Genomic DNA, 72089 nt, shown 5'->3' with positions numbered 1-72089 from the left:
ACACACACACACACACACACACACACACACACACACACGCTAAGAATGTCATCAGCAACAGGCAGTCATATGAGGCTTGTCAATTAAATTCTCTTATAACTGTGTCTTTTATCTAGCTTTCCGAAGATGAGTATTGAACTGACTCTTGCCTCTAGTGTTAATTTCTCTGTCAGTTTCTCCTGTGACGCACGACTTGTGAGACACCCTGTACTCAATATGACGCACGACTTATGAGACACCCTGTATTCAATTTCTCCTATGACACACGACTTATAAGACACCCTGTATACAATTTCCCTACGACACACGACTTATGAGACACCCTGTACTCAATATGACACACGACTTATGAAACACCCTGTACTCAATATGACACACGACTTATGAGACACCCTGTACTCAATATGACACACGACTTATGAGACACCCTGTACTCAATATGACACACGACTTATGAGACACCCTGTACAATATGACACACGACTTATGACACACCCTGTACTCATTATGACACACGACTTATGAGACACCCTGTACTCAATATGACACACGACTTATGAGACACCCTGTACTCAATATGACACACGACTTATGAGGCACCCTTACTCAATATGACGCATGACTTATGGACACCTGGCCACTCCAATATGACACATAAACACAGAGACACCTGTACTCAATATGACACACGACTTATGAGACACCCTGTACTCAATATGACACACGACTTATGAGACACCCTGTACTCAATATGACACACGACTTATGAGACACCCTGTACTCAATATGACACACGACTTATGCGACACCCTGTACTCAATATGGCACACAATTATAGAGACACCTGTTACTCAATATGACACACGACATAGACACCCTGTACTCAATATTATGACACACGATTTATATGAGACACCCTGTACTCCAATATGACACACGACATGAAACACCCTGTGCTCAATACTGACACATGACTTATAGAGGCCTGTATAATATGACACGACTTATAGGGCAACACCACAGCCACTCAATACTTATTTTGACATAAGGAACACCTGTACTCAATATGGCACACGACTTATGAGACACCCTGTACTCAATATGACACACGACTTATGAGACACTCTGTACAGCTATATAGTCAACACCGAAACACTCATTACCGCCATGCTTCACCTCTGTCCTGGTGTTCACAAACTTGTCAATGGCGGCCACCTGCTATTCATTAGGGGTTACTGGGCATTTAATTTATTCATAGGTGTAGATTGTGTGAGGGGGGAGAATACTGTGTGTGTGTGTATGTGTGTGTATGATAATAACTAATAATAATTAACGGTTTATTAACAAATGAGCCATAAGTTAAAATTATACATATGACATAAATGGTACATGCATAATAACAAAGGGAGACAGTAATTTACCAAGGGGTTTCAGTATTGCTATAGTATAAACGTGAGATTGGCAAGGAGTGAACACACAGCTCACCTACCAAATTGTTCATAATTTTTACAATGGTTGGAATTGGACTGAACTTAGAGCTATCAGTACGTGGTCGTGTGGGCTGGATGCGGTTGTAGCGTCGAAGGGCAATTTGCGGGCGAGGGATCTCAGGTGGGAGCAGGAACCGGTGACGAGGATGGTGCAGTAGCGTCTTCCCTAACTTACAGATGAAGTCATGGTGATGATCAAGGAGAGTTGAGAGGGTCAGTATAGTAAGAGCCTCTCGATATGTGGTGTAGGAGAGGGAGAGGTTAGTCTTGCCATGCCCTCTTCTGCACACTCTCTAGCAGACCAGGCACGGGAAGCATAGGTGAGCTTCGAAAGTATGAATATTGTGTAAACATTGATGAGCTCAGGAGAGGGAAATCCAAGGCACATGAGATGACGGAGGATGTGCGTGCGTGCGTGTGTGTGTGTGTGGGGGTGTATCTGTATATTATTAACATAAAGGCTTCATTATAACATCTCTTCACACACTAAAATATAAACACAATAAAAACAGGTAAAAACAATGGAGTTAAATGACCTTTACTCCAGGAGGTCATAAGATCGTTAGGTCAGGTCAGGTTAATTTGTTTCCTATTTAATGAAATATTTCCCTCCTTGTATGTAAACAATTCTCTCCCTCTGTAAAAATCTCCCTCATGTGTTATATTTTCCCCTCTCTGTGTAATATTTCCCTCCACTGTAAAATATCCCTCCCTGACGTACTATTTCCTTATTTTATATCATATTTCCCTCCTTCTGTAATATTTCCTCCTACATGTATAAAATTTCCTCCCCGATGTAATATTTCCCTCCACTGTAAAATATCCCTCCCTGACGTACTATTTCCTTATTTTATATCATATTTCCCTCCTATAATATTTCCCTCCCCCTACATGTATAAAAATTTCCCTCTCCGATGTAATATTTCCCTATTTTATATCATATTTCCCTCCCTCTATGTTAAATTCCTCACCACCTGTCTCATCTTTCCCTCCTAGTAACTAATATTCTATCCATAACTTTTCTCTTAATTTCTTATATATATATATAATCCAATAATCCTTTACCCGCCATATTTTCAATTCTCTCTCCCTGTGTCTATCGGATTAGGCGCCCTTAATCCGCCCTCCCTGGAGAACTCTGTCATTCGGTGCCTGTACATTCTATCAGGGCGAGGAGGCCAGCTTAGTGCCAGCTTACTCCCAGGTTTATGTTATCTCTAAATCGTAAATATCGTCTCTTGTAATGTGAACTTTAAGGTGTAATTATGCCCTTGAACTGTTGTGTATCTAAATTGTAATGCGAATTTACTCTCGTCCTTGAAGATAAAATTGTTATTCTTTCCGTCAAGCTTAAGATTTTTTTTTTTAGTTTATTATTATTTCCGTAACTCTTTAAAATCTCTTATGATTGAATTGAATATTAACCTAACCTAACCTAACCTTTACCTAACCTAACCTTTTTAATTTAATTCTATTACTGTAATCTTTAGTAATTGAATAACAACCTAACTTAACCTTACCTGACCTTACTTAAAAACCTAACCTAACCTATACCTGATTTGTCTTACCCCAAACAAACCTAACCTAACCAAAATAACAGCATATATTTCCTTCGTTGCCCTTTCCTTGATCAGTATAATCTCTCTCTCTCTCTCTCTCTCTCTCTCTCTCTCTCTCTCTCTCTCCTTTATCTTGTTTCCTTCCTTTCTGATGTCATTATTAACCTTTGATGTCGTGTTTATACATTAACCCCCCACCCCCTGAGATTTTATTCCTACCAATTATAATCACCACTTGTTACCAACAACCCTCCTGCTAAACTACAATGATAAAATCTTGTATACAACCCCTTACAGCCTGTCCCCCACCCCTGCTCGTCCCAAATTCAGTTTTATGACCTTCTACCCCCACCATTCCACCTCCCATCCCAATCCCCCTCCACCCCACCACCCATTCCCCCCTCTCCTCCTCTCTCAATTCCCTCCTTGTCCCAATCTCCTCACTCCTCCCCCCCCTCCTCCCCTACCCATTCCCCCCCTCACCCACCTCCCCCTTCACTCTTCATGATGTTGTTCCCTCCAGTCAACACAAACACGTTTAGAAGCCATATTTGTGGGTGTGTGGGTGTAGTGTGGGTGTGTGGGTGTAGTGTGGGTGTGTGGGTGTATGATGTACTGTTTGGTGTGAAGTGTTATGGTGATCGAAATTAGCTGACAGTGTAGTGTTGAGTGTATGGTGACTTGAGTTAGGTGAAGGAATGTGGTGAATGGTGTGAGGTCCTTGTGGAGAGAGAGAGAGAGAGAGAGAGAGAGAGAGAGAGAGAGAGAGAGATGAATGGTCCTCTCTCTCACACACACACACACCTGTAACTTACATAACCAACAACATATTCAGGTGTGTGAGGTGCGTCTACATGAGAGAGGAACAACAGGTGTGGCTGACAAATATTATAAAGTAAAACATCAGGAGCCAGCAGGAGGGAGGAGGCCCTCACCTGCCTCACACCACAACACTACACATACAACATTACCAGCTGTAGTCCTTGAGTCACACTCCACCACAACACTACACATACAACATTAATTACTCGGTGGGTCTCGCCCCGACCACAGGGACTTCAGTAATTAAAAATTTAATCATCAATAAATTAGAACCAATTTAGCAAATAAAATACAATAGAGATATAATTCCCTACCCCCCTGCACTTGTCCCTCACATTGCCAACATTAAAATGGGACAAAAATATTCTGGTTAACATTTGATGAGCGGCAGGATCCTGTACAGGTAATGGTTGAGCTTCGTACACGCGAGCCGCCCGTCGGTATGACTTAATTACCTCAGGTGTGTTACAATATTTACAGTCAAGTGGTCGTGTTTAGCTGGTGGTGACCGCGGGAGTGAACCATGGCCAACTTATAGGGTTAATGGTAGAGGCTCAGTTTGTCGACATTTTTAGTTTGTGGTTTGTTGATAGTATTAATATACAGCGGCTCGGAGAACACCTTAACCTCCTGTGGAGCTCAGGTGTGGGAGGACGGTGTTGTATATTACTGTACTGTGATGAAATGTTTGTAAATAGTGTATGACGTTTTCTCCTTCGAAGCAACAGTTTGATATATTAATCTTTTATCGACGGGGTTAATTATTTAGAGCAAATAATATTGTTAAATTAAGTTTTAAAAAATCTGTATTTCTTCTTATGGTGTAAAAGTAACCAAAAATAAACTTGAGGTTACTGAAATAAATGTAAGAGTTTGATCAGGTTTTTTTACTTAGAAGATTTAATTTGTATACAAGAGTCAGCTGATCAATTTCTGTCTTTCGTTACACTGTAGATCATGTTATTTGAGTTGTTATTTAATGTTTGGCTATTATTCATGTCACGCGCGGCGACTCCTGTACTGTATATAGTTCTCTAGTGTTCCTGTGTTACGTTACCTCGTCTCTTACGACAATTTATAACTTACGATACCTCTTATGTTACAGTATGTGTCACTCTAGATAACAGATACAGTACACTACAATACCTAACTTGTTCCATCCAATACTTTGTCGACTACGATACTTTACAGTCAAAGTCGCACAGAGGAAGAAACCCCTCGGGCCTCATACCCTTAAACTTTGTCTCCCAGAAGTTGTTAAAACTTTCGTGGGTGAAAAAGTACTTTGCATACACCTCGGGAACGAACGAGGAGAGGCGACACTGCGACACCTTGGTACTGGGTCATCCTGTTTGTGTATGGCTGTGTAATTCAGTGTAATCTATCTGTATAACACACACACACACACACACACGCACACACACACGCACGCACACGAGAGCTACAAGACCCAACCCCATTCCAACTACTGTTAAAAAAAGAAAATCATAGTTAAGTTAAACGTTCACTTCCCATAGTTAAGTTGAACGTTCACTTCCCATAGTTAAGTTGAACGTTCACTTCCCATAGTTAAGTTGAACGTTCACTTCCCATAGTTAAGTTGAACGTTCACTTCCCATAGTTAAGTTGAACGTTCACTTCCCATAGTTAAGTTGAACGTTCACCTCCCATGTTTCTTCTTTTGTTTGAACGGAAAGCTTTCGTTAAACGACCCAAGTCTCTATACTTAATAATGTACTCGTAGATGATATATTTTTATATTATTTAATTTCAGTTTTTGGTTTCTATCATTGTTTCCAGTAAACCGTGAATCATTATTATTGTTATTATTAATATTATTATTATTATTATTATTATTATTATTATTATTATTAGTAGTAGTAGTAGTAGTAGTAGTAGTAGTAGTAGTAGTAATAGTTGTAATATCCATATCATCATCATCATCATCATCGCCATCATCATCATCGCCACCATCATCATCATCATCATCATCCTCATCATCATCTTCAGCTTCATCATCATCATCATCATCATCATCATCATCATCGCCATCATCATCATCATCATCATCATCATCATCATCATCGCTTGCACTCATAGGTTCTTCTTTCACCCGCTGTTATTCTCCCCACTGTTATATATAATACTGTACACACGTGTCATATAATACTTGGGTTTATTATTACTAAACTTACCTAAGCCATCCCCTCACTTACCCTCTCCCTCACACCCTCACCCCCTCCCTCACCCTCTTCCCTCTCCCCCTCTCACCCCTCTTGCCCTTCCCTCACTCTCTCACCCCTCCCTCACCCCTCCCTCACCCTCTCTCTCACCCTCTCTCACCCTCTGCCCCCACCACTCTCTCTCACCTCCCCTCCCACCCCTCTCTCCCTCACCCCTCCCTCACCTCTGCCCCATTTCTTCCCTCTCCCTCTCCCTCTCCCTCTCATCCCTCCCTCACACATTACCCCCGTCACCCCCTCCCCCACCCTCATACATACATACATACATAAATACATACATACATACACACACCAGGAGACAGCGACCGTAATAACAGTAATTACATTTCCACTCAGTTTACGACTGGTGCCGCCATGTTACAGTTTATGACTGGCCTTTTAGTGTACCTCCTCGATACTGCTGACGAGAGCCTGACTGTTGACTGGATGAGTGGATGATTGTCTAGCTGGGTGACTGCATGATTAGGTGAGGGTGACTGTGAGTGGATGACTGCGAGTGGATGACTGTGATTGAATGACTGTTTGAGTAGATGACTGTGGATGAATGTATGAGTGGGTAACTGTGAGAATGGATGACTAAAAATAATTGACTGGCTTACTGAATGATGACTGGATGACTGGAAGGGTGGGGAAAACATAGTAAATAAACCTGAAAAACACAAGAAATTATTACAGTAGTTCTTGTCAGTTCAGTAAATTAGTCTTTGAATTTTACGAAAACTATAAACTCCATTATATAATCTGGAAATAAAACCACAAATTACATAACATCATAAACTTTACCGGGAAAAAAGTGGATTATAAATGATGTCAGGAAAATATTAATAAAAGTTTAGTAGTGTAATTTAATAGGAATTTATGGGATATATTATAAAAAGGGAGATAATTATTGTTTATACGACTTTCTTGAAGGCTTCTGTACCTCTTTATCCGCCTAATATATATGATGGAAATATAACCGGAAAATAGTGTTTCATATATAACGGACCCCAGGTATAACGTACTACCTTTTCGCTCATATGGTCCGTTAAATGGAGGTTTCGCATTAGAACGATTTTACGTCTAATATAAATTGGGTGAATTAAAAGATAACAATTGTAAAAAAAAAAAAAAAGTCAAATGAAACGAAACAAAAAGTGAAATAAAAAAAGAAATTGGTGACTATATTTTGTTTTCATATTTCAGTATAGTTATATTAATTCTTAAATGGTAATTATAATGTGTGATTGTACTTACGAAAGCATATAGAGGAAAAAATAATACATATGCAAAGTAGAGAGAAAAGATATCGTGTTTTTTTTTAATCAAATAGAAAATACCTTCACAAAGTTCATAAAAAAATATGAAATAAAACCTACCTTAACTAAATCAAAACTTGAACTTAATCATTTATCAATATTAAGTTTGTAAACATAGCGAGAGTTCAAAGTCGATGATTTTTACAGAAGTAATAAAACGAGGAAGATCACGACTATGTATCATCATCATCATCATCATCATCATCATCATCATCTTTCCCAAACCAACAAAAGACTCTTATGACTGCCACGTGGCGTCAGGGTGTACACAGTGCCGTTGTTAATTAGCCAAAAAAAAAAAAAAATTGGGAGGTACATGTGACCTAAAACAGCCTCGAGTCCCGTGAGTAAGTTAGGTCTTTTATATGTACGCAGTTGTGATTTAATTAGAAAGTATATGTTGCAGTTGTGATTTAATTAGAAAGTATATGTACGCAGTTGTGATTTAATTAGAAATATGTGCGTTGTTGGGTTTAATTGATATATGTACGCAGTTGTGATTTAATTAAATGCACGTACGCAGTTGATTTAATTAGAAGTATATACGTTGTTTGTTGTTTAATTAGAAAGTATATGTACGCAGTTGTGATTTAATTAAGTATATGTACGCAGTTGTGATTAATTAAATATGTATTGCGTTGTTGATTTAATTAGAAAGTATATGTACGCAGTTGTGATTTAATTAGAAAGTACACGTACGCAGTTGTGATTTAATTAGAAAGTATATGTACGTTGTTGTGATTTAATTAGAAAGTATATGTACGCAGTTGTGATTTAGTTAGAAAGTATATGTACGCAGTTGTGATTTAATTAGAAAGTATATGTAAGCTGTTGTGAAATAATTAGCGATTTTTGTACACGTATGAATTAAATTGGCGAGTCTATGTCACTATTAATTAATTGGTGATATTTCTTCACACATTTATAAATTAATTATTAACAAATCTTTGTACGTTGTTAAGATTTAATTAGTGAAGATCATTCGTTCCTTGTTATGAATTAATTAGTGGAAATTATACTACACTCTTTAGGATTAATAAACAAATACTCAGTACGTTCTCTTAAGTTACATATTAAATTACTTGTATGTTGTTATAAATTAATCGCAAGTCACTGTACGCTGTTGTGGATGAGTTGGCAAATTATATGTATGATACGTTAACTATTAAATTTCCTTTATGTTGTTATGAATTAATTAGTAACGTATCTCTACACTGTTATTTAAATGATTAACAAATTCACTCTACTGTCAAAAATAATGAGGAATTTCTTCAATTTATTTTTAAATAATCAACAAATCTGCGTTTGTCAGATTAAATTGTAAATCGGTATACACTATTATGAGTTAATTAGGAGACGTGTGTATGGTGGTGTAAATTAATTAATTAACAATTATCCAGACGGTTACCATTTAATCACCGAAATTGTCGGTACTGTTGTGAATTAATTAATAAAATCATCCATATTTTTACCGTTTAATTCATAAAATTAACTGTATAATAAGGAATTATGAGACCAAATGAAATTTATCAGTATAAATAACTGATCTGTACATGTTTTTCAATTAATTATTAAAATCCTATAAAAATTTATGGTATACCAATTAATTGGCAAATTTCAATGGACAATTAAGAATAACATTCATTATGAAGACTTATTAATTATTATCAAGGTTCTCTGTACACGGTTATGGAATTAATTAATAAGATTATCTCTGCTTGGTCGCGCCATATTACCTAAAGGTGGAGTGTTTCAGGTGCCGGACCTGGGAAAGTATAAGACACACCTGTTGATACTATTAATAAGACACACCTGTTGATACTATTAATAAGACACACCTGTTGATACTATTAATAAGACACACCTGTTGATACTATTAATAAGACACACCTGTTGATACTATTAATAAGACACACCTGTTGATACTATTAATAAGACACACCTGTTGATACTATTAATAAGACACACCTGTTGATACTATTAATAAGACACACCTGTTGATACTATTAATAAGACTGTTGATACTATTAATAAGACACACCTGTTGATACTATTAATAAGACACCTGTTGATACTATTAATAAGACACACCTGTTGATACTATTAATAAACACACCTGTTGATACTATTAATAAGACACACCTGTTGATACTATTAATATAACACACCTGTTGATACTATTAATAAGACACACCTGTTGATACTATTAATAAGACACACCTGTTGATACTATTAATATCACACCTGTTGACACTATGAAGACACACCTGTTGACACCATTAATAAGACACCTGTTGACACTATTAAGGAAGACACCTGTTGACGATATTGTTACTTTGCTGGAACACATACTGGGCCTACACACCTGTTACTGAGCTGGCCAGGAACACATCACTAAGCCTACACATCTCTACCTCATCTTGTTAGTAAGAGTAGACAGGAAGATGTTACTGTTATCATCCTTCAACAATGACAGTGTTCCCGGCCTCTACTACTACTACTACTACTCTACTGCTAGTACTACTACTACTACTACTACTACTACTTTCGTCCTCACCATCACTACCACCACCGCCAGTATCACTCATAATCACCAGTACCATCAACACTACTATCACGCATAAGCACTTCCCACTATCACCACCACCACCTCAAGTATCACCTGTCACTACCAGTACAAGCATAAATTAGGAGGATAGAGCCAGCACAAGTTACCTACTGCTCTGTGACCTGTACAAAACGCCCCCTGATTAAATAAGGTAAATAATATCTGCGTTACCATAGACACCAACAAACAAAGCTGGGTCTGTATAATATTTTCTCCTGCAAATTCAAAATACAAGACAGGAAAAAGTGGTTGTTCTTGTGAAGGTATTTGTAAGGTTAATATTATGGGAAGGTGTTGTTTAAGAAATAGCCTAACTACATCATGATGATAATAATAATACATACCTGGTGTCCTTAATTGAGATCATAGGTAGAAGTAAGTGTGTGTGTGTGTTGTGAGGTGGTGGTGTGATTGTCGTGTGGGGTTAGTATGTGGTGGTGGGGTGTGGTGTAGTGGGAGTGAGGTGGTAGTGTGGGAATAGACTCAGAGGACAGGGGACAAAATGTTAATGGTAGTGAACGAGACAGTGGTTGTTATGATCGCTCTGGCATGGTGGTCCTGAACAATGGCACCCAATCTGAGTTCTTTCCCACCCAAACGGGGGTTCAACAAGGGTGCGTACTGGCACAAACTTTTTTCTTCATTTTCTTGGCTGCCTTCCTTATTCGTGCCAGCGCAAATTTAGCCGGCGGGGGGGACATCCGGTACGGGATGAGGGTTTTTTCAACATAAAACGACTCCAGGCAAGTTCAAAGGTGTCGGCAGCTTCCATTACTGAAATTCAGTATGCAGACGACCTCACCCTTGTTACTCACACTGAACACGACCTACAGGAGATCCTGATCACTTATGCAAATGCGTATGCACACTTTGGCCGTGAGGTGAATGTATGTAAGACTCAGATTCTCTTTCAGCCTGCCCCATGGTTCAGCCACACCTCCACCATACATCCAGCTTAACGGTACTACCCTCACCAATGTTACCGGCTTTCCGTATCTCGGCTCCTACCTGTCCACCACAGCGGACATCGATGAAGAGATTCAGCATCGGATCAGATGTGCATCTCAAGCCTTTGGTAGACTCCGAAACCGTGTCTTCAGTTGTGTGGAGCTGAAATTGTCTACAAAGTTACACGTATATCGAGCAGTGGCCCTCCCCCACCCTGCTATATGGCAGCGAGACATGGGTCACATACAGGAGGCACATCAAGGCACTTGAAAACTTTCACCAACGTAGTCTACGCTCCATCCTCCGAGTTCGCTGGGAAGACAAGAGAACAAATGCCAATATTCTTGCTGACACCAACTATAGAAGCATCGAGGCTACCATTATCCACGAACAACTTTGCTGGACTGGCCATGTTACCCACATGGACGACAGTAGACTGCCAAAGCAGCTACTTTACAGTCACCTAATGAATAGTAAACGTAATACTGGCGGGCAACTGAAGAGGTATAAGGATAGTCTTAAGACAACCCTAAAAAAGTGCCAAATCGATCACCTCACATAGGAGACGATTACTCCACACCGTAACGCTTGGAGGAGCACCATACAAGAAGGTGTCAATACTCTCGAATTAGCCCTACTGCATAACAAGGCAGACAAGCGCCAACGCCGGAAAGACGCAGTCACCGCCCCTCCCGCACTAGATGCAGCCCTCCACATATGCAACTTCTGTGATCTACCCTGCCAGTTCTGTATCGGCCTCTTTAGTCACCTCAGAACTCACCAACCTAGGTGACATCCTTAGTAACTCATCATTATATCATAGTTGGATGATCGTCATACTCTATTCCCATTGACAGCAGTGTGTGTGTGTGTGTTTTCTTTATACACACACACACACACACACACACTGAGGTTCCATCAATATCATCTTGTCAGCTCTGAACGCCTGATATGAACCCCTCGGTGGCCCAAACGTTATATCAAACTTTGCAATACAATAAATGTGTAGTGGCGGTGCAGCTCCCGCGAGACCACACACACACACACACACACACACACACACACACACACACACACACACACTGCCAGGGAGAGTTGTTCTGTGGTGTTCCTCTTATCACCTCACCTGTAGACTCGACACCTGTATATAACCAAACAGACAGGTGTATACGTCTCCACACCTGATAGATTACGCAGACAGGTGTATAAGTCTCCACACCTGATAGATTACACAGACAGGTGTATAACCCTCCACACCTGATAGATTACATACAGATATATAACTCTCCACACCTGATAGAATACAGACAGGTGTATAACTCTCCACACCTGATAGATTACCCAAGTGATGATGGGAAGGTGGTACTGCAGGAATGGCTGTCCTCACCTCGACACACCTGCTCGTCGCCAGGTGAGGAAGACGGGACCTTGATAATGTGTTGGGGAATAATCATAAAAATATACTTAAAATATAATGAATAGAGATAAAAATAATTTATTGATTATTTAATATTTTTAAGGAGTAAATAAGGTAATTATCTTTAATTGAATTGTTTAGTGTTTTCTTGTGTTTTATCTGCATGTATCTTGGTTCATTGGAAAATATATACCTGCATGATCTATATACATACTGAACCAATAGTTTAATTAGTGTTTATTTTAAAAACTAACAATATGCGAGAGGCTTAGGTTTTATAAGTATTAACCCTTGTGTGTGTGTGTGTCTGTCTGTCTGTCTGTCTGTCTGTCTGTGTGGACGCGGGAGAGAATATAATCAATCACCAGATCATTGTCTCGATAATAACAATATAGATTAGATGACTGGCCAAGCGCTGTATCACTCTCCCTGTGTAACTCTCCCTGTGCTACACTCCCTGTGTTACTCTCCCTGTGTTACTCTCCCTGTGTAACTCTTGTTGGGTTAGTCTCCCTGTTTCACTCCCTTTGTTACTCTCCCTGTATCACTCTTGTTGGGTTAGTCTCTGTTTCACTCCCTTTGTTACTCTCCCTGTGTCACCCTCACTATCACCCTCACTGTGCCACCCTCACTGTGCCACCCTCACTGTGCCACCCTCACTGTATCACCCTCACTGTCACCCTCACTGTCACCCTCACTCTACACTCTCTCACCATACATCAGGTTCTAGAGATTAATTAAGACTTTTAGTATACAGTAAACTATTTGTGCTTATGGCTACAAATTGTGGTCATTAAGGTAACAGAGTGAGGTACGTGTATTGGCCCTGGCTAGTGTGTGTGTGTGTGTGTGTGTGTGTGTGTGTGTGTGTGCTATAGACAGTCTTTTACAGTATGTACAAATAAATCGGTAATAACCAAACAACAAACTATAAAGAAATATTATCAGTACTAGCTCATGAATAATTAACTAACGTAACGTAACCTAACCTAACCTAACCTAACCTAACCTAACCTAACTTAACCTAACGTAACCTAACCTAACCTAACCTAACTTAAACTTACTTAGGTAGGTTTAGGTTAATATATAGAAGTTTATTTCAAAACAATAATATAATAGTCAATTTTACTTTTATTATATTAATATATAAACCATTTACGTGGTTTTGTTTACATCAGAAAGGTTTAGTAGGGAATCCAAACGTCATTACTGTATACCGCCATGTAAACAACAATAGCGTCATGATCGTACGTTAGAATAATAAATAATATCGTTTATATTATCATATCAAGAAGTAAACACAACTTTAATATTGGGAGAGAGAGAGAGAGAGACAAAGGGGGTGACAGAGGAGGAGGGGGAAGGAAGGAGGGGGAAGCCATGACTCATTCCTCTGTGCCGACAAACTGAGCCTCTACCATTAACCCTAAAAGTTGGCCATGGTTCACTCCCGCGGTCACCACCAGCTAAACACGACCACTTGACTGTAAATAGTGTAACACACCTGAGGTAATTAAGTCATACCGACGGGCGGCTCGCGTGTACGAAGCTCAACCATTACCTGTACAGGATCCTGCCGCTCATCAAATGTTAACCAGAATATTTTTGTCCCATTTTAATGTTGGCAATGTGAGGGACAAGTGCAGGGGGGTAGGGAATTATCTCTCTATTGTATTTTATTTGCTAAATTGGTTCTAATTTATTGATGATTAAATTTTTAATTACTGAAGTCCCTGTGGTCGGGGCGAGACCCACCGCGTACTACAGCTGGTAATGTTGTATGTGTAGTGTTGTGGTGGAGTGTGACTCAAGGACTACAGCTGGTAATGTTGTATGTGTAGTGTTGTGGTGGAGGGATGTTGTGTTTTTAAATTGATGATAAACCTTGAGTTCCTTATGAAGGTTAAATTAATGTTTTAGATGTGTAACATCCTCTTCGGATGAGCTTCGTGTGTATATATATATATATATATATATATATATATATATATATATATATATATATATATATATATATATATATATATATATATATAATATTTTCTCTTCGTAAATATTCGTATATACCATTAATGGTTCGTTACATTTTCTTGTTATCTCATCAGCACTTAACACGCGACAAGTGTTTAATATCACCTTCCACACTCTCACTGCCACACACTCGACCTATAAACATCTGTTTGGTGAGACTCATGACGTCATCAGTACTTTTTCAATTCGTAATCCCTCAGGCTTTAACAAAAAATCAATTTCATATACGTCCAAAATCACTTCACACACTTTATGCGTAAAGGATCGTTTCAAACACCATCTCTGTTTTAACTTGTATTTCATTTATAAATCACCAGTTTTGTGAATCTCTGACATGCTGATCCTGACGTGAGAGAGTGTTGTGATTTGAAGAACTTATTACAGAGAGAGAGAGAGAGAGAGAGAGAGTGTGTGTGTGTGTGTTTCGACATACCCATTTTATTTCGAATATTTACTATTGCTTTGTAAACATGTAGTTTGCAATAGGAAAACTGATCCAGTACTCGATTTATATAAATAAATTGAGGTAATTCATCCCCATTAACTCTAATTGGCACGCGCTTAATGGCGAGGACCTAATGTTGCCGTGTCAGTGTGTCATTATGTGCCAAGGTGGTGGTGTCAGTTACTTAGTTCAGCTGTGTATGAGTTAGCTGGCTAGGAGGAGTACAAGTGTTAACTGATAGTGTAGTTTAAGTACCTCTCCTTCTCTCGTCTTAGCCACCACCTTCATCACCACCCCGAGCAACATGATCATCACACGCACCATCATCACCACCCTTCAACCATATATTGAAGAACAGCCTGTCACCACTACCACCATTAACCACCATCCCAGCCTCCATTACCCCCCCACCACACCCCACCCAAACCACCCCTACAATAACCATTACCCTTTACCTCAACCACTATCATCCATACCACAACCACCATCTATCCCACCACTCTTCCAGGCTTCACCACAGCGGCCATCAACTGACTACCTAAGCATGTTTAACCTCCTATTTTGGGTGATCCGCCGCGTTCATCAATCCGAATCCTACGAAATCCGGGTTTACTGGCGTCATAAACAACGAGGATGGAGCCGATGGAGTTCCTGAGAGCCACTAATGTATTCTACACGAGCCAAGTGTCCCGTGACGGAGAGGGATGTGTCCGTAACGGAGAGGGATGTGTCCGAAACGGAGAGGGATGTGTCCATAACGGAGAGGGATGTGTCCGAAACGGAGAGGGATGTGTCCGTAACGGAGAGGGATGTGTCCGAAACGGAGAGGGATGTGTCCATAACGGAGAGGGATGTGTCCGAAACGGAGAGGGATGTGTCCGTAACGGAGACGGTTGTTTACGTAACGGAGAGGGATGTGTCCGTAACGGAGAGGGATGTGCCCGTAATAGAGAGGGGTGTTCCCGCAATGGAGAGGCGTATGTATGTAACGGAGAGTGATGTGTCTGTAACGGAGAGGGATGTGTCCGTAATGGAAAGGGATGTGCCCATAACGTAGTGTGTGTCCATAACGCACCGTCACTGTGCTTGTCGGAAGGAGGATTAATTTGGTTGTAACGATGACTGTTCGGAGTGACGTAATGGTAACACTGTTGGTAGGTAGTAAGGTAACAGTGAGTGTTCTCTCCCTCTTAGCACATACAGTAGATCTAATAATACGGAGAGCTGTATTGTTCCCGATTGGTTCATGAGGTTTCCTTCTATGTGTTGAGGTACGGGTGAGGCTGCTGAGTGGATACAGCGCTCGTTCCCTGTCCCAAGGGTTGTTAGTTCGATCCGGGGTCACTCCTAGTTCACCTACCTGTAAATAATTCCTAAGTTTACAAGTTGGGGAAAGTGTTTAAGCATAGTGTTGGCCATGCTGCCTCCTTGTGTACCGAAGGCTTAGTATACAGTGTGCTGTATCCACACTGTTCCCAACTGGCAGCCATGCCTAGGGGACCTACGTTCACTTCCATCCTACTGTGTGTATTGGTGTGCGTGTTTATGTGTATATTTACATATGTGTGTGTATGTCTGCTTACCCTCCCACATGTCCATGTACAGTGTCTGTATACCTGTATGTCTTCTGACTACCCAGTTTTCAGTCCATACACACACACACACACACATGTGAGTATAAATACACACACATACATACATGCATACATTTAATGCATATTAAATAAATAATTCATGTATGCTGATCACATAAGCAATACTGTACATACATACATACCCTGTACATACATACACATACATACAAACACATACATACATGTCCAATATACTTGAACCTCTCTTAACTCTTAATTATTCATGACGTCTTAACTAACTTACAGTACACGCTTAGAGACATATAGTTATTTAAATATTGTAATAACATTAAAACATTTGCTCCCTGCCCTGCGGAGGTTCCAAGAATATAAGCAAAATTATAATCATCACACTGTACATTACTGAGCCGTGTATGAAATCGTCTTTTCCATGAGCCAATCTTTTTTTCCAGTGGCAACATTGACAGATTTCCTAATATTCGGATAGATGTCATCACCCTCACAACTAGAAATTAATTCACTTTTGCGCTACGTACTGGATATTGTGGGAATAGTTATTTCTTTTTTCTTTTATCTCATGTCAAGTTTCTATTTCTCTCAAATAAAGTTAGAGATAATATTTCTTCTTATTCTTACTCAAAACTAATTCCTGAAAGTATTTACACAAACTCCCAAACTCCATGTTGATTATTTACTCTTCCCACGTGTTGCCATAATCCATCAAATTATATTATGCTCGGTTGCTCACCTTCATATTTTCAGGCAATAAAACGCGTTACACTTTCTCTTTCCTACAAGTTTTATCTCCACGACACATTTTGTTGCCCCACTTTTCTCAGGAATACAACATCTCCATTATTACCACACAGCATGCCGAGCAAGTGCTGTACGACCACCTTTCCGCTCATACAGAATATCAAGTAAAGTGCGCCTTAAGCTTTTCATCGTACGTTTGGCAGATTGGTGTCCCCGCTTCATGTGAATTAGTAAAGAGATATTATGCTAAGATGACACTGCTTTCAGGCAATAACTTTCTTGCTTGCTTTCATCGTTTCTTCCTTATCTTCTTTTATTTTGCCTTTGCTGCCGTTCTTGCCTACTTCTGCGCTAGTTTCCTTCATTGTATATCTACCTCCTCCCTTACTTGCTACCCTCCTATCATTCATTCTTAACGTTCATCACTTGTGTGTTAGCTTACTACTACTGTTTCTCTTCGGACCCTCGCTTGACTCATCACTATCTTACCACCATATACATACACTGGTACTAGAATTTTGGAGCAAATGAAAAAGACAGCGGAGACCGCGATCGTCTGTCTCCTAACTATAAGACGCTGGTTCGATCCCTGAGCATTCCTAGTTCATATATGCTGAATAATTAAAGTCTACAGATGCGTTGTTTATTGGGTTTTTTTTATTAAAACCTATTACGTATTAGAACCTCTAGTCAACTGTTTTAGGTTTACTCAGAACTACCAAGGGATACTTAGTCGAATAGTTATGAAAGATTTTAACTATAATTTACTCTTATGGACAAATTAATAGTGCGTTCCAGTGAATATAATTATCAGGAGGGTAGTTAAACATGCTCCAACAGATACTTGCTTATAGTTAATCTTAATACTAATATATAATTATGTACAAATTACCCCAAAAAATAGTTAGGCTGGGTCATGATCAGACCCAGATCCAACGCCAGCTATGGTCAAATGTACAAGCAAATAAACTAATAAATGACAAAATAGACAAGAAAAGGGACACTGGTGGTCCCGTATAATGGCGCTCATATAAGTATGTAAGTAAGTATATCGAATCTGACATCACTAGTAAGACACCTAAGTCACGTAATGAGCGAGCACACAAGAATCACTGAAGTATCACATACAAGGCTGAATAGGTCACTTAGACGATAGAGGTAAAGTACGTAAATATCACTTAACTGTAAGGTAGCTGATATGTTACAAGACTGGCGCTGGAAGAGTTAGGGTTCACACACGTGCTGTTGAAGGGAGGAGAGGAGAGACTGAGTTTGAAGGAGTGTCGAATGAGTGAGGCGGATCGATCGATCTAGATGTAGAGACGAGAGCCGTTGGCTCTGGAAATACAAGGTGTAAAAGGAAGGTAAAGTTGGGAAGTGGGAAGTACAGGGAGAGATTGAAAGTAGGTGGGCTATCCACCCTGCGGGCAGGGAGCAGGCAAACAAAGCTCTATATGGGCCCGCCTCTCTTGGGAAAATGTTTTGATCAACGACGCTGATTGGTTGATTTATGACGCCCTCTCTTTAACTGCTGGGCTTAGCAGGTGGGCGGGATCACTGAGTCCGTGTTTTCATGTAAAAAAATTGTGTCTGCGAGACGTATTGTGCCGAGGTTGTGCGTCATGTTTACAAAAATAAAAAAAAAATATGAAAATACTGCGGAGGCTTTTCTTTCTCTGGTGACATCAAGGACTGATCCTCTTTGAATCACTTGCTTGTGTGTGTGTGTGTGTGTGTGTGTGTGTGTGTGTGTGTGTGTGTGTGTGTGTGTGTGTGTGTGTGTGTTTGCTTGTTTCTACGTACAGTATCTATCTATCTATCTATTTATCTATGTGTGTGTGAGAGGCCACCGTTGTAATAAGGGTACAGTGACATTTTATAAATAATAGAGAAAAGGGCGATTAAAGTTCGGTAAACATTAGAACATGAATAATATCTTTAATATCTTAGGAACAATCCATACAATTTATCCAACTATAACTTGTGTGTATATATATATATATATATATATATATATATATATATATATATATATATATATATATATATATATATATATATATATATATATATATATATATATATATATATCCTTTAAGGATATGTAGCACTTTGTCTTGAATGTTCCGGTGCTCATTTGTCAAGCGGCAGCCATTTAGTGATGAATTATTTGATCCAGTGATACTTTAAGGCCGGAGGATCAATTCCATTTCAATTGTTTATTCCTTGATAGAGGAAGCGGGATCCTAGTGCTGTCACTAGGTACCCCTGTACAATGACACCAGAAGCATCTGGCAAGTGTGACAAGTATATACAGTATAAATATTATAAAAGGGCTTACTAAAGCCTAAGGAAGGAAGGATATTCCTTTAACACATAATCAATGTTATTTACAAAATATCTGGCCAGTATGGGGAGGATCATCGTGTCTCCGTCAGGGGGTCGTGGAGTGGTGGTCCAGCAGGCGTCACGGAAGCGTTGTGTGTGGGGACATCTTAGGAGGTAGTGGATAAGGGTGCTGCTGTCGGGTCTTCTGCATAATGCACAAGAGCGTTGCTCAGGGGATGCGGGGATACCAATCTCCCAAGCAAAGTCATACCCAATGATGGTACGGGCAGCAATCACGTCCCCTTTCCGCGACCCTTTCCCGTAGACGTACGAGAGGTCAGGAAGTTTACGGAGGACATCGTACCAGGTGGGCGGGGAGTCCAGGGGGATGGCTGCTTCCCGAGCTTCTCTCTGTTTGCGGCGAATTTGGGTCCTAATCTGTAAGAGTGTTCGAGGAACAACGTAGTCAGGTGTGGCCTTGTTGCAGCCAGTCTTGGCAAGGCCATCTGCTGCCTCATTCCCCAAGATACCGACATGACTGGGTATCCATAGGAATGTCACAGGACGGCCTGCATCCTGAAGTGTGGATGTTAACCCTCGTATTCGGAGGATGAGGTCCTTATTTTCCCCTGATCCAAATGCGATCCCGTCGAGAGCAGACCTGGAATCGCAGCAGACAAGCAAGGGGCAGAAACCATCTGCTTCTTCCTCAGCGAGAAGGGCAGCAAGGAGGGCTATTAGTTCAGCCTGAGTGGAGGATGCCCCGTCAGAAACTCTGAGAGACAGTTTGATAGGCTCAGGGGCATCAGGACGGGAGATGTAGACACCAGCCCCGGCCCTACCTGTAGCGGGGTCAACAGAACCATCAGTGTAGAGGACGACCCTACCTGGGGACCAGTGGGCGATCCTGGAGAGGTGGTATTTGCAGAGAATAACAGGGTTCACCTGGGATTTCGGGAGCGGTCCACCGAGGGCAATCACTTCAGGTTGAAAATCCAGCCAGGGAGAAGGAGACGAACCAACAGCAGGGGTGACAACAATATCAGGCAGGAGGTCGTGTTCCTGAAGGGCTCGGATGAGTGACCCTCGCCACTGTCTTCTAGATGGAGGTCGGTCTCGGACAGCAGGAGTCAAGTTGGTTTGGACATAGTTGCCCCGAGGATCCCGTAGAATGGAAACGGCAGTTTTTAGGTAAAACTCCTGGACACGATCCTGTAAGGGGGAAAGACCAAGTTCGGTATATAGAGAAGTAGAGCGTGTCCACTGAGGAGCCCCAAGGATGATACGAGCAGCTTTCCTCTGGATAACTTCGAGACGGTTGACAGCAGTCCGACTAATGTTGACGAGGGCAGGGGCGGCGTAGTCGACACAGGAACGGACAAAGGACTTGTACATGGTGAGAAGTACAGGGATGGTGGCACCAAGGGAACCCCTGCACATGGTAGAGAGGGGAGCGAGACGCCGAAAGCATATGTCTCGAAGATAGCGGACTTCAGGGATCTGACAACGTGTGCGAGTTACATACACACCCAGGTAATTTGTCTCATTAACCCAGTCCAAGGGCGTTCCTGATAAGAGAAGGGGTGGAGGTACAACACGACCGTGCCACATGGCTTTTGTTTTCGCAGTTGAAAGAAGGAAACCAAGTGAATCACACTCTCTGGAGACCAGATCAAGGGCTTCCTGCATGCTGAGGTAGTCAGGGGCTTGGAGGAGGACATCGTCGGCATATCCTGAGTGGACAACTTCTGTCGGCCGCGGGAGAGATGCAATGGAGTGCATGAGAGTGTTAAACAAGGTGGGACTCAGGACTCCACCTTGAGGGGTGCCGAGGTTCATTTCTTGAACAGGAGTCATAGAGCCTTCAACGCGAACCCGGGCCTGACGTCCAGTGAGGTAAGAGGCGATCCATTGTAGAAGTCTCCCTTTAACCCCTAACCGCGCAAGTTCAGCTAAAATGAGGGCAGGCTGAGCCGTATCAAAGGCTCCCTTGATATCCAGGAAGACGGAGATGCGGGCAGTCTGATTGCAATAAAAGGAAGCAATGGAGTGTGCTGTGCTGCGATGTTGAATGAAACCATTGAGGGAGTTGTGGAAGCCGCCTATGGTGTGAAGAAGGCGACGATGGAGTATCCTCTCCATCATCTTGCAAACACAGGAGGTAAGACTAATGGGTCGATATTTCCCAGGATCTCCCGGCTTAGGGATGGGGATAATAGTGGCATTTTTCCAGTTGGACGGGAGAACCCCATGTTCATAAGACATATTGTAGAGAGCAAGCAAGGGGCCGTTAGGAATATTAGTACAGGCGTTGAGGACGGAGTAGGTTATCTGATCATCCCCAGGAGAGGTGTCTTTTCTAGAGCGACGAGCACTGTCAAGCTCGAACTGTGTGATGGGATGATCAGTGGGGGCAGGGGAGGTAAGAGCAGCACGAACAACAGGCTCAGACGCATCGATGCGGGCCTGCACTGCCTCCTGCATTGGATCTGGAAGTGCCTCAGGGGAGGAAGCTCGTGCCCAGTCCTCCATTAAAGAGCAGGCAAGGGAGGCGGGATCAAGTCGTTGTTTTTGTGGTAAAATTGATTAACTGTTCTGTTTATTGTTAACTATAAGTTTGTTGCTTTAGTCATCAAATTTTGAAAATTAATTTATTTTGTTTTCAGAGTCGTGCTTCTAACAGTAAACTTGGTAAGCCATTGGCGTCCTGGATTTATTGAGGCAAATCCTAAAAACTTGTCAGGAGTTGATGGTCGCACAGTACAAGACTGCCAAGGGCTCCGACCTCCAGCCATACGACACAACAAGCCACAAAGGTATGATTGAGGTTGTCACATGATATTGGTACAGGTCTTCCTCTATTTTTAAATACATAATAGTCATAAGCTCAACTTGTCTTTAAAGCCTGTCTATAATATAACATGTTCATAAATGTCTAATTCACTTAAATACTTCCAATTCATCTCAGTGTTTTATTTTGAATACCGGTACGTAATTTAACTTAATATCTCGAATTTGCACTTGTTATTTACACTTGGCATTCATGGCAATACCAAATGGATACGATACCAAATTCAAAATAATAATAATAATAATAATAATAATAATAATAATAATAATAATAATAATAATAATAATAATAGCTTGTTACCTGTATGTACGTTAAAAATAAATACACCTTCATAAAATGCTGCTTCATATGGTACTGTCTACAATCTCCCCCAGCCAGGGACTCGACACATCCTCTCCAACTCTTACCCGCACCCCCCATCCTCTCTACTCTCTCCCTCCTTCTACCCTTCTCTTTTGTATCTCCCTTCCTGTCTCTCTCTCTTCTCTCCGTGTCTCTCCTTTCCTTCTCCCCTATCTGTTTCCTCCCCCACTCTCTCCTCTCCCCTCTAACGCTAAGTATACAGTACATGCTCACACACACGCACCTCGATATTTAAGACGAAATTAACTCACCTGGCCCGGACCCAGAGGCTTATATGATATATATTCTTCCCACCTGGTGATATAAGACGGCACCTAATATTGATTTTAACTAAGGACCGAAAAAAAAATAAAAAAATAATCAAAATTACACATATACTGAATATTGGCACCACTGTGGAGATAAAGGAAAAATACGTACAGTAGATAATAGTTAGTGTGATAGTACAATTTTGGTATTATGTTTGGTTAATGGTTTGTTTGTCCTTTAAGGTACAGTATATCAGGCCTTACTTGACTTTATTTTACTTTATCCTCTTCACCACTGATCGCTGTTTATATATTGGTAAGATTTATTACTTTTTTCTGTGTACTAAATTATTAGGAAATTTTTATTTGTGTTTGCATTGTCTCGACCATCCCTGACAAACTGTACTCTTAAGTTTAGCTGCGTTAGGTGAAGCAGTTTTTAAAATGTTGCTCACGTTAAGCCTGAGCACATTGCTATTTACTAAAGATAAAAAATACTTAGTCTGGTGCAGGAGATAAGAAAGACCTGCTAAGAATATTAATAAGCTTCTCGGGTTCTCATCCAATCACGCAGCATGACAACACACATTATATATATAAATTCATTCATCTCCATATGCTAGCGCAGAGATATCGTCCACAGAAAACGAATTAACCCTAACTGTGATATTCCAGGGGACGGATTTTTTTTCCCCGGAGACTCTTACATTGTCAATCGTAAATTAGGTTGAAGAACGTGTTGAATTTGTTGCCTTTAGGTGCAGCAAAATGATGAAGGCCAAAATTATATTAAAATTAGATGATAAAACTTTGCCATAGATAGAATTGTTTGTTGTTCTTTCGTTAAAATTAAAGTTGTTAGTTGACAAATATTACCAATCTGTTCTCACACTAATATAAACAAAATTGTACTGAGTGTGATGGTTGGGTTAGGTTATATTAAGGGTAGAGTAGGTTAAGGGAAGGTTAGTTTAGAAGCAGATTAGGTTTGGTTAAGTTAGATTATATTAAGAGAAAATTAGATTAAGTCGGGTTAGGTTAAGTTAGGTTATATCAACGGTAGATTAAATTAAATCGGGCTAGTTTAGAGGTAGGATAGATTAGGTTAAGTTAGATTATATCAAGGGTAGATAAGATTAAGTCAGGTTAGTTTAGAGACAGAATAGTTTAGCATATGTTAAGTTATATTAAGGGTATAGATTAGATTAAATCAGGTTAATTAAGAGGTAGGTCAGGTCAGGTCACATTAACTAGGGTTTAATTCTGAGTCCAAGGTCAGTGTAATTTGCGATTCTCATGTGCATATAAGATTACTTGACCTTGTTTAATGAATAGGTCGGCTGTGGGCAGGACCTCTGGCCTCGTTAATAGAAAACGGTGAATAGTTCCATAATAGTATAAAGAAAGCGATAAAAAGTTCCCAGCGTTATCGAAAAAGTTCACTGAAAGTTCTTAAAGATGTACTCCAGATAGCTGTTGTGTTGAACTCTCTAGTACGATGTCAACCCCCTGAGTACAATGACTTTATGCCTTCAGTACGATGGCTTAACCCTCTGAGTACAATGACATTATGCCTTCAGTACGATGGCTTAACCCTCTGAGTACAATGACATTATGCCTTCAGTACGATGGCTTAACCCTCTGAGTACAATGACATTATGCCTTCAGTACGATGGCTTAACCCTCTGAGTACAATGACATTTATTTCCCTGTGAAGAATAACATTGCAATCCAGGAGTTAAGTCATTGTACTAAAGAGGTTAATGGCAGTCAGCACGATATCAGGCAAGTTTCCAGCCGATTTCTGCAGATAGAGAGCAATTTGTAAAACCCAGAATACCATAGTAATTATTTATGTGTCGTTATAGTGGCGGGACACGGAAAACATGATACGAAAATAGAGGTCGTGGGGACTGTCGTTCAGCGGGTGATTTGGCCTAATTACTGGTAATTTACCTTTGACCAGCGGTATGATCAATAATAATCGAAACTAATTTTGACTTAAAACATCTATATTCCACGGACTTGTTTTCTGTTGCCTGAAATTGTGTACATTTTATGGTTGTTCGCCTAAATAGCTCGTAAAACTCAAATAATAATACCAGCACAGGAAACCAATTAACTTTGTTAAATATTTTATCATTAATTACAGTAAATTTCACAGGGTCGTAGCGTCACCCGGCTCTCTCGTCCAGAGTACATAACTGGAGCGAGAAACATCCTTGCCAAACGTAAGATTAATAGTTGAGGTTTACTGTACTGATAATTCTTGGGGGGCGGAGAGGAGGTCGTACAGAACTAGTTTAGCGTCAGGTAATAATTAAAGATATGTTGAGCCAGGAGGGAGGAGCGTGGAGTGAAGGTGAAATATTAAGGCAGGGGTAAATAAGATATTTATCACTGAGGCTGGTGAATTATTACATCACCATATGTGAGGACATTTTATTTTATGTAATATTTTTCCCAGATATTATTGTGCCAATACTGTTTTGTTTAGTATTTCAACTCATGTATGTTGGCAGAGTGTTAATGGATGACTACACTAAAGATATAATTAATGACGTCAGAAAGAGACTTACGTTATATTTCAAGAACAACTACAGTAAATAACAGTTTTCCTCTGCAGAGTAATTCCATGAAAATACCATACAGTAGTCAGACACAACACTGCGAACGTAAAATGTACAACAATATGGCGATCCACGACTGACGGACATGAATGTAAATCACCAGGCAGCAGGAACCAATCAGTGAAATCCGTGGTATTGACGTCACAGTACTGCCTATATTGAACTTGTTAAATAATTGGCCATTAAAAAAAACACACATGACAAGCACTGGACAGCTTGTTCAGTTGTGTTAAGCTTAGCGAGAGAATTACTACTACGGAAAAACGTCGAGAATGGGAGACATCTATACAACATGCTAACATTCGATGAGGCATTCGGGATTTTTTTATTTCGGAAACACAATCACCACAGAACAGTTATGATTCAGTGAGGACTTCAACTACTGTGGGTTTGACTTTATTATCATCGAGGGCGTGAGGCTTTAATAATGACGTCGAGTACAGAAAGCCCGAAATTGTGTGGACTTTGAAATTGGCCAACTTCCGCCCCAGCTCCAAATCGACAGATGACGAGGAGCTTAACTGCTTGATGCGACCAGACAGCAAGAGAGCAACTGAGTTTAGATGTGGAGAGACGGAGAGCAAAATCCTAATGTCTTTTGGATTGTCTCCTCACGTTACGTTTCAGCGCTACCACAATAAAGAATGAGGACAGTAGCTGGACACGCACACACACACACACACACACACTGCTGTTAGCTCACAATAATTGTGTCGTGAGGTGATTCTCGGTGTTGGCTGAGATAATGTTTCCTGTCAATCATATTATTTTATTCACCACTTAGGAGTTGGACGACCAGCAGCAAGTCTTCTCCTTACAGGTTTTGTTTTCACTGTCGGCTCACCTCCTACTCATGTCAGGGTAAAAGAACGATAGAAATAAACACACACACACACCAAAATTATGATGATAATGTTACCTGCAACAACACTCCTTCACCTATCCCCAACTTCCATTTTCTTTGTTAGCATCAGTGGCCGGGGAGACTTAACCAACACCAGGTAGATCAAGTAATGAAGACCTAACTTGCACGAAATTTCCAGGTCATTATTTAAAACTTGAGGCGGGTGACGGGCGTACGTGTTGACACTCGCCAGACTTATACTACTGTAAATGGAAGTGAGATTCTGAACACACGCTTTACTATGGAAGCTCACGAGAAGCAAGACAATATGTAAAGAATTAACAGATAGGATAATAATCTACGAGGAAATATTAGAGGCAGCAGAAGTATCTCACCGTTGTCTAAGAAAGAAAAATCACCCATGAAATTCGGCGACGTCCAAACTCATACATGTGCAGACTACCTCCCTCCCCTTCTCTTCCAGGAATAAACACCTCCGCCAAACAAAGCTGGAAAGAACTATACAGCGCCTGGCAGTAGCAAAGGGAATACATGAATAACAGAAACATTGTGCTAGAAAAATAGCCATGGAGAATGAAAGCCTCAACAGTGTCTTCATTGAAGCCGTCACATAAAACAAGTCATAGTTTTAAGAGCCTGTGGTCTGGTCAGTGGCGAGGCTGCTGTTGTTCTCTCACAGCCAAACTGTTGTGGTAGGAAGAGGTATATGTCTTGAGGAGACTTAATGATTCTCACGTAAATTGCTCTCAGTGCCTGGGAGTTTGTGCTGCTGCTCGGCGAGGGGCAACACCAAAATAAAGAAGATATTGCTTAAAATCCTGGTGTGTAGTGGAGCCTTGTTAAGAGAATATGACAAGTGTTTACCTTCCCGAGGAGGTGAATGAGAATAGAAATAATCAATTAAATAGAAAATAGGGGAACTGGAAAGACGATGAGAATCTCCTGAAAGTTGCTGAGAAGTTCACCCTTGAAACTCGACGAAGATGACTATAAGTGTGATGAGGCGGCGTGAGACTCGGCAAGAGGAGTGAGAGATAATAATAATCACTTTGCTTCAGCTAAATCAGGTAGAAACACGACTGGTCACTCGGACACACACAGATACGTAGGATAAGTTAGAAGGGGATGAATAAAGATTAATGTTTACTTGTGTAGTTATTTGTGGGATAAAATACTGCTAAAAATTATACTCTTAAACTTTTAATTAAATGAGTAATTTATATTTATTCCCCGGAGAGATGAAGGAAAGTGAATTACACGTTAATGTAATGGTTTAATGCTTATTTCAGTTGTACTCGTTGTGTTAGAGACTGGCCGCAGTACCGTGGTTGTGGCAGCCATCTGTGAGAGAACGACTGACGTGTCGCTTAAGGCTAAATGCATTTTTGGCCGTTATTTTTTATTTATTTTTCATAAACTACTATCTGGATCATCTTTAGTTGAGTGGTGTATAGCAGTGTAGTGTGTGAAGTGGTGCAGTACAGCGGCGAACTGTCAACACCACGAGCAAACATGACAGCGTCAACGGGGAAAAAAGGGCTCTGAAAAACATTGCCATAAATATAAATGTAATATAGGGATTCATTTATTTCCTTTGTCGTGAAAGTAATCAGAGGAAAGTCATCAGAATAAAATAGACCTAGTAAAAATTAACACGAAAAGAAAAAAAAAGAAAAAGCTGTGATTTTGTGCTTCTGACGTTTTTCTCTTTATTTCATCGAAACGTTTCTCGGCATAAAAATAAAAAATCTCCTGTAACTCATTTTATAACGGAAAAGTTTGGATCCGTCATTTTATTATTAACAGTTGTTCTAATTAAAGTTCTGCTGAGCTGAATAAATGATGAAATCCAAGACCTGATCATATTGCAAGGAAATTTCTATTCACTTTTTTCAGTAACAAATTTGAACGAGACAGAAGAATGCTAAATTTTTCGATGTTTAAAATTGTTAACTAAAAAAATATAATAATGTTGTGCTACCTGTCTATCCACGGATGTACTCCCCAAGGTACCTGTATCCTAGGCGAAGTATCATGTATACAATCTGTTGGGATGGAGTCAGGGAGTAATACTCATTGTAGTGGCGGTTGCCGTCTTGCCCGTCTCCTCACTATCCACGCTAACCTTTGTACGGTGACCCTGACCTTTGTACGGTGACCTTGACCCTGGAGATAACTGTGAGCACCAAGAAAGACCCGGGGGAAACACACCAGCTTAAGGGGGTGGCCGCCAGTAATGCTTTTGGTCTTCGCTTTCCACAGGATTTGCGTCAGGTAAACGTGAATCTGAGCGGAGGAGAAAACGGGGATGTTACTTTTTGCTAACGTCACAGATATAGACAAACGTATTCGCTGTGTTGGTCTGGTTTAAGAGTGTCTCTACTGATTGACTTCAGGAACTGCAAGAGTTCTTCAGTAGCAAGAATTTTTGCTGTTTTCACAAAATTGTCTTAAATACATTTTATCATTTTATGTGGCAGTTGGTACTTAGCGACTAAAAAAGAATCATGAATATAAAACTAAATATATAAGTAGTTATAAAATGGTTGGTGTACATAAACTTGATAACTCTGCAAATGCAAATAGTTTATTTCTCGCAGGTAGGCAGCGAGACACACTGTCATCCTGGGTGGGGATCTTGAGAAAGTTGTCTCACAGTTAAAACTTCGCCCTTAAGTAAAGTATAACTTGTGCTGTCACTAACAAGTAACATCCTTGTGCAGCTGGATCCTTTTCTCATCGACAAATTACATTGTGACTTATACAGATGTGCAGATAATCTTGTATACATGTGTTACGTTAAATAGGGATAATTACTTAACGATAACTTATATATTTATATGTATATCTTATTTTGAAAGCTCTAGACTGGCCATAAACGATCATGCAGATCATCAGAAACCATATAAATGAACAACTTCATATACAACCTAACCTACTTTTGGTATAATTAGTTATCTTACGATGGTCAGTGGCTTCTTAAATGAAACAAAGTAAGTCTTACCTTATAAAAAATAATTTCCACTAAGTTTCAACGACAAAGGAAAACTTGTCCATACTTGGCAAAAACATCAGTTGATTTTTAAAGCGTAATCGGCAATCATCTCTATTTAGCCTGACATACGCTTGTCTTTTTCTTCATATGGCCAAACGTACAAGTTATCTGTGTTATAGAGGACTAATGTAATTAACTAAGTAACCCATTTGCATTTATAGATTTGTGTAACAAAAATTTATTAAATCTTACGACCAAAAACCTTCACAGGGCGACCTGCAACAAGCCAACAAGCTTTACTAGGAGGCTTGGCGGGTGGGGGGATTACTGCCTCCTCCTCCTGATAGGGAAATATTTTGACTTCACCCTCGACTTGGAACCACTTTCCGCCCGCCCAACCTCCTCTGGCCACTTCTCCAATATTCATATCAGAGTTTTTTGTGTAGTAACGTTGCCAAAGTGGGTGATGGAGGTGATGTGTCAAGGCCTCAGCTGCTATTGTAGACGTCATTCGTCTTGTATTCAGGGGCGTAGGGGAGCAATCTTGTGGCGGAAGCTGTCCCACCACCTGTGCTTACCTTGGCCTCATCTCTCCTCCATGACTGCTGTTACTTGAGTCATGGTGTTTGTTTCTCCCTCGATGGATCTTATCTCTTGCTGTCTTGTTTGTGATATGAATGTGTTCCTCTCTCCCTCTGATTATCTCTCTATCTCTCACGCCCTCTCTCTCAATATTTAATAACCTGTTAGTATTGGGTAGTGTACCAGGGGCTCAGCTGCATAAAGATTCATAAGCCACTATTTTGTTTTCCAAGCTGAATGAATGAATAAAGGCTATTGACGGGAGAAGGAGGTTCAGTGAAAGTTTAAAGGGGGGATGGAAGGGAATTTTAGCGAGAGAAAAAAGGTGCCGTGGCTTAACACAGCTTGCGTGTGGGAGATGAGGCAGTGCCGTGATTGGTGGAGGGAGCTACTACACTACGCTTGGACTCGGCGGTAGGGGGGAACCAGGAGATAGGCGGCTCCAGGCTTCGGTCAAGTGGGACAACGGACTGTATCAAGTGTTTGGAAGACCGTCACCGCCGCGAGAGCAGTGCGGACCCCAAAACGAACAGGGGAGGGGAGGCACACAACCAGAAAACAAAACATAAAGCTAGGAAAAATGAAAGGTAGGTTAGTTGTAGGGTTGTTTTGGGTAAAAAAAAAACTGAAGACATGAGATCCTGTTCCCTGTTTCACCTCTTGAGCAGCGACAAGATAATGATGACCTATGTAGTGTTAAAACTGTACCGAAACTTTACCGGTAGTAGACCCTTTTTATTTTTTATTACTTTTTATTTTAGGATTTGCAAGGTAACAAATTTAACGTAAGAATCTTGAATAATCGTGGCGACGCAGTTGCATATGGACCCTGTGTGTGTGTGTGGTGACAGGAGACGGTGTAGGTTAGGGGAAGTGTAAAACCGTTCGCGAATTTGTAATTATCAGGAAATTCCGTAGTGTGAATAACGTCGAATTATCTTCACTTAACCATAACCTAATTGAAACTTATTATAACTTTAATCTAAATGTATCTTAACCAAAATTTACTTTCATCAAACCCTCAACCCAACTTAAATGCCTTAATCTACCGTAAAGCTAGCACTAATGTATCGTAGCCTAATCCTGTTTTAATCTAACCTAAATCTATTTTAACCAAACTTCAACCAATTTTAACCAAACTTCAACCAATTTTAACCAAACTTCAACCGATTTTAACCAAACTTCAACCAATTTTAACCAAACTTCAACCGTATTTAATCTCAATCTGACCCAAACGTAATCTAAACCTAACCTTGGCAAGTGGGTAATCTTTGAATACTTGACGGAGTAGGGACCCTGCCTTGCCAGCTAGGAGAGCACTATTGGAAGTCCTATTGTACAGTATCCAAGGGTATTGCCCAGTTCTCACTCTGTAAAATTGGAATGGTGATAAGCAGGACATCCAGCGATCTGTTTAGTGAATTAGGTTAGGTTAGGCTACGATACTGATATTTTCGTTCCCTCTACTTTTGGTTCCGGGAAATTAAATAAACAGCGGCTCTCCAACTTTTTAAATCTTTGACGAAATAAGACTACCTGAATCACCTTGAGCTTGGATACACTGATCTTAAGCTAGACCAACAGGTTAGAGGCCTGCTTCAATTTTCACATTTAATATCAAATTTATGTAAATACGAAAATAATACTAAATGTAGATAAATAAAATTATAAATATATAGGGTTAATATTTTAATCTTTACTCGCGTTCGTGCTGTACCAGGTATCCATTCTTTACTTACGTTTAAAGACGTTCTTGTCATCTGACGGACGAGATCTGCACCACATAGCGAACGTCGGTAAGGAACTGTAAATTGCATAATCAGAAACATTAGAAGCAGCGGTCAGCTAAAATGTGAATTATAGTATAGACTGTCTGGAGCCATCTAGCGGACCACTGCATCGGTACCAGTGAAATACAACATCACGGATTACTTTCTCAAACCTTCGTAAACTAATATGATCCCACAAAACTGAGAATTAAGTGAACTTATAATACTTACGGTAGATTATCCGAGAAAATTCGACGTTCACTTTAGTGTACAAACTTTTAGAGACCAGGACCTAAAATCTGAAAAGAATCGTATGATGAATTTCCTGCAAATTTAGATAAACGAGAACGTGTCTAAATGGCTTACTTAGGCTAAACTATAAATAATAACAACCAAAATAAAACTTTCACCGAGACTCGATCTTAACTGGATACGTTCAAGCAGAGCAAGAGCAAGTGAGGGTAGGAGGAATTTAGCGTACAGCTTTTCGAGAATCCGCCAGATGGAGCCTCGTATAAACACTGAAGCGACTGGAGAACCTCGGAAAGTTATGTTGGTTAGCGAGCTTCTGTCAGTGTAGAAATTGCCAAGAAGTCTTCATCATAACTGCGGCACCTAGCCATGTCCAGCACAAACCTCAGCACCTAGCCATGCCCAGCACTAATCTCAGCACCTAGCCATGTCCAGCACGAACCTCAGCACCTAGCCATCACTAACCACAGCACCTAGCAATGTCCAGCACTAACATAGCACCTATCCATGTTCAGCACTAACTTCAGCACCTAGCCATGTTCAGCACTAACAGCACCTAGCCATGTTCAGCACTAAATTCGGCACCTAGCCATGTTAAACACTAACATCAGCACCTAGCAATGTCCACCACTAACAGCACCTAGCCATGTCCACCACTAACAGCACCTAGCCATGTTCATCACTAACATCAGCACCTAGCCATGTCCACCACTAACCCCAGCACCTAGCAATGTCCAGCACTAACCTAATAATAATAATAATTAACGGTTTATTGAAAAATTCTGCAGCCCGAAGGCTGAAAATATTCATTGGACATAAATGACTTATTACATACATTGGTGGTTTAACAAAAGCCTTCATTAGAGAAAGGTAAAGGAACATACAGTGAACATACAGATTAATGTAGGTGTTGAACAGCAAACTCGTAGTGTAGTAACTCCCTCCCAGATGGTGTTAGGAGGAACTCACGTGGTGTAGTAGTTCCCTCAGATGGTGTTATGAGGGACCTGGCGTGGTGTAGTAATTCCCTCGCAGATGGTGTTATGAGGGGCCTCACGTGGTGTAGTAATTCCCTCACAGATGGTGTTATGAGGGACCTCACGTGGTGTAGTAATTACCTCATAGATGGTGTTGTGAGGGACCTCACGTGGTGTAGTAATTACCTCACAGATGGTGTTATGAGGGCCTCACGTGGTGTAGTAACTCCCTCACAGATGGTGTTATGAGGGGCCTGACGTGGTGTAGTAATTCCCTCACAGATGGTGTTATGAGGGACCTCACGTGGTGTAGTAATTCCCTCACAGATGGTGTTATGAGGGACCTCACGTGGTGTAGTACTTCCCTCACAGATGGTGTGATGAGGGACTTGACGTGGTGTAGTAATTCCTTCACATATGGTGTTATGAGGGACATGTGGTGTAGTAATTCCCTCACAGATGGTGTTATGAGGGACCTCACGTGGTGTAGTAATTCCCTCACAGATGGTGTTATGAGGGACCTCACGTGGTGTAGTACTTCCCTCACAGATGGTGTGATGAGGGACTTGACGTGGTGTAGTAATTCCTTCACATATGGTGTTTTGAGGACATGTGGTGTAGTAATTCCTCACAGATGGTGTTATGAGGGACCTCGTGGTGTAGTAATTCCCTCACAGATGGTGTTATGAGGGACCTCACGTGGTGTAGTACTTCCCTCACAGATGGTGTGATGAGGGACTTGACGTGGTGTAGTAATTCCTTCACATATGGTGTTATGAGGGACATGTGGTGTAGTAATTCCTTCACATATGGTGTTATGAGGGGCCTCACGTGGTGTAGTAATTCCCTCACAGATGGTGTTATGAGGGACATGTGGTGTAGTAATTCCCTCACAGATGGTGTTTTATGAGTGAGGTTTGGTCTTAGGCCTTCCTATCGTAGACGGATTAACACATCGCTGGTTGTTGTTGGGTCTCACGGGCCGTTATCACTGGGTACCTGGGACCTCACTGTGTGAAGGTTAACTTGGGTACGGCTGTTACTGTTGAGTTGTTCTCACTGACTTAAGCACTGTTCACCACTGTTCACCTCTGTTTAACACTGGTTCCGTTCCTTTCCTAAATGAAATTGTAACTTCTGGCGAGAACTTGTTGATATTCCGGTGGGGAGGAGGGTTCAGGGGAGGGGATTGGTATGGGCCAACTTAACAGTTGACCTGGCTGCTCCAAGAGGAGCGCCAGGTACGTCTTGACCCTTCGGTAGCCATGTCCAGCACTAAGCCCAACATCTAGCCATGTCCAGCACTAACCTTAGCACCTAGCCATGCCCAGTACTAATCTCAGTACCTAGCCATGTTCAGCACTAACCTCAGCACCTAGCCATGTTCAGCACTACCCTCGTCACCTAGCCATGTCCAGCACTAACCCCAACATCTAGCCATGTCCAGCACTAACCCCAACATCTAGCCATGTCCAGCACTAACCTTAGCACCTAGCCATACCCAGTACTAATATCAGCACTTAACCATGTCCTGCATTAACACCAGCACCTATCTCTGTCCAGCACTAACCCTAGCACCTAGCCATGAACAGTACTTACCTTAACAGTCACATCACCTTGATTGAACAGAATCGTGAACATATTGCACAATGATGAATTAAACCTCCACTTATCATTGTTCTTCACGTCAGTATATATGCCTTCCTCTTCTCGCCCCTCTGAAGCCCCGCTTATACAACAAGTGTCTCCCTCTGTCTGTAAATCATTATGTTGTTGTTGTTGTGTGTGATCCGTGGCGTCCTTGGGGAAGTGTAATTTGGGTGACCGCCCGAGGTTCAAACACTTTTAGTACTATAGACTCCATAGTCTAGTAGACCTTGGCTAGTACGTTATAAGTAGGGTATCAAGTATAAGATGGAATTCGGCATTTATTCGGTATTTATTTATTGATCAATTACTTAAGTGTTCCCTAAACATATGCTTAGATACCCCTACTGGACTGGCTGTGGTATTAGACTCTAATACCACAGCCAGTCTAGTAACAGAAGGCCTCAGGTAGTAGACAAAATGTCTCCATCACAAACGCGCCTTACTTAATAATTATAGCACCATTTTGGTACTAATATATACCTTATTGGACTCTGCCGTGTACTTACAGCATGCCTGTTTAAAAATGTGGCTCAACATGTTGACATTGTTGCAGGGAAGCGACCAAAGTTGGTCCTGTGATAAGCTTACTCTGCAGGAAAAGTTAGGTAAAATGGCCAATGTTACGTGTCGTCTGGGACCCGCCAACATGAACATGGCGGCCGTGCATCGTAAGTCTCGGCCCACTCAAGTTATGTGAAAAGTTCTCTCAGAAGTCAATAAACAATATTGTAAATAAACTGATCAATAAAATAAAAATTGCAGGTATTTATTGATATGTTATATTCAGCATAAGGAAGGAAATATCACTAACATGTATTTAAAAATAAATATATATTCTTTTTATCATTTAAAGTTATCACGACAACGGTAGTGGATACGGATCCGAAATAAAGAAATATGTTAAAAGTAAATGAGAAATACCTTTCAGATAAATTATAACGAAACCTGAGATCAAAAGGCAATATGGAGCGTAGATCCACCTCACCTAACCTTCTCTACATTAAAAATATCCAAGACACAGGACGAGAAGATAAACACACGGAACACAACCTGTTTAATCCTTCCCATTTCGTGCCTTGCCTCACCTCTCAGCCTTGATCCTCACTTGTTCCTGCCCTTCCTGCTACCATGGTCAGCTATGACATGTATCTTAAAAGTATGAAGCCTAAAACTGCTTAAAATCATTCGAGTTGAATAAATGCTTAAAAGAGGGGTGGGGGGGGGGGCTATTGACAGTAATTCCGACGTTCACAAAATAGTCTGGAGAGAAAATGTTGATATGAAAATATTAATAACAAAATACATAGATACAAACGATTGGTGTCAAACGAGTGGTTCATTTAAGAACAGTAAAAACAAACAAACTTTAGATAATTTATTTAAGTGATAAATAAAAGGCTTACAAGGTGGAACAACCAACACAATTTTATTATATATGATGAAAGAATATTGCTCAGGGAAACAGAAAATCTAGCGATATTATCACATTCATCAGAGGAAAGGGAAAAATCCATTTATCCATTAGCAGTTGTTGAGCATCGACGACTGAGGTGTAGGGCTGTGTTGTGCTCCCGAGGCAATGCATGAAGCAGGGTATGGAGTGAACGTGGGCTCTACCGGACGTGGGTTAAGGAATAGGTCACTCTCCCGCGTTCACCTGTACGTTGCTACACCTACATGGTACACAATAACCACACCACCAACAACACCCACTCTGCACACCCACACTAGCACCCATAGTACACAAAGTAACACCCACTCTGCACACCCACACTAGCACCCATAGTACACAAAGTAACACCCACTCTGCACACACCCACACTAGCACCCATAGTACACAAAGTAACACCCACTCTGCACACACCCACACTAGCACCCATAGTACACAAAGTAACACCCACTCTGCACACCCACACTAGCACCCATAGTACACAAAGTAACACCCACTCTGCACACACACACTAGCACCCATAGTACACAAAGTAACACCCTCTGCACACACACACACTAGCGCCCATAGTACATAAAGTAACACCCACTCTGCACACACCCACACTAGCGCCCATAGTACACAAAGTAACACCCACTCTGCACACACACACTAGCGCCCATAGTACACAAAGTAACACCCACTCTGCACCCACACTAGCGCCCATAGTACACAAAGTAACACTTACACTGCACCCACACTAGCACCCATAGTACACAAAGTAACACCCACTCTGCACACACACACACTAGCGCCCATAGTACACAAAGTAACACCTGCACTGCACTCACTAACGCCCACAACACACTCAACAACGGAGGGAACATACTTGATGATGTCAATGATTCTAATGTTCAGTGCATTTGCTCGTTGATGCCTCTGTCGTGTAAATTACTTAACTCCATATGTCAGGTGTTGAGTGCTAGGCGCTGTTCTTTCAAGAGTTTTCTTTCATTCAAATCAACATAACTCAATGAAAAAAATACAGGGCAGATGCGGGCACCAATGAAGATAGTCGGATACAGAGAAACCAAATTACCTGACATGATTTTATGAACAGCGAAAATAGAAGCCCTTCTATATTTCACTTTAACATCAAATTCAATTTTGTCATCATCGGGCATCGTTGACACTGCTACATCGGTAACGCTCGTTCCTCTTACTTCTGTGGCCCGGCCTGGAACATACTTCTTGTTGTCCACTGTGACCCAACCAAACAACATAGGTTTTCCCGAGGTGCTCCGGTTTCCTCTGCTACTAACACTGGATAATAAAGTTCGTAACAAAGAACAGACCAACATGCCCGAACGACGATTAAGTTGGAGAGTGGTGAAATGATATATAAAAAAAACAATATATATATATATATATATATATATATATATATATATATATATATATATATATATATATATATATATATATATATATATATATATATATATAATGAAATGATATATAAAAAAAAGATTATAATATATATATATATATATATATATATATATATATATATATATATATATATATATATATATATATATATATATATGTGTGTGTGTGTGACTTCTCTATAACGCATCTCAAAGCAGAAGGTGGTTCAATAGCTAGCAGGTTCTTCTGGCTTCAACAAACAGGAAGTTCAGCAACGCTTCCCCTAACTGGATTAAAGGGAGTCTTTTTTCTGAGGGGAGGAGCTGCGAGCGTAAAAGAGTAGTTGATAAATGATGCACTGACTCCGGCTCCTTCCTGCGCTGACACCCATTTGTTATACACCATAATAATATACGAGTGTACGTAGTGCCGTCAGCTGCTTCATCAAGTTAGAGAATATCTAGTGTCCTCTTCTTTCTACTGTATCTACCATTTATACATTTTCTTATCTACTAGTTGTAAATAGTTGTCTCTCAGTTATTCTCAGGCAAAAATGTGCTCAATTTCGTCAATGAAAATTTCGAAGATTGAGGAAAAACTTGTATAAACTACAATTATCTAATTCACGTTCTAAAAAAAAAAAATATATATATATATATCTATATATATATATATATATATATATATATATATATATATATATATATATATATATATATATATATATATATATATATATATATATATATATATATATATATATATATATATATATTGACCGAGAGAGATAATGAAAAATAACCGTTTGGTCTGAAATTGTTACATTTCTTTTGCACCATTTGTTCAAAAATTTGCAGACGCAATCTGTGATCAATCATTTCCAGAGAATGAATATGAAATGTCCTACTTAAGAAGTAGTTTAATTAAACCAAGTCAACCTATGCACAGGAGGCAGAGCTAATTATGTGACGTCAGTGGCGTGTAGTGGAAGAAAATGGTAGAAAGGGAGGATTCGTATATCATCACGGTGAGGCCACCCCACTGTATGAGAAGATATTCCAGCCACACTTCTCATGTGATCATTATTTTTATGATATTCCTATTCTTATTATTAAAAAAATATAAATTATTATTAATAATCCCCCTTTTCCTCTCTACATTGTTATTTATACTCTTATGATTTTATTGCCAATAGCAGTGTAAATGCAATTAAGTAATCATAGGCATATGGGCTAGCTATTTACTTGGGGAGCACAAGTAACTCAAGAATTAAATAAAATCGTTAAAGAAAATAATAAAAAATAATAATTATTATCATTATCATTCTCTCTCTCCCCAAACTCTTACAGTAAATCAGTGAATGCAAGTATTTAATTATGTGTTGTCACGATACAAAGCGAGGTTGAATAATTTGTTATGGGAGGGGCGGGTTAAAGCCTCGCTTTGTATCGTAACATGTGGGGGCCTTGACTGGGAGCTGATGACAAATTATCACGGGTTTTATACAAAATAGGTTTAGTATTGTGAAGAGCGAGTTTTGCTGAAGTTTAACCAATTGTCTTCTTTCTCTGTGCTGTGGTATTGCATGCAAATTGTGTAACGATGGAATTTGAGCTAGAAACATTTGCTGGTAATCCTAGTGTAGAGTTCCTGAGACTGGAGCATTTGAGGAAAGAGGATTGGATTAAATTGGCTCGTGAGTATAGGGCCCAAATTAAATATCACTGGAGAAAGTCTGAATTGAAAAATGATGTTTTACGCCATCTTGTAAACACAGAGGGACTTGAGTTCGCTTTATCATTGTGTGATTTAGAGGAGGACTCTAAGAATCATACTGTTAGGATAATGGAACTGGAGTTAGAGAGGGAAAAGTTGGAAGCGCTCCAATCTCTCAGGGTAGCTGAGGTGCCGAAGGGCAGGCACCAGTCTGGTGGCCCTCCTTTGAACATTTTCAACCAACTGACAGTCCCTAGCATATCTCGGGGACCAGGCGGGGTGACAGTACTCCAGATGGGGAAGCACTTCACTCTTGAGGATCGTTACGAGGGACGGACCGTCTAGATATCTGAACGACCTTCTTATAAGACCCAATAATTTATTTGCCTGATTTACTTTCTTCTCGCAATGACCCGAGAACTTTAGCTCAATGTCAACATACACACCTAGGTCCTTCTCACATTCAGTCTCAAATAGTGCAGTTTCTTCATCCCGTTGGGACATATGATACGCCTCCTTACCGTTGGTACGCCCCAGGTGCATCCTCTTACACTTCGTGACATTGAATCTCAGCAGCCATTTCTTCGACCATTCTTGGAGTCAGTTGTAGGTGTAGCATCAGCAGACGAGGTACTACAGTGTGGCAAGTCTTTTTTTCTCACTTTGGTTTATATTTAAAAATACAAGTAACTTTTCTTATTTTTTTAAGTTTACAGCAGCATACTGTTGTTGTTTTTGTTTTCTGGCTTTGCGCTTAGCAGCTCCACTTAAACCTTTGCCACTCGTTATTTTAATAACTGAAACTAAAAGCCTGAAATGCAGAATAGAATATGATAAATATCATAAATTTACAAATTTCATGCACAGGTAGACTGATAGATATTTGCAGTTCCCCAAATTCACGTTATACCATAACTCTAAAGCATAGAATCATATTCATCCAATGCACAGTAACCTTAGTAAAGACATAAAATCCAATGATAAATATGAATCAATGAGTGTCACGCCGAGCAGCTCTCACACAACACCCCCAAGCAGGTACGTGGCGAACGAACGTGAACAGAACGAGACTGAACGAGTACGTCGGAATGACTTGACGCGGCGTATTTCTGCTCCGCAGACCTGTGGAGGCCCATGGGCAGCCTCTTTGTGGAGGCCCCCTTCATTATAACTACCCAAGAGGGTGGGGTGGGGAGTGAAGTGAGCCTAAACATCTGGGAGTTCCGGGGGGCGGCTAGCTAGCCTAATTTCTATCACGCTTCTTGCTGAACATAGTTTTACGTGATGGAATAGATAAACATGAATTTTAAAGAATGAAAATAAAAATAATCCAAATGAAAAACAAATAAATGAAATATTGTAATATGTGGAGGCCCCTGGGCAGCTGCCCACTTTGCCTACTCCTGCCCCGGGGTGGGGGTACAGGTGGGGAGGGGTGTGTGCACTAGCCTTCATATTTAGACTAAAAGATAGTGCAAACTGAGAAATACCAGAATTTATTAGTACTATTACTAGTATAAATAATATAATGTGTCCTTATACAGTACAGTATACAGCTATCATTTACTATTTTTGCTGCAATGTAATGGGCTGCAAATTTTACATTATTATTATTATTATTATTATTATTATTATTATTATTATTATTATTATTATTATTATTATTATTATTATTGTTATTATTATTATTATTATTATTATGATTATGATTATGATTATGATTATGATTATTATTATTTTTATTATTATTATTATTATTATTATAACAAATGTTTGCAAACTCAAGGGCCCACCTGGACCCAGGGCCCCCGTCCGGGCTCCTCAGGCACCGTTGTTAATGCGGCCCTGATACAGTACTTAATGTAATGCTGAACTGTACAACTTCATACAGTAGTTCATAAACATGCTTATCCAATGGTAAACCTTTATTATTATTATTATTATTATTATTATTATTATTATTATTATTATTATTATTATTATTATTATTATTATTATTATTATTATTATTATTATTATTATTATTATTATTATTATTATTATTAGTATTATTATTATTATTATTATTATTATTAGTATTATTATTATTATTATTAGTAGTAGTAGTAGTAGTAGTAGTAGTAGTAGTAGTATTTATTACTAATGCTCTTTGTCCCTGATTATCGTTCTTGAATGTAATAAAAAAAATAATGTAATAAAAAATTGTCTTTGGTGAATTCGGGCTCGAGCTGATATATTAAAATTTGAAATTAGAAAATGCCTCCTTTAAAAAGATGAGTTATTCCAGGAAGATTAATAATTAGCGAAAGAAAACTATAATATTATACAGGGTAGTTACTAGTCCCCAGTAATGAAGGCGTGTGTGCTAATGGTTGTCGTTCTCTGTAGTTAAGATGAGCCCCGTTTTCTGTGGCTCCTCCATTCGTAAACAACTTGACCAAGAAGCAGGAAATAAAAACCCAGCTCGTCATCTGTGTGCTGTTCCTGTTACCTGGTTTACCTGAAATGAAAATTGCTACTTGTGTCCGGGTAGATCAACGATATTAAGAGGTGTTAGGCGGAGACAGGTGCAGAGTGAGGGTGCAGTAGCCGGATATGAAGAGGTTTTGGTTGGAGGAAGTGTGGCGGTGGTCGAGAAACACCAAGATGACAACTGGACCAATGAACTTGTACACCACACTCACCCTCCTCGTCCTCATACAGCTTGTGCCTTCAACCTTTGCTGTAGAGGAGTACAAGCCTTCAACCTTTGCTGTAGGACAGGTAAGGAATGAGTTAATTTTTGTCTGTGGAAGCTTAAGTTAATTTGGTGGTGTCATTTACAAGAAGATAACAATGCCAGGTGATCATCTCGGTAAATTTTTACTTTCAGATAAAAAAGGGAATCTTAGGAATTTTATTTTTGCAATTAATAGCAATCAATAGTTTAGATAATTCTATGACACTTATCTTCTATGACGTTTCCCTCACATAGGACCTAACCTACCCTAACCTCAGGGATGTTGATCTTCTCGGCATATATAGTACAGGCGATCCCCGGGTTACGAACGGGTTCCGTTCCTGAGGACGTTTGTACCAAAGACAACTTGCACCCAAGATAAATCGTACCCAAAAAAGTCAACTTGTACCCAAGACAACTCGGGTAAATTTGCACTTCCACCCCAAACTCTGTTAGAAAGTAAAAAATATATTTTCTAGTGTATTTGTGTGTGTTTAGACAGAATATGACCTTCATTTCCGTTGGAAATTGGCCGTTTTTTTATCGATTTTTTTCGTGGGACGTTTAAAAAAAAATAATAATCGCTAAGCGAATATAGAATACACCAAAACACACAAGAAAAACAAAAACCAAACCTAACCTAACTGACTTTCACCATATGATGGAATCCCCTATTTCTTACCTTATTGGTCTGGTTCTTGTTCGTCGTTGGTTTCTGGGATTCTTAAACAACGCCACATATGTTGGTCTCTGCGATATTTACATTCCGTCTTGCTCTTATACACTTTACTGAGGTTGGAAGAACACCATGCGATCGAAAAAATGCTATAGTTTCTTCGTTTTTTTTCCCAAAAACTCGCAATCAGCTCCATATAATTAAAGTGACACCCATCACAGACTTCCATGGTGGGAAATAAATTTGAATTTGGAAATATAAGAGACCCAAAATAAAAATCGATTTTGATTGGGCCAAAAATACCATGAATGAAACCACATCATTTTAATTGGTTGCAAAAAAAATGCTTTTGATTGGTCGTGTAACGTGTACGGGAACGCATGCGCGTGATGATTTATGAAGGAGACACGCAGTGTGAGAGGTGAGGTAGGCGATAATGGCGGAAGATTAATGGAAGAAAATAAAGAAAATTTTGGATATGCTATCTCCGTTATTATACAATTGCGATGGTAATGTAATAGATGAAAATGATCTTATAATTAGACGTCTTATTAGAATATGATAATAGATTAGTGGTAGGAATGTGTGGTGTGTAAATGCAAAAATACCATAACTTGTACCCAAGATAACTTGTACCCAACTCAAAAGATAATTCGTACCCAAGATTACTTACACCCAATTCAAGAGATAATTCATACCTACTAGTATATATACCATGCATTTTAGCTTTATCTATGATTACAAAAAAAAAAGATTTTGTAAATCTTGTAGGAAAGTGCAGTGAAATAGATAAATGTAATCCAGCGCTTTAAAATGGGGTATTATTGCATTTCTGCACTCAACATTCTTACCCCTAATCTATTATTATATTCTAATAAGACGTCTAATTATAAGATAATTTTCTTCTATTACATTACCGTCACAAATGTATACTAATAACGAGATAGCATATCCAAGATTTTCTCAATTTTCTTCCATTAATCTTCCGCCATTATCGCTTACCTCACCTCCCACACTGCGTGTCTCCTTAATAAATCAACATGAGCATGCGTTCCCGTACAATTCACGCGGCCAATCTAAAGCTTTTTTTTGCAACCAATTAAAATGATTTGTTTAATTCCCGGTATTTTTGGCCCAATCAAATTTGATTTTGATTTTGGGTCTCATATTTTGAAATTCAAATTCATTTCCGATATAACGAACTTGTTCTATGGAGTGGCTGATATGGTGACATCATCCAGAATGAAATGCAATAGTAATAAGGATATAAAAGAACAAAGAGTGAGAATATTGGCCAACGCATATACAATTAGTTATGTTACTGTATGTTAATGGTACTCTGGATAGATTTGTTTAAAAAGTCACTACCACACGGAAAAAAGACCAGTACGGGTAACTTAGCGACTTGATTATGTCACCCAATATTCCTGTGGTGTAATGGTCAGCATGCTCGCCTTGCAAATGAGCGGACCCAAGTTTGATCCCCGGGCAGGGTGAAACTGTGGGCAAGTTTCTTTACCTGGATGTTAATCGATTTGCAGATTGTATTATGGGGTAATGGTTAGCCAGTGCAGTTGGCGAGTTGTACAGTCTTCTCGGACTATTCCTTGACACTGGGTCATGCAGCTCATTAACTAAGGCTGTGGTTGTTGTGTTTGCGACAGCTTCTACACCTTAAACAAATTCACGCCTCGGTTAACGAACACAATTCGTTCCACAGAGTTGTTTGTTAACCGAGTGTATTATTTCAATGGCATATTAGGTAATTGGTTCCAGCTCACAGAAAAGTACAGTGCACTACATACAAAGTACAGTATGAAAAAAATACAGTAAAGTACACTTACTTTAAGGTGTGTATGTAGAATGTTGCTGGTTGATGATGGGAATTAGAAGTGGGGGGTGGAGGAGGAGAAGGGAGAAGAGAAGGAAGTGGTGGATGGAGGAGAATAACATGAGATCCACTAATCCACACACCACCACTACCGCAAACGTAAGAGAAACTTATAAAAACGGGCAACGTAACTAGTCATCTCAAATCAGGTAAAAAAATAGAGACCCATTAATCATCTATCCTACATCTACCTCAAATGCTTTCAAAGCATTTTAACCTTGGGCCACTGACAAATAAATTTATGTAACATTATCAGTTTTGTACTGTAAGAAACAGGACAACCACACAGACGAGCGCCCATGCACCCATGTGAATGACCGTTACAATGTTTATAATTCTTGTCAGGACTGGAGGGACACAGTTAAAGTCTCAAGAGGACAGAGGTAAGCCTATGTGGGTGCCATGTAGATAGCCCCGCCCATACCGTGTGCCAACCAATCAGTGTAACAATATAAGAACCTTTTGGAAAACCCTGCTCTGATTGGACACTGAAAATCTCTGTTCGAAAAAGCAAGAGGGCAGTGTTGGGGGGCAGACAGTTTGGCTGTGGAGGTGTTAGTTTGAGGTTCCTTGGTGGCCGGGCAACCGTCGATACTGGAGGCTCGGTAATGTGTACCTACGGTAATGTTTTCCTGTAATTTTGCGGGTGTACAGTGAGCTCCCTTTTTCCCCCCACAGTATCTAGTTAGAAGTAGGACGAACACAGGTGACTTCATTACACATCCTTGCTGAATAAACTTAAAAGGGCAGATATCTCTTTCGACTACCCTTCCTAACTAATACATTAATCTAAAACAAAGGACCCCCAGTAGTAGATGGATGGAGACCAGAATATATATCTTTAAAATCACGTGACCCCTTTAAGTAACTACAGTACCGCCCCGACTGAGTAAAGTAAGTAGACCACCAACCTTGTTATAGTACTGACCATCATTAAGGTTTATGGAATTCATTTCCCTAATCAAACTTGCTTCATGTTTTTGACCTGGCTTCACCACTCACAAGCCCGGCAGCATCAGTGTGCAAGGATTTTTATTTTGTTTTGTATAATGCATATTGGGATTCATGTAGATCCACAATGGAAATGTGGATAAGATAAATCTTGATAAAATCACACAGGGAAAAGGTAAACATTGGAGAACCTTAGCTTTCTTCTTTATTCAAGACATCTTCAGAGGCAACTGAATTACAAAGACTGAGAGAGAGCTTATGTACACAGGGTGACCTTACAAAACATGAGGTCAGGTCACAAAACATGACCCACTAATCCACACACCAACCACATAGCAAACATTAAAAGAGCTTATAAGAACAGGCGACATAACTAGTCATGTCAAGTTAGGTAAAAAATATGAGACCTACTAATCATCTATCCTACATCTACCTTAAGTGCTTTCAAAGCATTTTTAACCTTGAGCCACTAACAAATAAATTTGTGTAACTTATTATCAGTTTTGTACTGACCATCACTAAGGTTTAAAGGTCTCTTCCTTCGATCCTTCACCCTCGGTTTCCTTATTGTCGTCAACAAGGATCTGGCCTTATGCTGGATAACCATAAGGCTCACAGGAGCATTGCATTGATTCTGGTCCTCCATCCACATAGCCAGCATCTTTTCCACTTTTTCTATCACAGTGCTTCTAGTACGAGTTGTTTTAGTTGCATTGAGAGTTGTACCACTTCCAGCACTAACCTTAATCTTGTCATCGTTGGTCCGGATAGTACACACCGTTGTGAGGGTTAGACCAAGCACAGCGGCTATGTCCACAGCACATTCCCCTTTTTCAAATCGGATTAATACATCCATTTTTTTTCGTAGCAAGGGTAATGGTCTTATGTTGCCTCTTCACTACACTATCATCAGTAGCACTTGATGGGCACTTGGAAGCCATTTTGAATAGTTAGAGTATAGTTTTAGAGCAAAAGCACTTTAGCACGCATGAATGATGTGAAGTAGTAACAGAGACTGGTTTGGCGTCGCTTGGGGATGCTGTGACGTTACGCGAGGGAGGGCAGCGCGCTGAACTGAGAGAGCATAGCACCGCCAGACGAGAGAGGGGTGATGCGCCGTAAAAAGTAGTTTGTGACTACGCAAAACGACGTTGTACTGAAACACCGGGACGTTAAACGAATTTTTGGTCTCTAAAGTTAAGCGTCGTAGTACCGAAACAACATTAAGCGGGACGAAGTTAAGCAGGGATTTACTGTAACTGTGAAGGAAAAGGAGCTAAGTCCCATTACTGTACTGTTAAATTTGATTTGAAACCTTCCCAGAGTACTGTATTGATTTTAATATTTATATTCACAATTTGATTGCAAAAAAAATATTTTTATCTTGCTTTGATAATAATGTGAACTTGATAATAGTGTAGGACACAGAGAATTCAAAGGGATATTTAGGGTATACTGTATACTTGTATATGTATCCTCAATAATCACAGGACCCGATAATCGCTGATCTGGCTTCTCACTGTATCCTCAATTTCGATCATGTGTACAAATCACTGATTGATCTGGCTTATAGTGGAATTATCATGGGACAACGGCAGGTCTGTGAAAACCAGCGGTAGCAGCAACTGCCAAGAAATGTCAGCATGGCTCATGGCGTCAGCTTCCAGTGATAGCATTTGTTTCACCGCACTGTTTTAGTTGGTGTTTGAAGGTTTCCTGCTCTGTGCTTATTTTTGGTGCAATTTTTTAAACTTTTACTTACCCTCCACTGTGGCACCTGTGAAAAAGAAGATTGTTAAGGTTCCTGATGCAGCCAAGCGACGAAGACGTGTGTATTCTCTGGTTGAATGTTCCGATGTTCCCGACAAGGATAAGTACAGTATGCGCTTGGCAACACACCCACTGTGTGTTACCACTTCCTTCCACTCCATCTCTCTAATCACCCTCACCTTTTTGCTTTCTCACTCCATAATTTAAAATTTATGTAACAATGTGGAAGGAATACGACGTTGTTCATTGATACTTAACTCAACTTTGTGGGTAGACATCAGCTGTTCACTTGTGTCTGCCAGTGCTGCAGCCAGTGTTACCAAACAAACCGATTGACACATCATCTCCTCTTCACCTACCACAATGTTCCCCTCCACCACCAGCTCCATGATCATCATTCCAGTGATGGCTTTGCTTTAGCCAGAGCAGATCAATACGATATCCACTGCCGCCCACCCACTTCCCACCTTCCTCCTCCCTCCCACCCACTGCATCTCACCGACACTCTGCCTCTCTTTCATTCTACTTTGAACCATTCATGATAGAATATTGTACAGTATACTGTACATTGTTTATTTGTTATTCTTTTTGTTTTGTTTTACAGGAATTAGCCCACCCGGGCACAGGTCAAACGACCCACAACGGGGCCTGGGGGGCGAAAAAAAGAGAACAGAAAGAAATTAAAAATATAGAACAAAAAGGTTATATTGTGTTAATCTACACCACGAAGATGCTGGAAAATCAGCTTTTTAAAGTGAGACAGATTGTATAAGTACGGAAACACAGGGGAAGGCAGAGCATTCCACAGTTTGGCTGTGTGAGGAAAGAAGGAGGTACTATAACAGGTTATTCTCATGTGACCGAATCCACAGAGAAACGGTGGGCACCGCGGGCAGGACGTGTGTTACGAGCCCACGGCCTTGCCGGCGGTACACAGGATGCCAAATCCACCGAATATTCCCCGTTGAAGTACCTGTAAAAAAGAGAGAGTGAAGCAACATTGCGGCGAAGAGAAAGGGAAGAGAGATTGTCGACTAAAGGAGGAGAGTTAATAAGACGAAATGCCTTTGATTCCATCCTATCTAATAGTTGGACAGAAGAAGAGCCACCTCAGATATGAGAGCAGTACTCCAAATTAGGACGAATGAATCCCTAATATACTTGGAGCAACTGCTCAGGAGTGAAGTAGCTACGGCATCTGTACAGCATTCCCAACTTTCGGGAGGCAGCTTTAGCAATACTAAGGATGTGTGATTTCCAGGACATATTGGAGGAAATGGTGAGGCCTAACATATTTATTTCAGAATTTGGCAGGATGATAGCGTCCTGAAATGTAATTGGTGGGAGATCGTCTAATTTACAAAGTGTAATTGGTAAATACATGTATTGAGTTTTATTATTATTGAACTTAACCAAGTTTATACCTCCCCATTCAGAGGTGCTACACAGATCCGCATTGATAGAAGTAATGATATCAGTTCTAGAAACAGATCTAGTTTGAGAGTTGGGAGGAAGGGTAAAATGTGAAGAAGAATGAAGAGTAGAATCATCAGCGTAAGAATGGATAGAATTAGTTGTAGTGTGGAGTAAATCATTGATAAAAAGAAGGAAGAGAGTAGGTGAAAGAACAGAACCCTGTGTGACACCATTACTGGTAGAGAAAGAACGAGAGATCGAACCCTCGACAACAACTGCCATGGATCGGTTCTCAAGGAAGCTAGAGATGAGAAAACAAAGAGGGGGAGAGAAACCAAAAGAGGGAAGTTAAGATAGCAAAGACTTGTGCCATACCCTGTCAAATGCTTTGGAGATGTCGAGGGCCGCGACAAAAGTTTCCCCATAATCCCTAAGAGAGGATGGCCAAAGATGGGTGCAATAGGAGAGCAGATGACCAGTAGATCTCGCCTGGCAAAAGCCATACTGGTGATCCGACAAAAGAGAAAGGCTTTCAAGGTGACGGAGAAAATGGGAGTTTAAGATAGTTTCGAAAATCTTAGAGAGGGATGAAATTAGGGCAATGGGGCGATAGTTAGAGGGATTAGAATGGTCACCCTTCTTCGGGATGGGCTGAACCAAGGCATGCTTCCAAGAAGAAGGAAAAGTTTGGGTTTTGAGGCAGAGGCAAAAGAGGCGAGCAAGCACAGGGGCCAAGGCTTCAGAACACGAGGGGGTATTCTGTCTGGTCCATGCGCCTTACTCACATCCAACCTGGATAACACACCGGCAACCCTACGAGTGGAGATTATAGGAAAGTGCATAGGTTCAGTAGGAGCTGCAGGGGTATTCCCTTAAAACTTTTTGGGTTTAGGTAAAATGGACCCTGTGAGAAAGCATCCGTGAATTTTTCATGCTACAAGAGTGTGCAAAATAAACATATAAATACTATCTATATGCATATGTATAACAACATTTTGTATGCATAAGATTTTATAATAAATATGAAATAACAAATAAATAAACAAACATGAAATACAGGGATGTTCCCATTAGCAGGAACAATTGGTGCAGAGCACTTACGGGAATGAGAGATTTCCGGGTAATGAGATGACTCTCAAAGCCGGAAAAAAATCCCTCATCCCCGTAATTTTCTGGGTAACGGAAAAATGTTCTCGGAATTTCCAGAAAATGCGCCTGATTTTCATCTCTCAAGCCCGGAAAAAACTTTCCCATCCCCAGAATTTTCAGGGTATCTGGGAAATTTTCTCTGAATTTTCCAGAAAATGTGCACCTCAGAAAATCGTTCCCAAAGCCGGAATATTCTCGAAAATTCTAGCTATCGGAGAGTTCCGTGTTTGAGGGATTCCGGCTAACGGAGAGATTACTGTATTAACTCTGTATGGACATATTGTCCACACAGTGATATATAGTTAGTTGTGGTAGTGACAATGCAAAGACAATACCTCTAAAATGTCAGGATGTAAACAATCCCTGTACTGGACAGTTCCTAGTGAACATGTCTGGTACAGATAAACAGATAAGTATTTGTAATGTGTATACTGTAGGTACCTATATGTTTAATTATATCCTTTTGTATTAAATGAGGTAAAGTTAATAATAATACCAACAAATGTTTGATAATAGGTCCATAAAGTCATAGTTAGCTGTGGTAGTGAGCAACATGATAGCATATTGCATGTGACGTGGCTTTGCCAGTACAGTAGGCTATTAAATCTTCAAAATTTATTTTTCCAAAATATTCCTTCCTAATTATAAAGTGCATCTTATGACCTGGGAAATATTGTGCTCTGTACTGTCCTGTAGTGTTGACTCCTCTTGATCCCTGGCACACAGCCTCAGATTTATTTATTTTATTTTCCCTGGCAATCCGTGAGTTTCCGAGGGACACAAGCTTTAAAACCGCGAGCTTTACGGAAATACTATACCTACACATTTTTGGGTGTATATTTTGGTCAGTTGGGGGATGCATCTTTGGGGTCATAGGACTAAACTAATTTTTCCCCCTATGTTGTGTGTTTTGAAATGTACTGTTTTGCTTATCACGGAAGTTTTCTGGGACCTAACCCCTATGATTATCGAGGATACATGTACAATACAGGGGGCCCCCCTCAAATTCGCTGGGGTTAAGTTCTCAAAATGGCCGCGAATCGCCAAATCCGTGAATAACATTTTCTGACCAGGGGAGGGGGTACATTTTTACTTAGTGTACAAAAAAAATACTTTTCCCTTTATGTGTTTGCCTTTAGGACAATTATATATTTTACCTGTAGTAGTAGAGTGTGTGTGTGTGTGTCACAGACATATTTACAATACATGTAAAGGAAATTACTGTCTCTAAAATGAATGGCTCCCTGTCCCAGCCGCAAAAATGCCGGCAACTTTAAAACTACCCACAGACATTCTTGGGTACATCCAGGATGTCATCCGTGAATAACTGAGAACCGCGAAGTAAAAATCCATGAACTTGGGGGCACCCTGTACAGCTACTCCCCGACTTACGACCTGCCTCAGTCGCACCAAAATTTGGTCAAATTACATATTTTTGAGTCCCAAAGTCAGTACACAGACAAAATTTTCGTTTGTAATTCACTTTAAAATAGCTGGCAAGCTTAAAAGTGAGTGTTTTGTGGTGCTGAGAAGAAAAAGAGCCCATTTTAGATTTTCTATGTATTATTTAAGCATTTCCGACTTAAGACCATTTCGACTTACGACCTGGATGCCAGTCCCTAACCCCGTCATAAGTCAGGGAGGAGCTGTATTTAAGAACTGAAATTTCAAGCTAAATATCTGTGAATACTGTATTGTTTTGTAAATGTGTTCCTTGATCTTTAAACCAGAAATTTCCAGCATAAGGTACTGACAACTTTGGAAAGTAAATTGTTATAATTAGCAATTCATATTGGTCTGTTACATCTGAAAATATTATTTATTACTGTAATGAGTTATTTAATTTACCATAGTGTGGAAAGGCATCCTCAAAGTTTAAGCATATAGAGAAAAGTATACTGTACTGTAATACTATACACAAAAAAGAAACCTCTGTACTCATTTTAGTGTTTTGGTTTGGTTTCTTCTTCAGAAATGTAACCTTACAGCTCTACAGCCATGTTCCAGTAATGAGATGTGCGTGGAAGTGAGTGAAGGTAATGGTATTTGTCAATGCAAGACTCAGTTTATTCTGAATGAAGCAACTGGCAAGTGTGAAGAAAATAATTCACCAGTTGGTAAGTTATTAATACTGTACAATACAGTACAGTACTTGTTATTACTGTGTGATCACAGGGTTTGAAATTCCCAATAGCTAATGTACCTTTGCAGTCCATGGTTACTGACAGTCATTAGAATGTTGAAAGTTGCCTGTCCAGTGGCTTGGCTAGCTTTCAGCTGTCCCAGTACTGTTTACATTTCACATACAGTATTTTCTATATTGTAGAGTACTGTACTAACACTTTATTTACTATAACATTTGAAATATAAAATAAATAAAATTCTTCATTAAACCCTCAAGATCTTGGATTCCTTTGGAGAAGGCCAGGTTGAAAAATATTCACTGATGTAAGTCTACTTTTATGCCCAACACAATCACTTTCTTGTTGTGGAGGTCTTGCTGTCACCAAAAGCTTTTCAGCATATTTTATGGTTACTGAATTGCAGAGGCTGAGACTCTGCCCTGTTGGGTTGTTTTAGACCACCTACCACATGATATAGGATAGCCATGGGCAGGTGGATGTTTTGAGATGACCCAAATTTAATTTTAGCCGAGCTGCATGTTACATTTGATTTAGTGAATTAATTATACAGTCAACCCTCGCTTTACGCGGTCCCACCTTACCGGTTTCCACGTTTACGCGGTACTCTGCCGAAACCGGAATGCTCACTTTCTGCGGTGTGTGTACCCTTTTACGCGGAGAGCGGCGCGAGCAGGGTGCGCACAAGGTCGCCCAGTCATCAAAACATTACCGAGTTCTTCACCCGCCACCCACCACAGCCGGCCCAAGTCAGTGATAATGATAGTGAGGATATGGACTTATATGGACTTTGAGGGGTTTGACAAAGAGGCCCTGCAAGCCTCTGTGGTGGATAGTGATACAAGTGATACAGGTGAGGGCCAATAATCTGCCCTCTGCCTCGGAACCAACCCCCCATCTCCGTGTGCCCAGCCATCTTTTCTACTAATGTAAGTGTTAAAAAACTTAATATTATTGATATTTCTCTTAATTATTAATTGTGTGTGCATACCATCATAAAATTAAGAAGTTATTTTTACTACAACGTAGGTATTGTGTCTGAAAAAGTGGAGTTTGGGGGTCGGCTCGGTCTCTATTTCAATTAATCCCATATGTTATGTTGTTCACTTTACCCGTTTCTCACTTTACGCGGGCCGCCGTGGGTTGAATTAACCGCGCAAAGTGAGGGTTCACTGTATGTAAATTCTTCTGGGGTCTGTCAGCTAATCAATTTAGGTTGTGGTGGGTCAGTGAATGTATTATTAATACAGTAGTAGTGAATTTGGAAATTCTCCTGTATACACTTAAATGCAGTACTGTATACAATGAAATAATAGGCAGCTCCAAACCTGTTTTATCAAAAAGGACAAACAGTAGACTCAATCTCTGCTGAAAATGTACTCATTGGGTTAGGATGAGGTAGTTGGATTGTGGCCTTATAACTCAACATGGAGTATAGTGCAGTTCTAGTTTCAACATAGTTTCAGTGGTGCATTTGTTTTTTCAGTTAAAACTACAGTCAATTCATTGATATAATTGTTGCAAATACAGTAAAGTTATTAAATTTGTAATATTCCTTAGTTTTGAAGATGTAGTGGGCCATAAGTGAACTGTGGTGCTCAGTGGAAAAACCTTTATGTACTGTATTTAGAAACGATTGCTGCATTATAATATAAATATATCATACTGTACAGTACTTACTGTATTAAACTCACTTAACATGGTCCTGTACTTTCTAAGAATGCATCTCCAATGTTCGGTGAAGAGTTACTGTATAAAATCATAATAGTGTTTTAGAATGAAGTTTTTGGCAATACAGTATTCGTTTTCTTTTTCCTATAATATTGTCCTTAAATTCAACATATTCTTGAAGATTTTTTCTTCTATTCCTCAGAACCATCAAACAGCCATTTGGGTTTAGGCATAGGTCTGGGTATAATGATCTTCCTACTCCTGGCGGTGGTGGTCGTGACCTTGGTACACTGCAAGTTTGGTCTGTTTCCTGGCATGTGTGACCACCTCCCCCCTCTGCGACTCTTTGGCAGGAGAGGTCAAGACATCAGCATGGTGAATAATGAAGACGACGATGTCAATCCCATTGTATGAGAAGGATTTTTTGCCTGTATTGGAAGTTGTGGTGTCTATTCATAAGTTGGTGCAATTTGATTGACCCATGAATTAAGTCACTGAAGTATATGATGTTATGTTATACGTATTAAGAAATAATATGAAAAGGCACATCCTTGTGTAAACAAATTGCCTGACTTATGTTTTTTACTGGCTAATAATGGACATTTGAATGGTTGTGCTTGTTTTCATTTGTTTTTGTTTGTTTTTTCAAATTTATAGTACAGTATACATAATACAGGACTTTCTGTACTTAGTGATACATCTTAACAAGTACAGTTATCTTGTAATTATTTTTATTTTATTACCTTAAAAAAAGAAGATATATTGTTTTTTTTTTATCAGTGTTAAATAATGATCTATGAATATTGCTTAGTATAGTAGAATCTCAGAAAGTTTTTACCACAACTTTTAATGTCTCCACTTTCTGACAAATTTCGAAATTAGCTTTGGCATTGTGGTACAGTACAGTAATGTATCACAATGCTAACACATTGATGGCTTTTTGAATTGTAAATTGAAGAGGAAAAACTAAATAATTTTTTAATTCCATTATACAGCATAAATGTGGAGTACATTATATTAAGTTGATGTAAAATTTGAATGTAAGTAAGGAAGTTGTGTATAATGAATCACCTGTGCTTACCTGATTTTCATTTATTTTTCATGAATGCTGTACTTGTGTGTAGCACAATAGTAATTAGAGGTACTCCTTATCAGAAACTGTGATACTGTTTGATATATTTTCATATTGTAATTGCTGTGTCTTTGTTTTTTCAGTTTTTATTGAATTTCTAATATTTAGTGTCATCAATACATGTGAGTGCTTTTCTACGGTTTGCCATGACTTATGTTATGAAACAGAAACAGAACTCCGAATTTAGATCATTATAATGATGCATTCCATAATATACAGTACTGACTAATCTTGTTAGAAATCACAATTTGCAAATGAAAGTGTTTGTTTATAATACAGGTTGGACCTCACTAATCCGAGAAACTTGGGACCAGACCTGTTCCGGATTAGCGAAAATTCTGATCCATCGAAGCTGAGATTAAACAAATGCAAATTAATGCATAAAATTTACTATTGCTGGTACCAATACAACTTACATCAGTGTATATCTAGCCCAGGCTTACTGGACCTCTATGACAAAGTATTAGTGCTATGGCACAAGTTTACTGTACTGTGACACAGAAATAACTAGATAAGCAGAAAAAACACAGAGAAAATTGTATATTATAGGTTAGGAAACTAAAGACAGACAGATTCAAACACTGTCCTGAGCCATCGAAGCTGCCAGACTATCGGGTCCCAGATTAGCAGGGTCCAACCTGTACAGTACTGTACAGTACTTGGTCAAGGGAATATGCTGTATAAAATGATAGGAGTCAGGTTAATGAAATATGCAACTTATATATTTCATAAAATATTGCAGAATTCTGAACTATAAGGGTTTTCTTATGTAATTAGTACTTCCACTGAGCATCAGAGCAGGTATGACAGAAGCTCGATCCTATGAATCGAAATCAATTTGAATCAGTCATGGAGGCAAATATCTAAAAATATTTTTTGTATTGATTGCATTTTAGATTAATTTTAAAATTACAGTAAAAAGTCTCTTTAAATTTGACCTGCCATGTGTCATGAAAACATCAGAAGTCAGTTAAGTAAGACTCAGCATAAGACTACAGTACTAATGTTACACTTACCTTACCCACAGTGTACAGTATATTTTTGTATTATTTGTGCTTCTTGTTTTGCTTGTACATGTTTATGACTACTCTTGATAGCATTGCAAAATGTGCCTCATTTTGATGAAAACTGAAAATTATGGGCATGGCATAATGGTATATATATATATATATATATATATATATATATATATATATATATATATATATATATATATATATCGATAAAATCACACGGGAAAAGGGAAACAACGGAGCACCTAGCTTTCGTCTTTATTCAAGACATCTTCAGAGGTAACTGGATTACATGGACAGAGAGGCTTAAATATAGAGGGTGACCTTATTAAACATGAGGCCAGGTCATAATGATGTCATCCACTAATCCCCACACCAACACACATCATTATGACCTGACCTCATGTTTAATAAGGTCACCCTGTATATTTAAGCCTCTCTCTGTCCATGTAATCCAGTTACCTCTGAAGATGTCTTGAATAAAGACGAAAGCTAGGGTGCTCCGTTGTTTCCCTTTTCCCGTGTGATTTTATCAAGATTTATCTTATCCACGTTTTCATTGTGGATGTACATGATATATATATATATATATATATATATATATATATATATATATATATATAATATATATATATATATATATATATATATATATATATATATATATATATATATATATATATATATATATATATATATATATATTAAAAAGAATAATTTTTCAGAACTATTTAGATATAAAGATTGTTTTTGGAAGAACTTAGCATTTTTTAAATCACTAACAAAAAATATGTGTGACTAGACTACCTTTACTATTTTCATAGTAAGAGAAACTAATTAATTGTTTGTTATGTATTTCGGTTTCTTAATATATTACCATACCTGAAAAAACTTTCCTATAGCTGTCATATATAATCTGGTCATGACACTTACACTTGTCTATACAATATACTGTAGTAATGTTCATGTAGATATGAACTGTTTTGTTTTGATAATTTTCATATCTGTCTGTTTTTGTAAATTATTTGGGATCACAATTGGTATTTTAGCATTTGCCACCATTGGAAAATTAAAATTTTTAATGATTGACAATATGAAACATTTAAATTACAGTAATGTATACAGTACAGTACATATTCACTAATTTTCAGTATAGGGTACTGCAATATAGCTTCACCCACACTTCATGGCACAAAGCACAAGCAGAATCATGGACAAAATAGTCACAATTCAGTTCATGTATTACTGTACTTGCTTCCTCCTGTGTCTTGTACACTGGACTTGTTGTATCACACTTTCTTTCCACTGGATTCCTATTATTATTTTTGTGCATCTCTCTGTAATGAAATTCTTCTTCCTCTCTTTTTTTGTGCCCTGCCACATCAGTTTACAGAAGCCATTATACTGTCGCTCATGTCCGTCCATCTGCAAGTCACACACACATATACCCAGTCATTGACTAAAGAATACATTGATGGGGTCAGAATGAATTTGGTAAGACAGCTGTATGTCATTAATGTCTTGGACTCATTCACTTAGAAGCATATTCCATTCCTGTTTGATACAGTTGTGGGTCTAGTTTAACAGATATTTTTGACTGGCTTACATCACTTTCTTCATTGTCAGATTTGTCATTCCATCATGCAAGATCTTTCTTTATCTAACAGTTGATATTCCTTGCTGATTGTCTCATTAAGGGAAACGTCCAGCTGAAAATAGGATGAAAATAAAAAAATTACGAAAATATTCAGAAAAATTCCTGGGGAAGGCTGTTGCCTATGGCTATCTGTTGATGTATTTTAATTGCATAATTCATAATATTTTTGTAGCTATGCATGATTGTTCTATGCCCCCTCCCTTCATTTAGAGGGCCCTTCTGTTTACATAGCAAAAGCTGTAGAAAAGTATTTATAATGATATTTTGGTGTAAAGTAATACCAATCACTTGGTAAAAATCAATATCTGGTACCTTTCTCAGCTAGCTAGCAGTAGGGCCAGAGTCTTGTACACCGCAGTTACACACAAAAGAAACAAAGGTGAGGTTCGACCCTCTGTTGCTCCCGCGCCACCCTATCGGCCCATATCGCAGAACATGTTTTTCTAACCTTCAAATCCCTAAGGCTCGGTCATTTATGGGCCGATTCTAATAAAATAAAAACTAACTAGTAGAATAACATTTTGTGCATGGCTGAACATATAGATTTTCTTTATAGTTGGCTTGGTTTATTATTTGCCGATTCATCATTATACTGAAAATATTTGAAGGAAAAATGGTAACTTAGGAAAATATTCATGCACCCAATACAAAGTGATAATTAGGAATATCTATACAGTGACCCCTCGTTTAACGAACGCCTCGGTTAACGAAATTTCGGTTAACGAACTGCCTTCCATAAGGATCTTCAATTCGTTTGACGAACAAAAATTCGGTTAACGAATTTCTTACGAACCGACCTCAACATGTTTTCGCTTGCACTGACCGGGCAACCAGCTTTAGTATCAGTCCGCCAATACATTAATCGGTTCTAGGGCTTAAATTCCTTACTATTTTAGTAAATATCAAGAAGTTTATACTATTCAATAATTTTAAAAGTTTAATATTCAATTTTTTAGTCATTTTGACAATTATTGAACATAATTGAAGGTAAAGTGACTAGTTTAATGCGCGGCATCCAGCCTCCTAACACAGCAAACAGGCGTTAGTCTCTCTCTGTTTTCACTGGAGGTAACATCTTGCTTGAGACTCTCTTCAACTAAATTCTTTTTTTCTGTGTTTCCAAGCAAATTATTGGTCATTTTGAAATATATTTCACATATTGACAATATATAATGTAGTGCAGTGTTGATTTAAAGAAAATACTGTAATCTTGAATTACACCAAGAGAGCTAAAATTTTATGGGTGAAATGGCGCCATGGGGTGACTTCTCTTCCACCCCAATGCCTTCTTCTTCCTTCTCCTCCACCCCCATTCTAAATCCCATCATCATCATCATCATCATCCAGGAGCCTTCTACATACACACCTCAAAGTAAGTGAACTTTTCTACCATTTTTGTTGAATTTAGGAAATTTTCGGTGAGCTGGAACCAATTACCCAAAAACCCATTGAAACAATGGTTTCGGTTAACGAACTTTTCGGTTAACGAACGACCTTCTGGAACGGATTGAGTTCGTTAACCGAGGGGTCACTGTATGTCATGTTCAAGAGGAGTAAATTATCTATACTCTGACATACAGATAATCTAGCAAGAAGCTATGGAGAAGTAAGATTCTGAAAATTTATAAGAATACAGTACAGTATAAGGGGAAAATCAGGGATTAGGGCAGAACCAATTCAGGAGTATTATAGCAACAATGTATCTGGTGTCCTTAATTACTGACAGGAAATTGATATTGATCGATCAATTATTATTAACTCATTTTGTGCTTCAGCTGGATGCTCCCCTTAATTCTTTTATTTGTATACAGTAAGATCTCATATTTTGCGTGATTTTGAATTTCGCGAGCACTACCTAATGTAACCAAGTCTTATATTTGGCGTAAAATATCGTGAATTTCGCGAGATCCAGCCAGCTGAATGCTGGCCTCCGTCTTGAATGACGTCACAGCCCTCATACCAGTTACAGTCATTTCTGCTACAGCGTGTGTTTTGTCAACACAAATTGGTTGCAGTGCGATTGATGAATAGGGGAACGCTGTTTGTAAAATGCGAACTTTTGCATACAAATGTTGGCTATAGCACGATTCCATCCTCAATGTTTTGAGCGTGGTGCAGGGTTATGCATTGTTTACAGTTCACGTTCGACATCATATGTTCAGTTGATTCGTGTCTTTTGTTTGTGAAGTGTTTTTTGGGAGGTACTCTGTAATTTTTTTTTTTTTTTTTTACAAATTTAACTTACCCATAAATACTGTATGAAAAGAATAAGTAAAAAGAATGTTTCGCAGTGAGGACTAATAAAGATTTACACCAGCGCTCTCTGTTTACATCACGTGATCAGTTGAATCGCACGGTTTTCTCCAATTTTGTTGTGTTAGCGATGAATACGGAAAGACAAGGTAAGAAGAATGTTCCCAAGAAGCGTTCTGGTGATCGAATTGCCGGTGGCGAACGTAAAGAGGTTTACAAGAATGCAACTATCGCGTTGTAGCCCGCACCATCCTAGCGACCGCCTGGGCTGTTATTGTCTGTTTTTTTGGGTGGTGCTACCACCTGTTGAGTCAAGATAATGGCCTCTACCTCTACTGGGGGTCCAACTGAGGCTGGTGGGGGTGGGACAGACCCACCTAAGCGGACAAATAAGGAAAAGGAGAAGCGGGACTATCATAAGGGAGTTTTTGCTAAGTACTCAATGCAGGATAAGCAGCGTGTGATTAAATTACTTGAGGAAGGCCTAAAAACTAGTTTCCGGAAAGCAGAATCGAGTCAATAAAGGCAGAATTTGTATCATTTGGAGGTTATAGATGGGAAAATCAGAGGTTGATGTAGAGTGGCCAGTCAATATTGTTATTTTTCCCATTAGTTTATGTACAGGTATTTGCATTTGGCAAAATTTTTCCAGTTTATGTTACAGTGGTCCCTCGGTTAACGAACAAAATTCGTTCCAGAAGGTCGTTCGTTAACTGAAACCATTGTTTCAATGGGATTTTGGGTAATTGGTTCCAGCTCACCAAAAATTACATACAAAGTAAAAAAAAATGCAGTAAAGTACACTTACTTTGAGGTGTGTATGTACAGTAGAAGGCTCCTGGTTGATGATGATGATGGGAATTAGAAGTGGGGGTGAAGGAGAAGGGAGAAGAGAAGGAAGTGGGGGTGGAAGAGAAATCACCCCATGCTTGATGCCGTCATTTCACCCATAAAATTTTAAGCTCACTAGGGGTAATTCAAGATTATTTTCTTTAAATCAACACTGCACTGCACTATATATTGTCAATATGTTAAATAAATTTCAGAATGACCAATAATTGTACTGTAAAAACGTAAAAATACTCTGTTCAAGAGACCCACAAGCAAGATGTTTCCTCGACTGAACAGAGATACCGGTACAAACTGAGGCCTTGGTGGGTGAGTGAAGTGGCTGATTGGCACACCAAAAACTAGTTCTCTGTACTGCAATTATGTTAAATAAGTGTTGAAATGACTAAAAATTTTAATATAAAACTTGGAAAATTATTGAATAGTACAACCTTCTTGATATTTGCTCCAATTTTAACGAATGTAAGCCCTAGAACCGATTTCTGTATTGGCAGACTAATCTTCCAGCTGGCGAGCAAGCCAAAGCATGTCGAAACATTTTTGTAAGAATTTTGTTAACCGAAATTTTTTTCGTTAACCGAATTGAATATTCTTATGGAAGGTAATTCGTTAACCGAAATTTCGTTAACCGAAGCGTTCATTAACCGAGGGACCACTTTACTTGCGAAATAAAATATCTTACTGTTTTCCAGAATGTGAGTTTATGTTTTAATCATAAATCTTTGAGATAATTTTAATTTGAAAGTGATAAAATACATACAGTATTTGATAGTGATGACACTGTGTGTGTGTGTTCTTGCTATGTACTCGCAATAATTACTCTGTTAAAAATGTCTTTTAAAAAATTCCATAATCCTGGAACTTGTATATACTTTGGGCAAATTGATTGAAACAATTTCTATTAATATGATAAAATGGTCGTAAAATTTGCTGACCACTAAACTACAATACCTGTATAATCAAGATACTGTGTCAAATGTATATATTGGTTTGATACTTCCATTGGTGGTGTAGAGAATGCAGGATACCTAAGTGAGCATCCTTTGAGTAACGCAGTACTGTACAGTATACCGTCAATAACGCATACGTGTAGCTGCAGATTAGTATTTATAAATTTGTGTAAATAATTAAATCGGTAAATAATTATTTAATTCTGAGTTAGTCTTGTTTATTATTTTTTGTTACATTATATTAAGTATCTTCACAATGAACAATTAGAATGTCTGATGTTCTCATTTTTTTATATACATTTACCACAGTTTCATTACACTGGATTGGAATAGTTAGTATATGTCAAAATAATTTAATTGAAATTATTTGTATGATCTTCATAAAAGTGGTGTTGATGAGGAGAGTCACACATCACCTGCATAGTTAGATCTTAAAGTCATTTAGTTATATATATATAAATAAATAAATATATATATATATATATATATATATATATATATATATATATATATATATATATATATATATATATATATATATATATATATATATATATATATATATATATATATATATATATATATATATATATATATATATATATATATATATATATATATATATATATATATATATATATATATATATATATATATATATATATATATATTATTTTTTCCCTGAACACTAATTGTAGCACGGGATGCTCGGTCTTTCTTAACTGATTTATCATTTACCACTTAGATATTTTATTCCATAAGATCAAGCTTCTGCAAATTTTCCTTTTCACATAAATACTGAAGCAATGATGATGTGCCATATACTGCTTATCATGTTCAGTTATTGCTTCTATAATGTATCTCATATATAAGATGATTACAAACCTTTTTATTATAGTTTTCTCAGAGTTTATTTATGTTTATAAATATCTGGCCCAGACTTGCTCTCATCATTACAGAAGAAATTTCTTCGATGTTGGACTAGTTTGTGTCCATTAATTATAATCAAATCTATGATATAATTTTTCATTTAAAGATATGATTTCCTTTTAATATATTAATGATTATAACAGGTAATGATAGAGGTAAAATCGTAAGTGTATGGTTGCACAGTAATAGATGCCTCTTGTCACTGAACACACCTACTATGTCTTAATAGGGATCATAATTCATGTCTTTTGCCAATTTGGACTATTTAAGTTTGATTAGATCTTGTGACTATAGGAACATTTTTCTATCACTTAAATTTGTTATGGCTCTGGTGTGATATACTACATCCATATGATGACATATTTGACTAATTAACTAATGATAAGAAAGAGTTTGATCACCTAAAAGAAGCTAATAGCTAAAAACATTTATGGTAGCTTCACATACTTTAGAAAACTTATGAAAAACTTTTAACATCTTATTTACTCTCTTTAAATTGTCATCATGCAGAGTAGTGCTAAATTTACCCAGGAGGATCTTCAAGATATATGAGTAGGGAGGTCATTGGAATTTCAAGTCCTCAGTGTCATATTTTACACATTCACTAATTTAGTATAGTGTGGAGCGAGTAATGATGGTAATGATGGAGTTGAGGCTTCTAATGTACAGTCAAACTCTGCCCAATGTATTGTATGAATTTGTGGTAGGTGAGTCTCTACACATAAGGGGAATATAGGAAGTGGGACATTTTGTCTCTAGATGGCTCCAGAAAAAAAAACCTGTACCAGTATTTTTTACTTAAAACAGTAATATGAGGTGATAAATAATGAAAACTATGATTATGTCAGGATTGATTTTATAGATCAAATCTTTAGACTAAAGTTTGGGGTCCATCTTAACATGCATATTAATATCCTTGGGGTTAAAATTCATGCCTGCACAGGGGTCATTTTAAATTGAGTAATAATTTATAATCATTAATACTGTACAGTATCCTTGTGTGCTGGAAGGGTAACTGTTAACTGAAAACTAGACTTTTTTATAAATAAACTATGCCATAGTTCCAGAAGCATAAGCATCACTAACTTTCTGGTAAGCTCTTAAACCTTGGCTGGCCTACTCTAACTAAACAGTAGCCTACAAAGACTTATAGTAACTTTCCTCTACATATGCTTACTCTTACTTATATACTGCCCAGTACTGTACCTGTACAATAGTTTCAAAAAGGTTTTAATACAATGGAAAATTAACTTGAAGATGGCCACTGGAGGCTTTGCCTTATCACCACCAACCACTTCACTCATGTCATCTACTATCACACTTGTCTAGCCCAATGAAATTAGATTAGAGGCCAAATATTAGGTAAAATAGCACATATACCATATGTGTGAGCCGTCTGCAAATTTGGTGCCCACCTCGCCATGTTACTTGAAGTTATGAAGGGTAAAGTGTCTTGAAGCAGTCAAACCTTCCCTTGCTGGCTTGAAAGTCTCACTTACTGCTGGTTCCACCTTCATTAGTCCTAAAACAACAAAATCATGTAACTAAGGCTTTTTCATGAATGGCAATATAGTATTGCCAAGATTGGATTTCTTTGTTTTACTAAACTCAGTTATCCACAGGTACAGTGGTTTCTCATTTTTTCAAAAGAAAGGGATCTCTCCTGATTATGCATTCCACTTTAGCACTTAAAGGGACAGATGCTTTCATTTTGGTATGTATCTTTTCTTCTGAATTGTGAAATCACTCACATTATACTGGGTACTTCTTCACCACAGCACTGGTGTTGACCTTGAGTTCATCTAACACTTCATTTTTCTACAGCAGTTATGAATTTTTTCACAACTTGCACTTTACGTGGACTGGCAGGTGTTTTATGTTTGGAGGCCATGCTGGAATTAAGGGTAAAATTATGAATTACAAAAAAAAAAAAAAATAGCAAAAGCTCAATTCACATGTACCTTTCCTTCCAATAATGAGCTGTAAATGGGTGGGCGAGTGTGGCACGTGCCAGCTGTGTGTCCTTGCCACCTGACAATAGCTACATAGTGCTGTGATATGCTCAGACATGTGTAAGTGAATTTCTTGATGTGAAATTATTTCTCGTGAGTGCAGTTGATTACACGTTGAGTGGGGATCCACTGTACAATAATAATGACAACTGAAAATTTTGCCAATTGTTTGTGGTGATGTGAATGTTGAGATGGAACTACATTTATGTTTAATCTACAGCTACTAGAGACTTTCTACGAAAGAAATTTGAATGTTTAAAATTCAACTTGTCAGCGTGTGACATATTTTTTAGGGCAGTGATGACTCATTAAGTACAAAATCACGTACAGAGAATCCAGTTATGGAATACAAATTATTCTGTAATTTCTAAGGAAGAAATTATACAATGTGTAAAATGAATTTATATGAGTAGTTATTCCAGTCTCTGTCCACTGGAAGGATCATTTTTGTTTCTGTACATTAGTAAGTTTTAATGGGATATTTTAGAAAGTACTGTATAGTACTTTATGTAGGTAGTATAAGTTATTATGGGCCCTCTGCACTCTTGAAAGTAATGGTGCAGCATTTTACAAGTGTTAAATATTGTACTGTATCTAAAAAAATTATCATTGCACTCACCTCCTGTTGGAAGGGTTCATGCCAGGGACATCCCCAACAGACCCACCTTCTGTTGGGGAATTAAGGTGGTCTAGTGCATTGCTGACCACACTGCCTCCTAGTGCACCAAAGACTTAGTATTCCGTATTCTTTATCTGTAGTACCCACATTGGATCCACTTTCGACGTAAACAGCGCTACACTACCTTTAGTGAATCTTCTGTGTGGCTCTAAGGAATTATGAATTATTACTGTGCACTGCACAGAATATAGATTAACAATTCATTAAGAAAAGAAAAACCTAAGAGATGGGAAACATAAATAATTGAATGTGCTCGCTTGGCATTTTTAGTTTATTATTTTGTGGGTACATTTTGGTGCCATTGTGGCTTCTTAAGCAGCTATACTTTAATAAAGCAGTGTGGCACTTTTATTCATGTATGGAATTTGTTGTTATATTTTACATAGTTATCTATTGTTGCAAATACAGTAGTAGATCAGTTAACTTGATGTTTGGAAGTACATTATATTCATGGGATACATTGAAGGTTTCTACTTTTTTTTTTTTGCTTCTACCTGTACCTTAGAATATGGGGCATGTGGGCATGCCCCATATGCCTGTCCATGTGAAATTCATTTTCATTGAAGAATGTGAAGTTTATAATACAGTATATACCCTTATAGCTCGCTGGGGTTAGGTAAAATGGACTACGTGAGAAAGCAAAATCTGTGTTTTTCATGCCAGTCCCAGGAGTGTGCAAAATACATATATAAATAGCTATATGCACATGTAGAACAACATTATGTATGCATAAGACATTATAATAAATATGAAATAACATAAATAAATAAACATAAACATGAAATAACACTATGAACATTAAGTCCACACAGTGATAGTTAATTGTGGTAGTGAGCAACATGATAGCATATAGCCTGTGACTTGGCTTTGCCAGTACAGTAGGCTAATAAATCTTCAAAATTCTTTTTTCCAAAATATTCCTTGCTAATTATAAAGTGCATCTTATGACCTGAGAAATATGGTGCTCTGTACTGTCCTGTAGTGTTGACTCCTCTTGATCCCTGGCACACAGCCTCAGATTTATTTATTTTATTTTCCCTGGCAATCCGTGAGTTTCCGAGGGACACAAGCTTTAAGGGAATACTGTATATGTCTTCATGTATTTATCCTGTGTTACTACAGATGTTGACTGAGATGTACACCACCTTCAGTGATCGCCTTGGTTATATAAAGTATGTTTGCTCTGATCTCGTTCACTTTTGATGGTCTGATACTTGTCGTACACCACACTGTCCCTCCAATGTTACTATTCAGTTTCCACTTTTGTATTGTATAAGTTCAGTTCCTTTTTGCTGTGTACTGAATTTTGTTGTGCTCTGTACAAAAGTGAGCTAAAAAAAAAATGCAAAATTTTAGAGAAGGAATATTGGGAATATTAATTAGTTTTATAGTACAGCTACTCCTCGACTTAGGACATAATCGACCAAAATTTTGTCAAATTATGTATTTTCGGGTTCCAACGTTTATGATTGCGCTGTACTGACAAAATTTTTGTTTGTAATTCACTTTAAAATGGCTGGCAAGCTTAAAAGTGAGAGTTTTCATGGTGCTGAGAAGAAAAACAGACACCCATTTTAGATTTTCTGTGTATTATTTAAGCATTTTCGACTTACGACCAATTCGACTTACAACCTGGATTTGGGTCCCTAACCCCACGTAAGTCGAGGAGCAGCTGTATAGATGATCATAGTTTGTGTTTTCTAAGATGATAAAGGATACAGTACTTACTTTTTCATCAGTCTGATGCCAGTTGATCCTCTATATTGTGCCTGAAATTGGAGACTTCACTCTTGATTTTTAAAGATTGAGGAATTAAAAAAAATACCCATATAGGCATACCTGTTGGGCATTTTGGCTCTATGCAAAGAATCTGCAGCATTCAGGGATATTTTTTTCTTTATAAGTTTGTGTGTGTGTGTGTGCACGCATGAATGTGTGTGTATACTTAAGTCAAATTAAACCTGGTACTTTGTATTTATATATTACGGTGATTGTTGTTTATAATTAGTATTTAGAATTAAGTGTATTTATTTAAACAACTGAGTTAAATTTTAATGACTTTTAAAATCAAAACTGTCTTTTTTTTATTGTAGAATTATGATTATTGTTATTATTTTATTGCAGAATTATTATTATTATTATTATTTTAAAGTTTAAATTCTTTTCTGCATTCCAAGAGTTACCTTAGGTGCTTTGTGTCTCTTATACACAACACAATATTGAAACCACATTAAGAGAGCCAGGAACATATTGACAGTACAGTACAGTACTGTACTGTACTGTACAGTATTGGGATTTCCCGAGGACAGTACAGTATACAGTATAGTCTGCATTTACGTGGTTTTTGTTTACGCGTTGGGTCATTTACGCGGTGCCTTGCCAGAATGAAAATGCTTTAATTACCCGGTAAATTTGGTCATTTACGTGGCGAGCGGCTGGAGAGGTCCAGACAACCGCGCCATTTTTTACCCACATGGTCCATTCTTGACCATACGCGGGAAGCGGCGCGGTGAGTGGTGCGCATTAGGCCGCTCTTACGTTATCGCTGATGTCATATGACGTATCGGACTGTGATTGGGCCATGCATCCTTACCGCCCACGCATTCCTTCCACCACTAGCTGTGATTGGTCTAATGTAACATGACGTGCTGTGCCACCAGAAGGTAGAAGTCGCAGACCTAGCAGGGCCTGTCTCATTGTTCTCAGTCCGCGTATACAGTTCTCTCTTGTGCCCGCTATTCCCCTCACAATGGCTTCCGCTGGACCCCCACCACCAGAGAAAAAACATTGAATTACCTGGACCAAGCCATGATAATGTGAAGGAAATCATCGAGTTGGGGGAGAAACTTAGCTCATCCTTGACAACGACCCAGACAAGCATCGATATGCAGTGTCTAATAACCATCTGACGAAAGTTATGGAGCCGTATATCCAGATCTATCTCGACAACATCAATGCTAGTCGTCAACGTAGTATTGAGGACTTCCTCGCCCGCAACCCACCACAATCACAGCCAGCCCAAGTCAGTGATAGTGATATTGACAGTGAGGATATGGATTTTGGGAGGTTTGTCTGGGAGGCTCTGCAAACCTCTGCGAGTAGTGAAAGTGATTCACCGGAGGGCATCTATAATCTACCCTCTGCCTCGGAACCAGCCACCATCCACGTGTACCGACCCAGCTTTTCTACTAACGTAAGTGTTAAAAAACCTAATAATATTGATATTTCTCTTAATTATTAATTGTGTGTGCATACCATCATAAAATTAAGATGGTATTATTACTACAACGTACGTATTGTGTCGGAAAAAGTGGAGTTTGGGGGGTCGGCCCAGTCTCTATTTCAATTAATCCCATATGTTCTGTTATTTCATTTACGCGTTTCTTGTTTTACGCGGGCCTCCACGGGTTTAATTGACCTCGTAAATGCAGACTATACTGTACAGTATTTGCCAAGAATAATGAATTTCACATATTTTAAAAATTTTAATACAATAGGTAATAGAAAGTCCAAAATTAATAAAGAGGGAGAGAGAATGACAAAAAGTGGAAGGAGGGGTAACCATGGAGAAGAGTAAAACTTATATAGCTTTACAGCAAACTGGGAGCAAGAGCTGTGGTATGAGTAACAGTACGTACTGTACAACTAAAGTTTGAGAAAGAAAACTTGGGAAAAATATTACTTTTAATAATAGTTTTCTTCATGGGTAACTGACAGTTCCAAGACTGTATTACCTACATGTTATCTAACCTAAAGTAACTGCCATAATGATTTCTCATAAGGAAAGTTTGAATGTACTGTACAATAAGATTTCCATAATTCAAAGTAAAAGGGAATCTATCATTGCCAAAATAAATCAAATACCAAACATTGATCAATTGCATAAAATGTTGGTGACAGTCAAAGCATGACTTAGCTACTGTACTGTACAGGTAGTTATATTTCTATCAGGTGTCTATTTATACAGTATTGTACTTTATTAGACTTTAACAACAATGATTTAGTTCAGCAAATAAGATATACTGTATTGTGTATTAGATGAGATTTCCAGGTTTTGTTGCTTTTATCAATTATTTTTGTACCTTACTGTATATTAGTGTTACAAAAAAAAAAATTGCATTTAGTAAGGTGGAGAAGAGTTGGTGTCTGACAACGACTGCTGCCAGATGGCTGGAAATTCGACAATTACCATAAGTGAAACACTCAATAACTGATTTATCTATTTTTTTTTTTTTATTTCTACTTTTTGGGTTGCTTTTCAGTTCCTTTGTTTGAATCAGGATCACAAAAACCTGGGTAACTGTAACATATTAGCTTTCACATTATAGATGGTGACCATTCCAGTTCCCTTTTCTTACACAAATTAGTTTGTTTTCTCTACATCCAGTCGCTGCAATGCAGTATTTCTACTTTCTCCTTTATTATTAATGTAACTTTCTTTGAGCAGACAATGATAGAGGTATTAAGGCATCCACTGATTTTTTAACATTATAGTTAACACAGGGATGCAGTTTTAGTCAGTAAAAGTGTAGTAGTGCAGCAAAGCTCTAATACGTACCTTACTGTACCAAGCTTGTTTAGAGATAATAGGCAGTTAGCGCCAAATTCAGACTTTTTTGTCCGGTTAAAAGAATCAGAGTTTGGAGATTTCCGAAGCTTATACTTACAAACTTTAAGGTTAGGAATTTTAAAAAGAAAGCCAGATTTTGACAAATTATAGATACAGTATACAAATTATGGGGGTTTTACTATACTGTACTACTGTATTTGTGCAAAGATAACAATATTTTTTGGTTGTTCTCTGTTTTCCCAATGTTTTATGCCAATGACTTGATGTTTGTACCTGGTAGTTCCAGCTACAATACTGTAGTTTTGAATGAAATTTTAAGAAATCATTTGCAATATGTTGAGTCTGCCAAACTTATTGGATACGTCAGGAAATTTGGGTAGGGAGTTTTATTTCAACTTAACAAAACAAAATATTTGATTTTTTAAATTACTACAGTATAACTGTATTATATAATTCAAGCAGTATTCATACTGTACAGTACACATACTGTACAGTGTGTTAATTCAGGTAGTCAACTAAGTGCAGTCTTCCACATATGGTAAGTACTACAGGTTGTACCTCTCTAGTCCGGCATTCTGTGGTCCGGAAACTCCCATGGTCCGGAATGATTTTAGTTTGTCCAATAGGTAGATAGGCAGGGTTTTTTTTTTTTTTTTTTTACTTTTGTGAATTATTATTACAGGAGTATTAAATTTTTGCCCCTCAGGCCCCAATGTAGGTCAGTGACCTATGCCCGGGTGGGGTAATCCCCTTAAAAAACAAAAACAAAAAAACAAAGCCCCGGGAAATTAAGGTTTGTTTACATCCGGCAGTTCGGCTGCTCTCTCTCTGCTTGTCTATACAGAGTACAACATTTAACCCTTCAATATATATGAGCAGTAAATAAGTGTTGCTTTCATATTCTTATGTAGAGTAATGACGATATGTTTTCACATGTGCACACTTACATACACGCAGTCTCACTTTTTTTTTACCATTATTGGTTAGCTACTTATATTGTTCCATTTATTAACATTAAATAACATTACAGGTACTTCAAACAACCAAATTAATTTTTTTACATTAATTTTACTACAACTAAAATCAGGGTCTTATTTTCTTCAGTTTTATATGTAGAACCAATCAGTCACTGGTTTCGTAAGCTTTAACATAAACAATGCCGGCAGCCGTCTCGTCTCGTCTCCTCTAATATTCGACGTATTATTAATAAATTGTATTGTTAATTTTGCACACGCACACATTAATTCAATAAAAACAAATTCAGAAACATTAATTAAAATGTATATGAACAGTAAATAAGTGTTGCTTTCATATTCTTATGTAAAGTAATGATGTGTTTTCACGTGTGCGCATGCGCACTTACATACGCGATCTCTCTTTTTTCTTTACCATTATCGTTAGCTACTTCTGTTGTTCCATTTATTAACATTAAATAACATTACTTAAAACCACCATATTAATTTTACTACAGCTACAACCAAGGTCTTATTTTCTTCAGTTTTATATGTAGAACCAGTCAGTCACTGGTTTTGTAATCAACGAAAACAATGCTGTGTCATTTCCTCGTGTGTTTTAATATTCTATGTATTATTAATGAATTGTATTGCTCATTTTGCACACACAAACATTAATTCAATAAAAAAGACATTCAGTAATATACAATAATGAATCTTTTGTCCATAAGAGAAATGACGCTGTTTACACGATTATGCACGTCGTCTGCACGTTGGCGGGGCGTTCAAACCCGTCGAAATTCAAGTTTCCGCCGTCAAATTTTTTTTTTATTTATTTTTTTGTGTGTTCCAATAAAATACGTTAAGAATTAAAAACTCGCGAAATTTGAGAAGCTACTATACGACATTTAACCCTTCAATATGTCTTGAAAGAGACCATGATGCAGAGAAAGTGGTGCTAGTGCTTCCAAGCATAAGCACACGTCACTATCTATCCAGGAAAAGGGTGAATTTCCATGGTCCGGCACCGGTCAGGTCCCGAGGTTGCCGGACTAGAGAGGTACAACCTGTACTTCATTCAGGTTTATTGAACTACTGTACTGTGCCAGATTATTTAATACTGTCTAAACACCAATGATAAAGTGAGTTGTTTTTGTAAGAACTGAATGCATGATTGGATCAAATTCAAGGTGTTTATCAAAGAGGCGTTGACTCGAAGCTGTGACCCTACGACCTGGGAGAATGTTGTTTGGGGGTACAGTACAGTACTTCCAAGCTAAAAGAGTTCTTCCCACATAGCCTCTGAATCCATGTGAAATATAGTTTTATGCTATGATTAGAAAATTGTGCTTAATTTTAATCATGGGGTGACAAACGATTTTACACGCAATTGCAGGGTCTCAATTGTT

The 72089-nt window shown here is 38.7% G+C and overlaps 1 protein-coding gene across 1 annotated transcript; it reads left to right on the top strand.

Moving 5' to 3' along the window:
• The first annotated feature begins 41720 nt into the window (after positions 1-41720).
• Positions 41721-55990, top strand: LOC121872641. Its single transcript, XM_042375561.1, has 3 exons — positions 41721-42061; positions 51843-51987; positions 53885-55990. Exons 1-3 carry the CDS (start codon positions 41894-41896, stop codon positions 54094-54096), a joined length of 525 nt encoding a protein of 174 aa, XP_042231495.1. The 5' UTR covers positions 41721-41893; the 3' UTR covers positions 54097-55990.
• Positions 55991-72089: the final 16099 nt, after the last annotated feature.

This window comes from Homarus americanus, unplaced genomic scaffold (assembly GCF_018991925.1).
Source record: "Homarus americanus isolate GMGI-L3 unplaced genomic scaffold, GMGI_Hamer_2.0 scaffold39155, whole genome shotgun sequence".
Classification (NCBI taxonomy): Eukaryota; Metazoa; Arthropoda; class Malacostraca; order Decapoda; family Nephropidae; genus Homarus; species Homarus americanus.
Note: the sequence above shows the minus strand (reverse complement) of the source record. Positions and strands in the feature narration are given on the sequence as shown.

Excerpts from the sequence above, each read along its gene's own strand:
- LOC121872641 (XM_042375561.1), top strand. The coding sequence starts at position 41,894 with ATGAAGAGGTTTTGGTTGGAGGAAGTGTGGCGGTGGTCGAGAAACACC. Across the intron at positions 42,062-51,842 it reads CAACCTTTGCTGTAGGACAG|AAATGTAACCTTACAGCTCT; the intron begins GTAAGGAATGAG and ends TTTCTTCTTCAG. Across the intron at positions 51,988-53,884 it reads AGAAAATAATTCACCAGTTG|AACCATCAAACAGCCATTTG; the intron begins GTAAGTTATTAA and ends TCTATTCCTCAG.